Source organism: Bos indicus, chromosome 10 (genome assembly GCF_029378745.1).
Source record: "Bos indicus isolate NIAB-ARS_2022 breed Sahiwal x Tharparkar chromosome 10, NIAB-ARS_B.indTharparkar_mat_pri_1.0, whole genome shotgun sequence".
Classification (NCBI taxonomy): Eukaryota; Metazoa; Chordata; class Mammalia; order Artiodactyla; family Bovidae; genus Bos; species Bos indicus.
This window is the reverse complement of record NC_091769.1, coordinates 28,001,356-28,073,444: the sequence shown is the minus strand read 5'-3', so window position 1 is coordinate 28,073,444 and position 72,089 is coordinate 28,001,356. Positions and strand designations below refer to the sequence as shown.

At 37.6% G+C, this 72,089-nt stretch overlaps 3 protein-coding genes across 3 annotated transcripts; 1 reads left to right on the top strand and 2 right to left on the bottom strand.

The window, feature by feature from the left end:
* Positions 1 to 5,291: 5,291 nt before the first annotated feature.
* On the bottom strand, positions 5,292 to 6,221 carry LOC109564524 (olfactory receptor 4F3/4F16/4F29-like). Its single transcript, XM_019967953.2, has one exon. It carries the CDS (start codon positions 6,219 to 6,221, stop codon positions 5,292 to 5,294), a length of 930 nt encoding a protein of 309 aa, XP_019823512.2.
* A 32,667-nt stretch (positions 6,222 to 38,888) lies between these two features.
* LOC109564320 (olfactory receptor 4F3/4F16/4F29-like) lies at positions 38,889 to 39,830 on the bottom strand. Its single transcript, XM_019967804.2, has one exon. It carries the CDS (start codon positions 39,828 to 39,830, stop codon positions 38,889 to 38,891), a length of 942 nt encoding a protein of 313 aa, XP_019823363.2.
* Positions 39,831 to 68,640: 28,810 nt separating this feature from the next.
* LOC109564316 (olfactory receptor 4F3/4F16/4F29-like) lies at positions 68,641 to 69,582 on the top strand. The gene has a single exon (XM_019967800.2). It carries the CDS (start codon positions 68,641 to 68,643, stop codon positions 69,580 to 69,582), a length of 942 nt encoding a protein of 313 aa, XP_019823359.2.
* The last annotated feature ends 2,507 nt before the right edge of the window (positions 69,583 to 72,089 follow it).

Below are 72,089 nucleotides of genomic sequence, written 5' to 3'. Positions count from 1 at the left end.
AGAATGAAGCTAAATGCCTTCCTTAGGCACATGAAACCAAGAACTGAATACTTGTAAACTCCTGTCTTTAAATCTCACATCTTCTTCTCTCAGGTATCTTTAAAAAAGTATCCCAGATTCAATTTCTGACAGCAGGAAATATGATTGACAGCAGTTTATGCACAACATACTCCAAAAGGTACTGGGGCTTGCTTTCTCTCTATTCTCATCTAACATCTCAAGGAAAATCTCAGATTTGGCCCATCATGGTCAGAGACCCATACTTGCACCATTCAACTGTGAACTGGAGATATGTCATTATGACTTAGGTCAGAAAGCTCAACCTTTGACCAGACAGTAGTGGTCAGAGAGGTGGGATCTACATGTCATCTTCTAATCATATCACGTGGTTACTCCAAGAGAAAGATACATTTACCAAAAGAAGGAGGTTGCTGATCTGGGAAAACAGCAGAGTAGACATCCACTAAAAGACATGAAAGTGAAAGAGGAGAGTGAAAAAGTTGGCTTAAAGCTCAACATTCAGAAAACGAAGATCATGGCATCTGGTCCCATCACTTCATGGGAAATAGATGGGGAAACAGTGGAAACAGTGTCAGACTTTATTTTTCTGGGCTCCAAAATCACTGCAGATGGTGACTGCAGCCATGAAATAAAAACAGGCTTACTCCTTGGAAGGAAAGTTATGACCAACCTAGATAGCATATTCAAAAGTAGAGACATTACTTTGCCAAAAAAGGTTCATCTAGTCAAGGCTATGGTCTTTCCTGTGGTCATGTATGAATGTGAGAGTTGGACTGTGAAGAAGGCTGAACGCCGAAGAATTGATGCTTTTGAACTGTGGTGTTGGAGAAGACTCTTGAGAGTCCCTTGGACTGCAGGGAGATCCAACCAGTCCATTCTGAAGGAGATCAGCCCTGGGATTTCTTTGGAAGGAATGATGCTAAAGCTGAAACTCCAGTACTTTGGCCACCTCATGCAAAGAGTTGACTCATTGGAAAAGACTCTGATGCTGGGAGGGATTGGGGGCAAGAGGAGAAGGGGATGACAGAGGATGAGATGGCTGGATGGCATCACTGACTCGATGGACATGAGTTTGAGTGAACTCCGGGAGTTGGTGATGGACAGGGAGGCCTGGCATGCTGCAATTCATGGGGTCGCAAAGAGTCAGATATGACTGAGTGACTGAACTGAACTGAACTGAAAAGACATACTTTCTTTAGAATACAAAATAATGATATATATATTTTTTAAATTTTATTTTATTTTTCAACTTTACATAATTGTATTAGTTTTGCCAAATATCAAAATGAATCTGCCACAGGTATACCTGTGTTCCCCATCCTGAACCCTCCTCCCTCCTCCCTCCCCATACCATCCCTCTGGGTCGTCCCAGTGCACTAGCCCCAAGCATCCAGTATCGTGCATCGAACCTGGACTGGCAACTCGTTTCATACATGATATTATACATGTTTCAATGTCATTCTCACAAATCTTCCCACCCTCTCCCTCTCCAACAGAGTCCATAAGACTGTTCTATACATCTGTGTCTCTTTTGCTGTCTCATATACAGGGTTATTGTTACCATCTTTCTAAATTCCATATATATGCGTTAGTATACTGTATTGGTGTTTTTCTTTCTGGCTTACTTCACTCTGTATAATAAGTTCCAGTCTCATCCACCTCATTAGAACTGATTCAAATGTATTCTTTTTAATGGCTGAGTAATACTCCATTGTGTATATGTACCACAGCTTTCTTATCCATTCATCTGCTGATGGACATCTAGGTTGCTTCCATGTCCTGGCTATTATAAACAGTGCTGTGATGACCATTGGGGTACACGTGTCTCTTTCCCTTCTGGTTTCCTCAGTGTGTATGCCCAGCAGTGGGATTGCTGGATCATAAGGCAGTTCTATTTCCAGTTTTTTAAGGGATCTCCACACTGTTCTCCATAGTGGCTGTACTAGTTTGCATTCCCACCAACAGTGTAAGAGGGTTCCCTTTTCTCCATGCCCTCTCCAGCATTTACTGCTTATAGACTTTTGGATTGTAGCCATTCTGACTGGCGTGAAATGGTACCTCATAGTGGTTTTGATTTGCATTTCTCTGATAATGAGTGATGTTGAGCATCTTTTCATGTGTTTGTTAGCCATCTGTATGTCTTCTTTGGAGAAATGTCTATTTAGTTCTTTGGCCCATTTTTTGATTGGGTCATTTATTTTTCTGTAGTTGAGCTGTAGGTGTTGCTTGTATATTTTTGAGATTAGTTGTTTGTCAGTTGCTTAATTTGCTATTATTTTCTCCCATTCTGAAGGCTGCCTTTTCACCTTGCTAATAGTTTCCTTTGATGTGCAGAAGCTTTTAAGGTTAATTAGGTCCCATTTGTTTATTTTTGCTTTTATTTCCAATATTCTGAGAGGTGGGTCATAGAGAATCCTGCTGTGATGTATGTCAGAAAGTGTTTTGCCTATGTTCTCCTCTAGGAGTTTTATAGTTTCTGGTCTTACGTTGAGATCTTTAAGCCTCCCTAACCAGGAAACCTTGACAAGCCACCTGTACAAACCCACACACAGCAAGGAAATGCCACAATAAAGAGAAATCCACAAACTGCCAGAATACAGAAAGGACACCCCAAACTCAGCAATTTAAACAAGATGAAGAGACAGAGGAATACCCAGCAGATAAAGGAACAGGATAAATGCCCACCAAACCAAACAAAAGAGGAAGAGATAGGGAATCTACCTGATAAAGAATTCCAAATAATGATAGTGAAATTGATCCAAAATCTTGAAATCAAAATGGAGTCACAGATAAATAGCCTGGAGACAAGGATTGAGAATATGCAAAAAAGGTTTAACAAGGACCTAGAAGAAATAAAAAAGAGTCAATATATAATGAATAATACAATAAATGAAATTAAAAACACTCTGGAGGCAACAAATAGTAGAATAACAGAGGCAGAAGATAGGATTAGTGAATTAGAAGATAGAATGGTAGAAGTAAATGAATCAGAGAGGATAAAAGAAAAACGAATTAAAAGAAATGAGGACAATCTCAGAGACCTCCAGGACAATATCAAACGCTACAACATTCGAATCATAGGGGTCCCAGAAGAAGAAGACAAAAAGAAAGACCATGAGAAAATACTTGAGGAGATAATAGTTGAAAACTTCCCTAAAATGGGGAAGGAAATAATCACCCAAGTCCAAGAAACCCAGAGAATCCCAAACAGGATAAACCCAAGGCGAAACACCCCAAGACACATATTAATCAAATTAACAAAGATCAAACACAAAGAACAAATATTAAAAGCAGCAAGGGAAAAACAACAAATAACACACAAGGGAATTCCCATAAGGATAACAGCTGATCTTTCAATAGAAACTCTTCAAGCCAGGAGGGAATGGCAAGACATACTTAAAATGATGAAAGAAAATAACCTACAGCCCAGATTATTGTACCCAGCAAGGATCTCATTCAAGTATGAAGGAGAAATCAAAAGCTTTTCAGACAAGCAAAAGCTGAGAGAATTCTGCACCACCAAACCAGCTCTCCAACAAATACTAAAGGCTATTTTCTAGACAGGAAACACAAAAATGGTGTATAAAAAATAATGATATTAACAAAGTTTTACTTTAGATGATACAGAAACTATTCATTATGTAGGTGGGGAATCTATCTTGTCATAGATACACACCTGACACAAGGCCTAAAGAGACAGGATTGGCAGAAGCAGGCATTTTTGTATACAACACACATAAACAGTGAGGAATATGGGAGTCCTTGCTGGATCTACTGAACATTATTTAATCAATGGAAGATAAAACTTAGTAAAACTTCCATTTCTAAAGTACCAATTCAAAATATTATAGGGAGACTTAAATTAGTGCTGGCTAGTAAACTGATAATAGGTATTGGTTTCCCAAGGGTCTAAAAATGGACTAAAAAATGAATAAATGATATAAAGGCAATAGATATAAAAAGAAAAGGCAAACAAATTATCAACTAGAATAAGTTATGAATTAAATAAGGATTGGGCTTCCCAGGTGGCACAGTGGTACAGAATCTGCCTGCCAGTGCAGGAGATGTAAGAGATGTGGCTTCAATCTCTGGGATAGAAAGATACCCTGGAGTAGGAAATGGTAACCCACTATTGTATTTTTGCCTGGAAAATTCCATGGACAGAGGAGCCTGGTGTTCATGGGTTGGAAAGGGTCGGATACAACTGAGTGAGCAAATACATACAAATCAGGACCACATGTAAGATCAAAGAAGTACTGATAAATTGGTAAAGATGTATTGAGAAAGTATAAGAATGTATAAAAATCAGAGTTATTTCCAATACTTTTTTTTTAAAAAATTAGTTTTTGTTCTTTGTGAAAATGTGTATGAATAGAAAATTATAAATCTGTTGATGGAAATCCTTCATTTCTATAGAAGAAAATATAGTCATATATAAAACACTTCCCAAACTAAAATTTAGCTTGCAAAGAATGACTCAAGTCATTCAAATGCAACAGAATACTCATGCCAACAGAAAGGAAAGGAAGAGCCTGGATAATTACATGTGGAAAGAATACTGCATCTGTAAATATATAGAGGCTACACAGCCTGAAACAGTGTATGAACAAGAGTCAAAAATAAGTCTTGTGATGACTAGCCAGCATCCAGAAAAAAAGCCTGGTGTAAGGATTATATTTTTCCAAATGTGATGATAGGCATATTGTAGCATGGAGATATAGGCATTAAGTATCAAAATAATCAGTCAACAGTTCTTACTCTGATTGCCTGTTTATTAATGTTCCTATCATCATTCGACTTCCCCAAAATTTTCCTCCAGTGTAAAAATGAGTTACACCTAAGTGGAAATTCAGGCCACTTGACTGATTTGTGTGTGTGTGTGTGTGTGTGGCAAACTAATAAATGGGCCTTTAGAGGTATACAGTTTCATCTATTATCGATTTACTTAGTGTCAATCAGCATTCCCTTATGTAACCCACTCTGATACTGAAGAGACTCAATTTTGAAGTCTAAACCATGGTAAATTCATCAAGGTAATGTCTCCTCAGAGACAAGCATTTGGCCTTCTCCAGGAGACACTACCATACCACATGCTTCCTCCAACCAGAGGCAGCAACACAATTTCTCAGTTAACATTTTTAAAAGAATAATGCCATTTTAATCTGAGACACTTAAATGTAAATAAAAAACTTGGAAACATCTGATATTAAAATGATAGAAATTAAATTTTACTTCAAGTCAGTAAAGATACTTCATAATACTTTTGGCATTTAAGAAATTCTTCTATAAATAATAAAGTGACTGCATAGTTTCCTCATTGCCATTTTCATTTCCTTGTTTCTGAATGTATAAATGATTGAATTGAAAAAAGGAGTGAGAACTGCATCAAAAACAGCAAGGAATTTGTCTAGGTGTGATGTGGGGTGAGGCCAGATGTAAACAAAGATGCAAGGACCGAAGAACAAAATCACCACCATGACATGAGTTGACAAAGTGGAGAGGGCCTTAGATGAGCTACCTGAAGAGTGTTTCCGAACAGTGATGAGGATAAAAATGTAGGAGACAATCAATATGAAGAATGATCCCAGGGATATGAATCCACTGTTGGCTGTGACCATGAACTCCAGCCTATAGGTATCTGTGCAGGCAAGTTTGATAAATCGAGGAAAATCACAGTAAAAGCTGTCTATTATATTAGGACCACAGAACGGCAATTTTGCAACAAAAACCAGTTGAACAATAGAGTGAATCAAGCCAATTATCCATGCAGCAACCATGAGCAAAATACACTTTTTTCGACTCATAATAGTGAAATAGTGGAGAGGCTTACATATGGCAATATATCTGTCAAAGGCCATGGCTATAAGCAGCACCATCTCCACACCACCAATGATATGGATGAAGAAGATTTGAGTGATGCAACCTCCAAAGGAGATGACTTTATGTTTTCTGAAAAGGTCATAAATCATCTTCGGAGAAATGACAGAAGAAACTCCCAGGTCAATGAAGGAGAGGTTGGCCAATAGAAAGTACATAGGGGAGTGTAAATGAGGGTTCATTGTAACAGTGAGCAAAATGAGGGAGTTTCCCAACATGCTTGCCATATAAAAAACAGAAGAGAACACAAAGAGGAGAAGTTGGATCTCCCAGGAGTTGGTGAGTCCCAGGAACACAAACTTTGACACCACAGAGTGATTCATTCTGTCAGTTGATTTACCAGCTGTAATGTTTCCGGATAAAGCAAAAGGAAACTAACATAAGAATATTAATAATTCTCCATATTATAATGATTAATTATTGAAGGATAGTCAAACTGTTAAGACTTTAGATCTTCTCATTTTCCTCTCAGGGCCATATTATCATTAAATAAGTATTTTACCTGTGGCCACCTAAAGCAGTTGAGTCACTTCCACATGCAATATCCCTCTTACCACAGCCCCCAGGACTACTCACCTACAAATAAGAGAATGAAACAAACATGGTAACATAGTAGATGTACATGGCAAAGATTGAGAGGGAAAGGGAAGGTGGTATAGTGTGCAACAAAGAGAAAAAGAAAGGAGGGGGAGATGGATTTGCCAGAACACACTGGTTCTATTTTTATTGTTCATAAAACAATTCTTCAGCCTTTCAAGTTGTGTCATTTCTTGACCTCACTTCATCTTAGGCACATAGTATGTGTCCTGAATCATTTTATATTACTATCTACAATCATATTTGCAATTCACACAAAGCCCATGGAGTGGACGTGAGCATGAGAGAACCAGGCATGGGGCATAGGGCTGACTCTAGAGTATGATAGGTCCAAGGAAAGGGTAGAATGGGTATTCACAGCACAGCGTATCCGCATGGGCACTTAGAAAAATAGGTGAAATACAAAGTAGTGTGGTTAGCAGCCAGAACATGGCCAAGATGTGCAAGGTGGGATTGGTGTGGGGGGCAGGTTTTGATAAGGGAAGTCAAGGAACTTAAGGAAGTCAATTTGATTTACTGCTCCAGACTCTTCTCAATTTCTAAGGCTCATGATATAGCTTGGTTATAGCTATTGGAATCCTACTTTTAGAATTTGCTGGGAATGGAGAATGCACACTCATGGCATAGTTGTCCTAGAATAACTAACCCTCTCCTGTCCCTCCCTCTCTTGTAGCCCCTTTTATAGTTCTTATCTCTTTGCTTCAAACCTCCTATGTCTGTGATCTGGTGCTATGGCCAACTCTTTCCTGACAATAATGTGGGGTTATATAGTATTGTCTGGCTTTCCTTGTGGCTCAGACAGTAAAGAATCCGCCTGCAATGTGGGAGACCTGGGTTCAACCCCTGGGTTGGGAAGATACCCTGGAGAAGGATATAGCAACCCACTCCGGTATTCTTGCCTGAGAAACCCTATGGATAGAAGAGCCTGGTGGACTACAGTCCCTGGGGTCGCAAAGAGTCAGAGTGAGCAACTAAGCACAGCACATAACCTCTCCAGGTGTTAATCATTTTTGCAGGGAATATACTATTACCACATGGAACACATATTCTTCTTGACTGTACTTCTCTGTGTCAAGCCCTCCTGTTCCCATAATATGTACACATGCAGCTAAAATCTGGAGTGAGTTGAAAAGGGGGGAGGCAGGAGCATAAATTGTAAAAGACTTATAAAATAAAGGTGCATGAATGCACAAAAAGTCTCAGACCTGGAACGGAAGGGGCAATGGAAATCCAACAATATAAAAAATGGATCTCAATGTTTTGCTTTTAATGTGCGCATTTATATATACACACACCTCAGTATTCATAATTAGTGAAACTGGTCATAAAACTATTATCCCAAAGCATCAGTAATGATTTTTTAAGCCCAAAGTATTGGTGTTGGAGAAGACTCTTGAGAGTCCCTTGGACTGCAAGGAGGTCCAACCAGTCCATCCTAAAGGAGATCAGTCCTGGGTGTTCATTGGAAGGTCTCATGCTGAAGCTGACTCCAATACTTTGGCCACCTCATGCAAAGAGTTGATTCTTGGAAAAGACCCTGATGCTGGGAGGGATTGGGGGCAGGAAGAGAAGGGGACAACAGAGGATGAGATGGCTGTATGGCATCACCGACTTGATGCATATGAGTCTGGGTGAACTCTGGGAGTTGGTGATGGACAGGGAGGCCTGGCATGATGCGATTCATGGGGTTGCAAAGAGTCGGATACAACTAAGCAACTGAACTGAACTGAACTGAATCGTTTACAATATCACTCAGTACCACAGTAATCCAAGTATATGTGCCGACTAGTAATGCTGAAGAAGCTGAAGTTGAATGGTTCTATGAAGACCCACAAGACCTTCTAGAACTAACACCACAAAATATGTCCTTTTCATCATAGGTGACTGGAATGTAGAAGTAGGAAATAAAGAGACACTTGGAGTAACAGGCAAGTTTGGCCTTGGAGTACAAAACGAAGCAAGGCAAAGGCTAACATAGTTTTGCCAAGAGATTGTACTGGTCGTAGCAAACACGCTTTTACAACAACACAAGAGATGACTCTACACGTGGACATCACCAGATGGTCAAATCGAAATCAAATTGAGTATATTCTTTGTAGGCAAAGATGGAAAAGTTCTATACAGTTAGCAAAAACCAGACTGGGAGCTGACTGTGGCTCAGATCAAAAACTCCTTATTGAAAAATTCGGACTTAAGTTTAAGAAAGTAAGGAAAACCACTAAACCATTCAGGTATGACCTAAGTCAAATCCCTTATGATTATACATTGGAAGTGGCAAGTAGATTCAAGGGATTAGATCTGATAGACAAAGTGTCTGAAGAACTATGGATGGAGGTTCGTGACACTGTGCAGGAGGTGGTGATCAAAGCCATCCCCAAGAAGAAGAAATGTAAAAAGACAAAATGATTGTCTGAGGAGGTCTTAAAAATAGCTGAGAATATAAGAGAAGCTAAAGGCAAAGGAGAAAAGGAAAGAGGTATCCATAGGAATACAGAGTTTCAAAGAATAGCAAGGAAAGACAAGAAAGCCTTCCTAAGTGAACAATGCAAAGATATAGAGGAAAACAACAGAATGGCAAAGCCTAGATATCCATTCAAGAAAATAAGAGATATCAAGTGAATATTTCATGCAAAGATGGACACAATAAAGGACAGAAATGGTATGGACCTAAGAGAAGCAGAGAAGATTAAGAAGAGGTGGCGAGAATGCACAGAAGAACTATACAAAAAAAGATCTTAGTGACCTGGATAACCATGATGGTGTGATCACTCACCTAGAGCCAGACATCTTGGAGTCCAAAGCCAAGTGGGCCTTAGGAAGAAGCATCACTACAGCCAAAGCTAGCGGAGGTGATGGAATTCCAGTTGAGCTATTTCAAACAAATGGTGATGCTGTGAAATTGCTGCACTCAATAGGCCAGCAAATTTGGAAAACTCATCAGTGGCCACAGGACTGGAAAAGGTCAATTTTCATTCCAATCCCAAAGAAAGGTAATGCCAAAGAATGTTCAAACTACTGCATGATTGCACTCATCTCACACGCTAGGAAAGCAATGCTCACAATTTTCCAAGCTAAGGTTCAATAGTACATGAACTGTGAACTTCCAGATGTTCAAGCTGTATTGAGAAAAGGCAGAGGAACCAGAGATCAAATTGCCAACGTCCACTGGATCATAGAAAAAGCAAGAGAATTTCAGAAAAACATCTGCTTCATTGATTATGGCAAAGCCTTTGACTGTGTGGATCACAATAAACTATGGAAAATTCTTAAGAAGATGGGAATACCAGACCACCTTACCTGCTTCCTGAGAAACCTGTATGCAGGTCAAGAAGCAACAGTTAGAACCAGACATGGAACAACAGACTGGTTCCAAATTGGAAAAGGAGTATATCAAGGCTGTATATTGTCACCCTGCTTATTTAACTTATATGCAGAGTACATCATGTGAAATGCTGGGCTGGAAGAAGCACAAGCTGGAATCAAGAGTTCCAGGAGAAACATCAATAATCTCAGATATGCAGATGACACCACCCTTATGGCAGAAAGTGAAGGAGAACTAAAGAGCTTCTTGATGAAAGTGAAAGAGGAGAGTGAGAAAGCTGTCTCAAAACTCAGCATTGAAAAAACGAAGATCATGGCATCTGGTCCCATCACTTCCTGGCAAATAGATGGGAAACAATGGAAATAGTGACAGATTTTATTTTCTTGGGCCCCCAAATCACTGGAGATGGTGACTGCAGCCATGAAATTAAAAGAGGCTTGCTCCTTGGAAGAAAAGGTACGACCAACCTAGACAGCATATTAAAAAGCAGAGACATTATCGACAAGGTCTGGAAAATCCAAAGATCTGGCAAAACCCTAGTCAAAGCTTGGTTTTTCCATTAGTCATGTATGGACATGAGAGTTGGACCGTAAAGAAAGCTGAGAACTGAAGAATTGATGCTTTTGAACTGCGGTGTTTGAGAAAACTCTTGAGAGTCCCTTCGACTGCAAGGAGATCCAACCAGTCAATTCTAAAGGAAATCAGCCCCAAGCTTGGGGCTGGTGCACTGGGATGATCCAGAGGGATGGTATGGAGAGGGATGTGGGAGGGGGGTTCAGAATGGGGAACATGTGTACACCCGTGGTGGATGCATGTTGATGTATGGCAAAACCAATACAATATTGTAAAGTAAAAAAAAAAAAAAAAAAAGACAAGTATCAAGAGACCATAAAACGAGAAGTAACCTTAGGATATGACAAAATAAATAAATGAATAAATAAATAAAGGAAATCAGTCCTGAATATTCATTGGAAGGACTGATGCTGAAGCTCCAATACTTTGGCCACCTGATGTGAAGAACTGACACTGGAAACGACCCTGATGCTGGGAACGATTGACAGCAGAAGGAGAAGGGGACAACAGAGGTGAGATGGTTGGATGGCATCACCGACTCGATGGACATCGGTTTGAGCAAGCTCTGGGTGTTAGTGATGTTAGTGAAGGACAGGGAGGCCTGGTGTGCTGCAGTCTTTGGGTTCCAAAGAGTCAGACACGACTGAGCTACTGAACTGAACTGAACTGAATTGAATAGTTCCCCCATAAAAAATAAACCAGTATATGGCATCATAGTAGAAGCTTCTAGGTGCTTGTTGGTAGCCTGGAAGGACACAGAAGAATCCATTGCGAAATTCAGAAAGAGCTTTACAAAAGAGAAAGGACTTGGGAGTTTTGAAGAATCAGTAGGAGTTTAATAAGCTGGGAGGAGAGGGGAATGTATTCTGAGAAAAGATAATAACATTCCTTATTTAGAGCAAATCCTTGGCTATTTATCTTAGTTTTTCAGTGGTTTTAATTTTTAATCTGTAGAGTCTTTCTCCCCAAATATATTGTAAGTTTGAGGAGGATAAAGATAATTTCTTCTGGCTCTTTTATTTTTTTTAAATAACAAATGTAATAAGTAGCAAATATTTCTTTGATTATTTAGTCAATAACACTTCTCTGAAGTAAGGCCATTTTTTCAGGTCTATAATGTTCCATGTTTCCTATTTTCCTAGTCCAACATCTTTCCTCATTAACTCCAGCAGGTATAAAGGAAGTTTCCAAGATTAAAACTGAGAATTAACACATTTCCCAACCACTCCCAAGAGAATGCCTGATATTCTTGCTAAAAATTTCAACTGTCTAGTAGGGAAGCTTTATCTCAGGCTTACAGTGGTTCATGGCTAAACTTCTGAAGTTTCAGAAATCAGTAAGAAGCAAGTAAACAGAAAAGAGAGAGGCAGGAGATGGGGGGAAAGAGAGGAATTGAAAGAGAAGCAATAGTTCTAACAGCAGCCAGTACAACAGGGAACATATACAGTGTCTATCCAGGTTTTATGATACAATTAGTAGTCATCCTCCATGCTATTCTTAAAGTCAAAGAATAAAATAGAGATAAATTAAATCCATATTTTAAAGTTTCTGAAATAGTTAATGCTGGAATTTTAGAGCTAGAAAAGCATACATTATCTGTGTGGCACATATTTACTAAGTATTTTCACATATTTGAGGCTTTTGATTACCTTTTGGGTGGCTGTTTCCATAATAGAATTATTTTCATTTGTAGACAAGGGAGTTCAAGTTCAGAGAAGTTAGAAGTTGTCCCAAAACATAGATTTACTGAGTTTAAAACAAAAAATAAAGTCATCTGATTTCAAGTCCATTACTCTTTGAGTATATTATGCAAATATGTCTGTTCAGGATCTAAAAGAGTTATTTTATTATGAATTTTAAACAAGAATTAAAAAATGTATACCTGAAACTTACACAATGCTATATGTCAATTATATCTCCATTAAGCTGGAAAAAAAGAATTCAGTTTAACTCAGAAGAATATTCCATCCTACATATGTAAACATTTAACACATACATACTTAACTCCCAAGATTTCACAACTACTAGTGGCAGAAATGAGAGTTAAATTCACACATTATTGTTATAACTTAAGGGGAATGGAGAAAGGTGGCTGCTGATTTGACTGGGAAAATAGCAAACTACACTAAGGTTTTGGTCCCAGTAAAAGATTCATCAAAGTCAGGGGGAAATCTATTAATAAAAAACCATAATAACTGACAGGCCAGAAAGATCTCAGCTAGAGACAAAAATGTGGAAATTATCTAAAATATGAAATCAAGAGAAAAAGGATTTGTTTGAAGGATAACATATAAAGAGATAAAAGAAAATTAATGGAAAAATATACATGGCCTCAAATGAACATATACTTTGTATCTGTCATGATCTTTATTATAATACTATCACCACTATTTTTATATAGTATCTGCCTTTGTTATTTATTTTATTTTTGTACTGTGTGGCATATATAGGATCTTAGTTCTTCAACTAGGGATCAAGAATCTAAGCCACAGGACCACCAGGGAAGTCCCAGTATCTGCCTTTAAAAAACCCTGTTTCTGTGCCCAACAACAAAAATCAAGGGAGAAAGGAGTGTCAAAGAGCTAAGTAATGGTTGTCATGTTCCCATGTTACAAAGAGATCAAAAAGACTAAGCAAGCATGGATTTAGGGCTGAGATTTCTTTGGTGCCATAAAAGAGATCAGATGAAATCAAACAGGAAAGAGAGAATTTAGATTGTAGGGAGGTAACAAATGGTGACAAAGTAGAGAAAGCAAAATCAAAAATGATGAATAGTTTTGATAATATAGGACAAAAGGTTTTCTTGGAAATGTGGAAAATCAGGCCATATGCTATGTGCACAAAATTTGTAGAAGGCAGAAATCTATAAACAGTTAAAGATAAATAAATTTCCAAGCAGCTGTGACAATCTTGTTGAAGATGGGAATCATGAACTTGGACAAAAAATATTACAAAAATATTTTTGTAACACCATTCAGAAACACTCAGGAACTCAATACTTAGCATTTTTGAGTAGCACATTTGTTGAGCATAATATGCAGAATGGAGTATCAAAAAAGACAGAGATCTTTGGGAGCTAGAGGTCAGGTTGAAATTATCTGACCAAATTACATTCTGAACAATACAGCAAGTGATGCCAAAGATGACTCGATATACGGAGAAAACAGAATCAGAGAATTTAAAAGCAGGGGCAGCAATTGTAAGCTTATGGTAACTTCTCTTTCTCTCCTATCTTGATTCTCAAGTCTAAATTCTCATTAAAAATTAACCACACTATAGTCATGTCTAACTCTGCGATTCCATGGACTGTAGCCTGCCAGGTTCCTCTGTCCATGGAATTCTCCAGGCAAGAATACTGGAGTGGGCAGCCATTTGGAGTATAACCTTTAAAAATTGTGAATCACTTTATTGTACACCTGTAACATATAATATTACTGTACATCAACTATACTTCAATTAAAAAATAAACTAATAAAAAAATTAACAACACTACAATGTGATGATTATAGTTAACATTCCTACATGATATCTAGGAAAGCTGTTAAGGGAATAGATTCTAAGAGTTCTCATCAAAAATATATTTTTTTCTCTTTTCCTTTTATTGTATCTACATGAAATGATGGATGCTAAATAAAACCTATTGTGATAATCATTTCACAATATACGTAAATCAAACCATCATGCTGCACATCTTAAACTTTTATAGTGGTATATGTCAATTATTTCTCAATAAAACTAAGAAAAAGAAAACAACCTCATTTTCATTCCTGTGTCTTTCTCTATACAATTTCACTGGCTCTTCCTTCCTGTACAATTTCTGCTCCTGCTCATTCTGTTACAGCCTTCCTCTCTGGAAACCTGGGAACCTGAGAAGGAGATTCTTCTTGTGGTGGACTACAGTCCATCAACCCCTCTATCCCACCTACCTAGTCTATCAAAAGTTCTCAGATGGCATCATGGTCAGGGAGTTGGAGAAGTTCCACAGACTAAATTTTCTCTTGTGCATGAGCATTACCCACATCCTTTCACCCACCCACCCCAGGATAAGAAGAGACGCTATTTTAAGAGATGTAACTAATTAGCTTTAGGAGAAGGTGGTGACCAAGTGATGCATTAGAGTTCTGGGATGCCCAGACTGAGGTCATCAAGCCAAGAGAATTGTCCCATAGGATTGTGAGGGAGGGGTAATGGGGTGCATAATTTTCTTAAATGGAAAATATTTATCATTTTGGTTTTATACATTTTTAATCTTCATTTTATTATATGACTCAGGGGATCCTTAATGAAAGGGATATGTTATTTTCTAATTTTTAAATGGAAAAAAAGTCCAACAGTTTCCTGAAAAACAGAACTTAGATCTCTTGACACATTTAGTAAACTAAATCTTTCTGTGTGTTCGAAGATCCAACAATACTTAGGAGTAGCAAGCATGAGTAAATACTAAAGACTAATGAAAAAGGATGAGAATGCCTGGAATAGAAACAGAGTAGAAAAGAGACAAGGTGGAAGCAGAGATGGTGATGGAGAGATGTGTGCATATACCCTTTATTTCTTGGAGAAACAATAGGAAACCAACCAAAAGAATTGAGAACAGCATTAAAAAAATATAGAATAATTAACCCACACATCTCAATGGAAAAGATCCTGCCTGCCACAACTAAGACCTAACAGCCAAAAATATTCAAAAACTAACAGTCATCAAATGACAAATGAACCAAGCAAAAGAAGAAGAAAGGAAAAAAAAAAATAACTGCAAACAAAACCTCAAAACAACAAAATGGCAACAGTATATATCTAGCAATAATAATTACTATTTTTTAAAATTATTCTATTATTTTTATTTTTTACTTTACAATATTGTATTGGTTTTGCCATACATCAACATGCATCTGCCACGGGTGTACACGTGTTCCCCATCCTGAACCCCCCCCCCCACCCCCCATACTCTCCCTCTGGGTCATCCCAGTGCACCAGCCCCAAGCTTCCTGTATCCTGCATTGAACCTGGACTGGCGATTTGTTTCTTATATGATATTATACATGTTTTAATGCCATTCTCCCAAATCATCCTCTGCCTCCCTCTCCCACAGAGTCCAACGACTGTTCTATACATCTGTGTCTCTTTTGCTGTCTCACATACAGGGTTGCCGTTACCATCTTTCTAAATTCCATATATATGTGTTAGTATACTGTATTGGTGTTTTTCTTTCTGGCTTACTTCACTCTGTATAATAGGCTCCAGTTTCATCCACCTCATTAGAACTGATTTAAATGTATTCTTTTTAATGGCTGAGTAATACTCCATTGTGTATATACACCACAGCTTTCTTATCCATTCATCTGCTGATGGACATCTAGGTTGCTTCCATGTCCTGGCCATTATAAACAGTGCTGCGATGAACATTGGAGTACACGTGTCTCTTTCCATTCTGGTTTCCTCGGTGTGTATGCCCAGCAGTGGGATTGCTGGGTCGTATGGCAGTTCTATTTCCAGTTTTTTAAGGAATCTCCACACTGTTCTCCATTGTGGCTGTACTAGTTTGCATTCCCACCAACAGTGTAAGAGGGTTCCCTTTTCTCCACATCCTCTCCAGCATTTATTGCTTGTAGACTTTTGGATCGCAGCCATTCTGACTGGCATGAAATGGTACCTCATAGTGGTTTTGATTTGCATTTCTCTGATAATGAGTGATGTTGAGCATCTTTTCATGTGTTTGTTAGCCATCTGTATGTCTTCTTTGGAGAAATGTCTGTTTAGTTCTTTGGCCCAGTTTTTGATTGGGTCGTTTATTTTTCTGGAATTGAGTTGCAGGAGTTGCTTGTATATTTTTGAGATTAGTTGTTTGTCAGTTGCTTAATTTGCTATTATTTTCTCCCATTCTGAAGGCTGTCTTTTCACCTTGCTTACAGTTTCTTTTGTTGTGCAGAAGTTTTTAATTTTAATTAGATCCCATTTGTTTATTTTTGCTTTTATTTCCAATATTCTGGGAGGTGGGTCATAGAGGATCCTGCTGTGATGTATGTCGGAGAGTGTTTTGCAATAATTATTTTAAACGTAAATTGACCTTGCTCAGCCATAAAAAAGAACACATTTGAATTAGTCCTAATGAGGTGGATGAACTTAGAACTTATTGTACAGAGTGAAGTAGGTGAGAAAGAGAAAGACAAATATTGCATATTAACGCATGTGTATGGAATCTAGAAAGATGGTACTGATGAACCAATTTGCAGGACAGCAATTGAGACATAGACAGACTTGTGGACACAGCGTGGGAAGGACAGGGTGGAAAGAATTGAGAAAGTAGCATGGAAACATATACGTTACCATATGTAAAACAGATAGCCAACGGGAATTGCTATGCGACACAGAGAGCTCAACTTAGTGCTTTGTGACAACGTAGAGGGGCGGGATGGGGTGGGAGATGGGAGGGAGGTTCAAGAGGGAGGGGACATAGTATACCTGTGACTGATTCATGTTGATGTATGGCAGAAACGAGCACAATATTGTAAAGCAATTATCCTCTAATGAAAAGTTTTGAAAATGTAAATGGACCAAATGCTCCAATCAAAAGACATAGAGTAGCTGAATGGATAAAATACAGAACCTATCTACAGGAGGCATACTACAGATCAAAGACATACATGTATCCACCGCGATGCATGTTGATGTATGGCAAAACCAATACAATATTGTAAAGTAAAAAATAAAAAAATAAAAATAAAGTTACTATATGATCTAGCTGTTCTACTCAGGTATAAATCCAAATAAAATGAAACCAGGATGTTGAAGAGAAAAAAAAAAAAAAAGACATACACGGACTGAAAGTAAAATGATGGAAAAAGGTATTTTATGCAAATACGATGACAAGAAAGCTGGGTACAATATTTATATCAGAAAAAAAAAGATTAAACAAAGATTGTAAAAAGAAAGACAAAGAAAGGACATTATGTGATAATCAAGGGATCAGTCAAACAAGAACATATAACGATGGTAAATATGTAGACACGCAACATAGGAGTACTTTATTACATAAAGCAAGTACTAACAAACATCAAGGAAGAAATTGACAGTAACAAAATAATAATAGAGAACTTTAAAATCTAATGATATATATGGACAGATCACAGAGACAAAGAATCAATAAGGAAACCCTGGCCTTAAATGACACATCATATCAAGTGGATGTATATGTTTGTCTGTCTCGCTCTATCTAAAACATTCTGTTGAAAAGCAGCAGAATAAACATTCCTTTTAAGTGCACAGAACATTCTCCAGAATAGATTATGTTAGGCCGCAAAACTAGTCTCAATATATTTAAATAAAACTGAAATCATATCAAGCATCTTTTCTGACCACAAAGTTATGAGGCTAGAAACTAACAAAAGAATAAGAAAGTGCATAAAACACAAACATGTGGAGGCAATATAATATACTACCAAACAACCAATGGAACAGTGAAGAGATCAAAGAAAAATATCCTAAAATATTGGAGACACAAAAGAAAACACAATGTTCCAAACTCTATGGGACACAGCAAAAGCAATTCTAAGAGGGAAGTTTATAGCAATATAAATTTACCTTGAGAAACAAGAAAAATCTCATACTTGGAGAAAGGCAATGAAATTTTCAAGACAAAAATTGTGATTATTAGAATTCTTTTAGAGGGCAATTTTGAAGGGCAAATAAATAAACACCAGTGATTATTATTTACATAGGCTTGCAAAATGTCTTTGTCAAGGTTCAAAATAAAAAATCTGTGAAAAAGATCATAGTTTAAAAGCCTATTTCTGTATTTGATGATTTTAGTAGTTTCTTTCAATATTATAATGTGTTATAAAAATATTAAAATTATAAAAAATAATATGTCTTAATATCACTATTATCACTATTATATCTTATATCACTATTAACACGTTAGCTTATGTACACACACTATTTTGAAAATAGATCAAGCTTTAAATCTTCATTTGTTATTGCCTTTTTCCCTCCTGAATATATCTTGAGCAACTTTTCATGTTATTAAATATTCATTACTTGATAGTTGAACTGTATATATGCTGGGGTCCAGCCTCAGCAGGATCCAGGGGTACCCTCAGGTTGATGGCACAGGCAATAAGGAAAGTAAAAAGGGAAGAGAAAGAGGCTTGATCTTCCTTGGTTCACACAGAAAGCCAATAAAGCTCCTGTGTTCCGAAGAGTCATCCTGAAAGAAGAACAGAGAGAGAAAAGGAGAGAAAAGGAAAAAAAAAGAACGACACAGGGAGACCAAGCTTCAGTGAGCGAGGCCCATAACTTTATTTTCAAAAGGAACTTTTATACCTTGACTTCTACATAGAAGGAAATGAAAGATGCAAAGTCATACAGAGTCAGCCCAAACATTACATCTGTTTTGTCTTTATCAAAACCAGGATTTTTTCTGCATACCTTTCCCATAAACAATGTTGTGTACAATATCTTCTGGCCTTGGAGGCCTGTGGACATTTTATGACCCTTTTTTGATAAAGGCTGATCAGCCAGAAAACTTATTTTCCCTTGAAGTGCTTTTTCTTTATATTTCTAATCTATGTCAGCCTCAGAAAGTGCTAAACAGAGTTACATTCTCACGGAGCAAAGGTGCAGTGGGTCACAACAAAGAAAGAACCAATTAGCTCAAAGGTCTGATGTGGTTAATTCCAAGGCTGCTGCTTGTTTTTCTTACATTCCAACTATGTTAACCAATGTACTCCCAGGTGCACATGGATAAAGGATATGGGCACTTGGCAGCAAGCACTGGCCCAATAATGAAGCCCTTTACCAGTACTATCTATTCTAATAATATTTCACCCCTTAAAGGACTCTATGCTCATTAGGACTTTTAGAATGTTTTGGCTTCCCGTGCCTTTCAAGGTTGGGGAGTTGTGAACAATCATGTGTGTTAATTGCAAGAGTATGGATAAACCTGTCGGGCAAGCTAGAATGCCAACAGAGAGGTTAAAATAGAAATATTCCTTTCATGACCAGGAGACTTATTAACTAAAGCCCTAAGTTGATTTTTTCCAGAGAAAGGTGGTCGGGGATAGCCCCCTGTTAATGTCAGAAGAGTTGGTGAAAGGCACAAAATAGTAAGACAGACAGATTCTGGTTTGGGGGTAGATGCTCAAGCAGATTCAGGGTGGTCCCTTGAGTTCTGATCCGCCTTGCTCGTCAGATCTTTTCCAAATGACCTTTGTCATGGGTGGGATCTCCCGTGGTGGCTCCCGGCATCTGTATATACCAGAATTCCACTGTTATAATTTATTTAATTTAGAGTTGTTTTACCATCAACAAGGAACTGGTATAAATATAGGGGAAAATAATGTAGGCAAATTGGCCCTAAATGAAGAAAAGTTAGCTAGGATTCTCAGGGATCAATATTAAACCTATTAAATAATAAAAAAAATCATAATGATTAGAAAATCCAGTCTCAGGAAGTACACTGCCTGCCTTTAAACTCACATCTACTATTTATCAACATTAGATGTTATTTAACCTCTCTGTGCCTTCTTGTCCTAATCCATAAAATGGGGATATTAAAAGTATCTACCTCAAGGATTACTGTGAGGATTAAAGAAGTCAATATAGTTAAAGCTAAGAGCAGTGCCTGACACATAGTATGTGCTCTGTAAATATTTCCCAATATTATTTTTCCAATAAACTGAAAAATAAAGTGAAGTATTAAATATTTAATTTTGCAGGGGACAAAAAGGAATGTTAAGTATAACAGTTCAGTTCAGTCACTCACTCATGAACGACCCATGAATTGCAGCACTCCAGGCCTCCCTGTCCATTACCAACTCCCAGAGTTTACCCAAATTCATGTTCATTGAGTTGGTGATGTCATCCAACCATCTCATCCTCTGTCATTCCCTTCTCCCCCTGCCCTCAATCTTTCCCAGCATCAGGGTCTTTTCAAACGAGTCAGCTCTTTGCATCAGGTGGCCAAAGTATTTGAGTTTCAGCTTCAACATCAGTCCTTCCAATGAACACCCAGGACTGATCTCCTTTAGGATGGACTGCTTGGATCTCCTTGCAGTCCAAGGGACTCTCAAGAGTTTTCTCCAACACCACAGTTCAAAAGCATCAATTCTTTGACACTCAGCTTTCTTTACAGTCCAACTCTCACATCCATACATGACCACTGGAAAAACCAGAGCCTTGACTAGGTGAACCTTTGTTGACAAAGTAATGTCTCTGCTTTTAAATATGCTATCTAGGTTGGTCATAACTTTTCTTCCAAGGAGTAAGCGTCTTCTAATTTCATGGCTGCAGTCACCATCTGCAGTGATTTTGGAGCCCCCCAAAATAAAGTCAGCCACTGTTTCCACTGTTTCCCCATCTATTTCCCATGAAGTGATGGGACCGGATGCCATGATCTTAGTTTTCTGAATGTTGAGCTTTAAACCAACCTTTTCACTCTCCTCTTTCATCAAGAGGCTTTTTAGTTCCTCTTCACTTTCTGTCGTAAGGGTGGTGTCATCTGCATATCTGAGATTATTGATATTTCTCCTGGCAATATTGATTCCAGCCTGTGCTTCATCCAGCCCAGTGTTTCTCATGATGTACTCTGCATATAAGTTAAATAAGCAGGGTGACAATATAGAGCCTTGATGTACTCCTTTTCCTATTTGGAACCATCTGTTGTTCCATGTCCAGTTCTAACTGTTGCTTCCTGACCTGCATACAGATTTCTCAAGAGGCAGATCAGGTGGTCTGGTATTCCAATCTCTTCAGAATTTTCCACAGTCTATTGTGATCCACACAGTCAAAGGCTTTGGCATAGTCAATAAAGCAGAAATGGATGTTTTTCTGGAACTCTCTTGCTTTTTCAATGATCCAGTGGATGTTGGCAATTTGATCTCTGGTTCCTCTGCCTTTTCTAAAACCAGCTTGAACATCTGGAAGTTCATGGTTCATATATTGCTGAAGCCTGGCTTGAAAAATTTTGAGCATTGCTTTACTAGTGGGTGAGATGAGTGCAATTGTGTGGTAGTTTGAGCATTCTTTGGCATTGCCTTTCTTTGGGATTGGAATGAAAACTGACATTTTCCAGTCCTGTGGCCACTGCTGAGTTTTCCAAATTTGCTGGCATATTGAGTGCAGCACTTTCACAGCATCTTCTTTCAGGATTTGGAATAGCTCAACTGTAATTCCATCACCTCCACTAGCTTTGTTCGTAGTGATGTTTTCTAAGGCCCACTTGACTTCACATTCCAGGATGTCTGGCTCTAGGTGAGTGATCACACCATTGTGATCATCTGGGTCATGAAGATCTTTTTTGTACAGTTCTTCTGTGTATTCTTGCCACCTCTTCTTAATATATTCTGCTTCTGTTAGGTCCATACAATTTTTGTCCTTTATTGAGCTCATCTTTGCATGAAATGTTCTCTTGGTATCTCTAATTTTCTTGAAGAGATCTCTAGTTTTTCCAATTCTATTGTTTTCCTTTGTTTCTCTGCATTTATCACTGAGGAAGGCTTGCTTATCTCTTCTTGCTATTCTTTGGAACTCTGCATTCAAATACGTATATCTTTCCTTTTTTCCTTTGCTTTTCACTTCTCTTCTTTTCACAGTTATTTGTAAGTCCTCCTCAGACAGCCAGTTTGCTTTTTGCATTTCTTTTTCTTGGGGATCGTCTTGATCCCTGTCTCCAGTACAATGTCACGAAGTATATAACACAGTCCTATAGAAAGACAAGATAATGGAGATATAATCACAAGATGTGTGTGTGTGAGAGAGAGAGAAAGAAAAGGAAATACAAAGTAGAAGGTAAGTTTAATGTACATTACAAAATAAAGTAAATTTTAAGCTGATAGACTCCTAGCAAATACTTATAATCCCAGAAATGAATTCAGGTTAATTTTTAAATTGATAAAGTCTTTTCAGATATCATCTCACTTAGTCATAGCCATAAACATGTGAATCCCATTGTAGTCTTTGAAGAAAAAAATTCAAGAGGTTAAGTGGCTTTGAATGATAATACAGCAAATGTGTTGGTGCTGCTGGGATCAAAAATCTCTGAATTTTTTTTTAATATAAAAAGTTTTTTGAGATTTTATATACATATTAATTGGGCTTCCCTGGTGGCTTTCAAATTTTTTTAAATTTTATTTTATTTTTAAACTTTACAATATTGTATTAGTTTTGCCAAATATCGAAAGGAACCCGCCACAGGTATACCTGTGTTCCCCATCCTGAACCCTCCTCCCTCCTCCCTCCCCATACCATCCCTCTGGGTTGTCCCAGTGCACCAGCCCCAAATTTTGTGTGATACTATATGGTCTTTCATTTTAGACTCTTCTTCTAAGATAAAGATTGATAGTTGGGGGAATAGCCAAATCTATATGATGGGCACCCCAAAACTGGCCTGCCTTCTGCTTTTGTAAATAACATTTTATCAGAACTCAGCAATGCTTATTCATTTGTATGTTGTCTATGGATCAAATTGCCAACATCTAATGGATCATAGAAAAAGCAAGAGATTTCCAGAAAAGCATCTACTTCTGCTTCATTGATTATGCTAAAGCCTTTGACTGTGTGGATCACAACAAACTGTGGAAAATTCTTAAAGAGGTGGGAATACCAGACCACCTTATCTGCCTCCTGAGAAATCTGTATGCAGGTCAAGAAGCAACAGTTAGAAGTGGACACGAACAACAGCCTGGTTCTAAAATTGGAAAAGGAATATGTCAAGGCTGTATATTGTCACCCTGTTTATTTAACTTATATGCAGAGTACATCATGTGAAATGCTGGGCTGGATGAAGCAGAAGCTGGGATCAAGTGTGCTGAGAGAAATATCAATAACCTCACGTATGCAGATGACACCACCCTTAAGGCAGAAAGCAAAGAGGAACTGAAGAGCCTCTTGATGAAAGTGAAGTGGAGAGTGAAAAAGCTGGCTTGAAACTCATTCAAAAAATGAAGATCGTGGCATCTGGTCCCATGACTTCCTGGCAAATAGATGGGGAAACCATGGAAATAGTGACAGATTTTATTTTCTTGGGCTCCCAAATCACTGGAGATGGTGACTGTGGCAATGAAATTAAAAGACACTTGCTCCTTGGAAGAAAAGCTATGACCAACCTAGACAGCATATTAAAAAGCAGAGACAAACAAAAGCTCAGCACAAATCTCACTCTATACAAAGCTTACACAAACCACTGCACCAACATTAGGAGGGCAGAAACCAAAAGGAAGAAAGAATTCAACCTTGAAGCCTGGGAAAAGGAGACCTCAAACACAATAAGCTAAAAAAGCATAATGAAAAGGCAGAGAAATACTATACAAATGAAGGAACAAACTAGAAACACAGAAGTCTAAGTAAATGAAGAGGAAATAGGCAAACTACCTGAAAAAGAATTCAGAATAATGATAGTAAAGAGGTTCAAAATCCTTGAAAACGAAATGGAGAAAATGCAAGAATCAATTAACAAAGACCTAGAATTAAAGAATAAACATACAGAGACAAAAAATGCAATTACTGAAATTAAAAATACTCTGGAAGGAATCAATAGCAGAATATCTGAAGCAGAAGAACAAATCCGTGAGCTGGAAGATAAAATAGTGGAAATAACTTCTGAAGAGCAGAATAAAGTAAAAAGAATGAAAAGAACTGAGGATAGTCTCAGAGACCTCTGGGACTATATCAAACACACCAACATTTGAATTATACAGGTCCCAGAAGAAGAAGAGAAAAATACAGGGTATGAGAAAATTTTTGAAGAGACTATGGTTGAAAATTTCCACAACATGGAAAAGGAAATGAGTTCAAGTCCAACAGGCACAAAGAGTCCCATACAGGATAAACCCAAGGAGAAACCTGCCAAGACACATACTATGAAACTAACAAAGACTAAACACAAAGAAAGAATATTAATAGCATCAAGGGAGAAGCAACAAGTACCACACAAGGGAAATCCCATATACTTAACAGCTGATCTTCCAGCAGAAACTCTGCAGGCTAGAGGGGAATGGCAGGATATATTTAAAGTACTGAAAGGGAAAAAATATACAGCCAAGATTACAGTACCTGGCAAGGATCTCATTCAAAATTGATGGAGAAATAAAAAGTTTTTCAGACAAGCAAAAGTTAAGAGAATTCAGTACCACCAAACCAACTTTACAACAAATGTTAAAGGGGCTTATATAGTCAAGAAATACAAGAGAAGAAAAAAGATCTATAAAATCAACCCCAAACAATTAAGAAAATGGCAATAGGAACATATATATCAATAATTACTTTAAATGTAAGTGGATTAAGTGCTCCAACCGAAAGACAGAGACTGGCGGAATGGATACAAAAACAAGACTCATATATATGCTGTCTACAAGAAACCCACTTTAGACCAAAAGACACATATAGACTGAAAGTGAGAGGATGGAAAAACATACTCCATGCAAATGGGAAGCAAAAGAAAGCTGCAGTAGTAATCCTCATATCAGACAAAATAGATCTTAAAATAAAGAATTTACAAGAGATAAGGAAGGACACAACATAATGATCAAGGGCTCAATCCAAGAGGAAGACATAACAATTGTAAATATCTATGCACCCAACATAGGAGCCCCTCAATACATTAGACCAACACTAACAGACATAAAATGAGAAACTGACAGTAACACAATAATAGTAGGAGACTTTAACACCCCACTCACACCAATGGACAGATCATCAAAATAGAAAATTAAAAAGGAAACATACATCTTAAATGATACATTAGATGAGATGGATCTCATTGATATCTTCAGGACATTCCATCGAAATGCAGAAGAATATACCCTCTCAAGTGCACATGGAACATTCTTCAGGATAGACCATATCTTGGGTCACAAATCAAACTCCAGTAAATTTAAGAAAATGAAATTGTATCAAGTATCTTCTCCTACCACAATGCTATGAGACTAGATATCAACTACAAGAAAAAAAAAATGTAAGAAATATTGTAAAGTAAAAAATGTATACATATAAATTAAAAAAAGAAATAAACACATGGAGATTAAACAACATGTTCCTAAATAACCAACAGGCTACTGAAGAAATCAAAAGGGAAATAAGAAAATTTCTAGAAACAAATGACAATGAAAACATGACAACTCAAAACCTATGGGATGCAGCAAGAGCAGTTCTACGAGGGAAGTCTAGAGCAATACAATCCTACTTCAAGAAACAAGAAAAACATCAAATAGACAACCTAAGTTTATACCTAAAACAACTGGAAAAAGAACAAAAAACCCCAAAATTAGTAGAAGGAGAGAAATCATAAAGATCCAAGCAGATATAAATGAAAAAGAAATGAAAGAAACAATAGTAAAGATTAATAAAACTAAAAGCTGGTTCTTTGAGGAGATAAACAAAATTGACAAACCTTTAGCCAGACTCATCAAGAAAAAAAGAGATAAGAATCAAATAAACAAAATTAGATCAAAAAGGAGAGGTTACAACAGACAATGCAGAAATACAAAGGATTATTAGAGACTATTATGAACAACTATATGGCAATAAAATGGATTACCTGGAAGAAATGGACAGATTCTTAGAAAAGTTTAATCTTCCAAGACTGAAACAGGAAGAAACAGAAATTATGAACAACCTAATTACAAGCACTGAAATTGAAGCTGTGATCAAAAATCTAGCCCAAAACAAAAGCCCAGGACCAGATGGCTTCCCAGGAGAATTCTATCAAACATTTAGAGAAGCCTATGCTTCTAAAAGTCTTTCAGAAAATTGCAGAGGAAGGAACACTTCCAAACTCATTCTATGAGGCCACCATCACCCTGATACCAAAACCAAAGACAATGCAAGAAAAGAAAACTATAGGCCAGTAGCACTGATGAACATAGACGCAAAAATCCTCAACAAAATTTTAGCAAACAGAATTCAGCAACACATCAAAATGCTCCTACACCAAGATCAAATTAGGTTTATTCCAGGAGTGCAAAGATTCAATATATGCAAATCAATCAATGTGATATATCATGTTAAAAATTGAAAAATAAAAACCATATGATAATCTCAATAGATTCAGAAAAATCCTTTGACAAAATTCAGCACCCATTTATGATTAAAACTTCAAAAAATGGGCATAGAAGGAACCTACCTCAACATAGTAAAGGCCATATATGATAAGCCTATAGAAAACATTATTCTCAATGGTGAAAAAGTGAAAGCATTCCCCTTAAGATCAGGAACAAGACAAGAGTGTCCACTTTTGCCACTATTATTCAACATAGTTCTGGCAGTCCTAGCTACAGCAATCAGAGAAGAAAAAGAAATAAAAGGAATCAGATCAGAAATGAAGTAGTAAAGCACTGTTTGCAGATGACATGATACTGTACATAGAAAACCCTAAAGATAGTATCAGAAAATTACTAGAACTAATCAGTGAATTTAGCAAAGTTGCAGGATACAAAATCAATACAAAGAAATCATTTAAATTTCTATATGCTAACAATGAAAAATCAGGAAGAGAAATTAAGGAATCAAACCCATTCACTGTTGCAACAAAAATAATTAAATATCTAGGAATAAACTTACCTAAGGAAACAAAATAACTTACACAGAAAATTATAAGACACTAATGACATCAAAGATGAGATAAACAGATGGAGATATTCCATGTTCCTGGGTAGGAAGAATCAATATTGTGAAAATGACTATACTACCAAATGCAATCTACAGATTCAATGTGATCCCTATCAAATTACCAATGGCATTTTACACAGAACTAGAACAAAAAATTTCCCATTTCATATGGAAATACAAAAGACCCCAAATAGCCAAAGAACTCTTGAGAAACAAAAATGGAGTGGAGGAATCAACCTTCCTGACTTTAGATAATACTACAAAGTTACAGTCATCAAGACAGTATGATACTGGCACAAAAACAGAAATATAGACCCATGGAACAAGAGAGAAAGCCCAAAAATAAACCCATGCACCCATGCGTACCTTATTTTTGACAAAGGAGACAAGAATATACAATGGGGCAAAGATAACTTCTTCAATAAATGGTGCTGGAAAACTGGACGGCTATATGTAAAAGAATGAAATTAGAACACTTGCTAACACTATACACAAAGATAAACTCAAAATGGATTAAAGACCTAAATGTAAGACTAGAAACTATAAAACAATTAGAGGAAAACATAGGTAGAACACTCGATAACACAGATCAAAGAAAAATTCTCTATGACACACCTCCTAGAGTAATGGAAAGAAAAACAAAAGTAAACAAGTGGGACCTGATTAAACTTAAAAGCTTTTGCACAGCCAAGGAAACTATAAGCAAGGTGAAAAGACAACCCTCAGAATGGGAGAAAATAATAGCAAATGAAACGACTGACAAAGGATTTATTTGCAAAATATACAAGCAGCTCATACAACTCAATGCCAGATAAACAAACAACCCAATCAAAAGGTGGGGAAAAGACATGTCTCCAAAGAAGACATACAGATGGCTAACAAACACATGAAAAGATGCTCAGCATCGCTCATTATTAGAGAAATGCAAATCAAAACTACAGTGAGATATCACCTCACACCAGCCAGAAGGGCCATCAGTAAAGCATCTACAAACAATAACTACTGGAGAGAGGGTGTGCAGAAAAGGGAACACTCTTGCATTGTTGATGGGAATGTAAATTGATACAGCCACTATGGAAGATGGCATGGAGATTCCTTAAAAAACTAGTAATAAACCACCATATAACCCAGCATCCCAGTCTTAGGCATATACCCTGAGGAAGCCGGGGTTGAAAAAGACACATGTATCCCATTATTCTTGGCAGCACTATTTACAGTAGCTAGAACATGGAAGCAACCTAGATGTCCATTGACAGATGAATGGATAAAGAAGTAGTGGTACATATACATAATGGAATATTACTCAGCCATAAAAAGAACACATTTGAGGAAGTTCTGATGAGGTGGATGAACCTAGAACCTATTATACAGAGTGAAGTAAGTCAGAAAGAGAAAGATAAATGTCGTATTCTAACACATTTATATGGAATCTAGAAAAATGGTACTGAATAATTTATTTACAGGGCAGCAATGGAGAAACAGACATAGAGAATTGACTTATGGACATGGGGAGAGGGGAGGAGAGGGTGAGATGTGTGGAAACAGTAACATGGAAACTTACATTACCATATGTAAAATAGATAGTCAATGGGAATTTGCTGTATGGTTTAGGAAACTCAAATAGGGGCTCCATATCAATCTAGAGTGGTGGGATGGGGCAGGAGATGGGAGGGAGGTTCAAAAAGGAGGGGATATATGTATACTTATGGCTGATTCATGTTGAGGTTTTACAAACAACAACAACATTTTGTAAAGAAATTATCCTTCAATAAAAAAAATTAAAAAAAAATAAAAGAAAAGGACGAGGAATCAGAAAATAAGAGCACTTGAGTAGAAATTAAAAAAAAAAAAAGCAGAGACATTACTTTGCTGACAAAGGTCCATCCAGTCAAAGCTGTGGTTTTCTATAGATGTGAGAATTGGATGATAAAGAAAGCTTAGTGCCAAAGAATTGATGCTTTTGAACTGTGGTGTTGGAGATGACTCTTGAGAGTCCCTTGGACTGAAAGGAGATCCAGCCAGTCAACTCTAAAGGAAATCAGTCGTGAATATTCATTAGAAAAACTGATGCTGAAGTTGAAACTCTAATACTTTGGTTACCTGATATGAAGAACTGACTGAGTAGAAAAGACCCCAACAGTGGGAAAGACTGAAGGCAGGAGGAGAAGGGGACAACAGAGGATGAGATGGTTGGATGGCATCACTGACTCGATGGACATGAGTTTGAGCAGACTCTGGGAGTTGGTGATGGACAGGAAAGCCTGGTGTGCTGCAGCCCATGGGGTTGCACTGCATGGGGTCAGACACGGCTAAGAGACTGAACTGAACTGATCGTATGGATATTTGATTGCTACAACAGCAGAACTGATTGGTTGCAACAGAGATCTTATAATCCACAAATCCAAAACTATTTATAATCTGGCCCTTTGTAGAAAAAGTTTGCCAACACCTGCTCTAGTTGGCTAAACATAAAGTCAAGAGCATCCTTCAACATATGGAACAAAGCATGAAAACAATATTTGTGAATTAGAATGTGTAAGTAACCACAGATCTGAAAGCTAATTGCTGCTTTTTACTCATTGCTGAAAAACTGAAACACCAAAGCAGAACAAGTGAAAAGGTAGATCTGGGATACAAACAGATAAAGAAGCATGATGTGAACAAATGTACTGATTATACAGGGCAGAATAGCTTGAAAACTGTTGTATACTCATCGTGAGAAAACAATCATATCATTATACAAAATGTCTGATTTGTGCTCTTATTTGGGAATGGAAAAGTAAGGGCTGATATAATCTTTGATTTATATAACTTTAATATTTAATATAAAAGTTCCTCTTTCTTTTCAGAGAAGTGTGTCAGTGAGAACAAAATAGACCCACCATCTGTGTGGGAAGGTCCGTTCACACTGAGTGTGAACACTCAGTGATGTATAATAATGATGGGAAGAAATTTTCACATGTTGAGGTGTAGGAAATCACTCTGGCTTATGCATGATTTAAGTGGAACTTTAGGCAAACCAAAACAGCCTGTTTGAAGCCTGTGAAACATGCATGGTACATTTGCTTGAACCATTAAAGAGAAAATCAAAACGGAGTAACTATGGATCAGGCATTCAAAATGCACATGGGTGATCATTGTGGATATAGTTTCAGGCACATTCCTGTAATACTAACAACTTGAATTTTGTGAATTGTATCAAACTCAAGGATATCAGCAGCTATTTTCCATACAATATCTTCTATGCTAATGCTAAGTCACTTTAGTTGCGTCTGACTCTGTGCAACCCATAGATGGCAGCCCACCAGGCTCCCTCATCCCTGGGATTCTCCAGGCAAGAACACTGGAGTGGGTTGCCATTTCCTTCTCCAATGCATGAAAGTGAAAAGTGAAAATGAAGTCGCTCAGTCGTGTCCGACTCCTAGCCACCCCATGGACTGCAGCCTACCAGGCTCCTCCATCCATGGGATTTTCCAGGCAAGAGTACTGGAGTGGGGTGCCATTGCAGCTACCAACTGCAGCCTCATAGTCTCAAGTTGTCTCCTTGTAACTCTGCAACCATTTTGGACCCCAATCAACCCTTGCTTAGCAAGCATCTTACTTATTGCCAGTTACAACCCTAAATTATGACAAAAATTTAGTTTATTTTGCAGTTTTTAAAAGGCTTTATAAGTCTCCCCTATTTGTAATTCATGGAACACAACTCAAGTGTTTTTTGAATTGGTTTTTTTGGAAAATGTTTTTGAATTCAAGTGTATCTTCTGGGCTATAATCTTCATTTAGGACAATTAAACTAGATTCTATTCCTGTCACAGACTGTTCACTGATTATTTTTGTCCTCAGTATTACGATGGTCGCTGTTTTGGTTCAAGATGGTGGCTTGCGGGTTTTGGACTCCCCTCTTTCCGTGGACATATTCTGTCTACAGCTACATGTGGAACAACTTCCTCCGAAAACAGCCTAAAAACTGGCTGAGGAACTCCTATGTGTCAGGCCAAGGGGAGAAAAGCCACCACCACAGGTAGGAGAGGCTGGGGCACAATCTGGCCATAAATCCCCTCCCCTACCACCGGCACAGCGACGCACACTGTCAGGAGGGAACTCAAAACCCAGAACTTATGTCTAAGGAGCAAAGGGTTTGAACCTCACACCAGGCACCACTATATTTTAAGCTCTGCAGCACCTGAATGGCACACTTCCAACATGTCTAGTTTTGCAACCACAGAGACATTTCCACAGAACACCTGAGAATCGACCCTTAAAGAGCACCAGCATGAACTCACCTGCCCAGGTCTCTGCTCAGAAGCAGCAGATCCAGGGCCACCCAGAAGGTGCAATAGAAGCTCATTCGCGTTGTGCTTGTCCTGAAGGGTGGCCTGAGGGTCAGGCAGCTGGTCTGACAGGGGTGTGCAGGCCTGTGGGGCGTCCTCCTGGAGCAAGACTGGCGGCGTCATCTTCATCTCTGACTGCGCTCCAGAAGCCACGATTTCCCCGGGAGCTTTCACCTGATGCTGCTGTCTCTGTGGCTGCTGCCCAAGGATCACCACTAGATCACCTGGGTCTAAGGGCCGAGGGCCTTGTGTTCCTGGGTTTCGCAGGACCTTTAACAACTGGAGAGAGAGTTCTTGACTGGCTGGCTACCACCTTCAGGGAACTGGATAGACAGAGGATTGACAAACCCTAGTCTTTCTGTGATGATCTTGTCCTGGAGTTTCAGCCTTAGGGGAAGCTTCAGGTTTGGTTCCTGGGGGCGGCTGTGATGGACTTGCCTTCCGGAAACCTAGGCGAATGCAGGGTGTCTTTCTGGAGGTTATACACTCATCTGGAACCCCCGTTTTTGCAACTGATACCTCTAGATTGCTTGGCTCTGGTGGACAGTGGGACTTATGCTGTGGCCCTTCAGGCCTGTATCCATTTGCATACTTCACTCTCCTGGTCTTCAGACTTAACATCATTACAGGATTACTCTGGCTGCTGCACCGTAAAAACACTTCAGAGTTTCAAGGATGGAATTAGGAAGATGATTAGAAGCTATTACTGTAAGCCAGACAAAAGATGATGGTGACTTAGATCAAGCTTATAAACATAGAGGTAGTGAGAGCTGCTTATAGTCTGGATATACTGACACGACGCATCGTGAAGTGTCCAGCACTGCTAATAACCCTGTCTATTTGGAGATTGTGAGGTAGTGAAATTTTTATATAAAAGTAAACAAAAGACTCAATCTCCAAAATTATGAAAATTGGTGATAGAGTAAATATACATTTAGTCACCAAATTTAATAAGGACTCTTGAATAAAGAGGCACTGGAAACTTCAAGGAGGGAATCTGAGGGAGGCAAAGACATAATCCTTAAAGCTACAGAACTCAATATCACAAATAGGGATACATGCTGAAAATGTTATAAATACCCAGTAGTAATTTGTTTGACATATGATATATATCATAAGGCATATACTGGCCACTTATACTACAATAAATGGCAAATAGTGTAAGGAAATCATGCTTTTTTTGGAGTTATATGCATTTATTCTGCCAAGACATCTAGAGCTATAGTAGAAACGTGTACTTAACTGAAGACCCCAGAGGTGAACAGTGTAATATTACAGTCAAGTATCAGTTGTACTTCTGTTTAAGAAATGTAAAGTTACTGCTCCCTAGCCTCTCTTTATAGGTATATAGCCAGGGTGAATTAAACAGTCAGAAATATGTAGCTCTCAAAGTACAGTTATATTTTGTATAATTGTCAACACTATTCCCAAGCAACTCTGCTGCCACTGAAATCTATAAATTATCAGAAACTTCACCAAAAAGAAATTGCAAATGATTCCCAGTTCCACCCATGACCAACAGATAAAGAATTCCTATACATACTCAGAGTTTCATAGGACTGAGTGAGAAGGTGAAAGCACTTAAAACAGTATTTGGATGATTCCATGGATGTTCGAATTAAAGACACATGAAGAACCATGACATTTCATCAATACTCTCCAAAAGCTGAAAGAATATATCTAAAATATAAGAGAAAGCACACTGGAGTGTCAACAAATTAGATAATATAATCAAAGGAAATATAACAATAAGGGATCTGTACTTTGGATACACAAGCAAATTAGTGCAAATGTCATGCAGTAATAAAGACCCACGTAGCCAAAAGTAAATAAATAATATCATTAAAGTTTCAGTGACTTAACATTTGCTCTCTCTTTGAAATCATTTGTTTCAAAGATTTTCATAGATTTGGTCTTCTAGAAGAGATTTTCATGCATTTGAAGGTTGTAGTTGAAGAAAATAGGATGAGTGTCCTACTAATAAACCCATAGAAATAAACCAGTAACTATATAAAGTGAATTTCTGGTCCAGCCCACATGATACATCAGTGAATATTCAAATAATCAAAGACATACTTTTGAGAATTCAACATCTCCCTAGTTTGTCTATGCCCATGCTTTATCAATTTGACTTCTCTGCTTCCAAAGGAACTTTCTAGTTCTTTATTTTCAGCTTAGGTCCACTTGTCTGTTACTCTGTGAAAGTAAGATACAGATGTTGTCAAGGACTGTTCTATATGTATCCTTACTGTCCTTGAAGTAAGCAACAAAATTAACTTGTCCCTTCCTTTCTACTTTCCCCTTAAGATCAATTTTCATATCCCTGGGTTCCTAAATATGTTATTTTTCTCTCAACCTTATCTACATCTATTTGACAAACCGATGACCAAAATTAGGGAGAAAGAAACAAGTAAATTCCCAACATGCATAGAACATAGCAAAAGGATTAATTTCCCTTTAATACCATTAGAGCAGTTTTTCTACAATCACAGTTGAAAACAACGATAGATTAGTAATGAGACATGCAGATAGGGCCAGGTTTGTTCTCAGGAAGAGAATTTACCAGTCTGTCCTTCTCCAAATTCTGTGTGCACCATTTGGTTTTAGTCCTAAGAAATACCATAGAGAACCACTTTCTAGAGGATTTATTCCTTTTTTTTTTGGTTTGCTTTGAATTTTTTTTTTCTAATTTTATTTTATTTTTAAACTTTACATAATTGTATTAGTTTTGCCAAATATCAAAATGAATCCGCCACAGGTATACATGTGTTCCCCATCCTGAACCCTCCTCCCTCCTCCCTCCCCATACCATCCCTCTGGGTCGTCCCAGTGCACCAGCCCCAAGCATCCAGCATCGTGCATCGAACCTGGACTGGCAACTCATATCTTACATGATATTTTACATGTTTCAATGCCATTCTCCCAAATCTTCCCACCCTCTCCCTCTCCCACAGAGTCCATAAGACTGTTCTATACATCAGTGTCTCTTTTGCTGTCTCGTACACCGGGTTATTGTTACCATCTTTCTAAATTCCATATATATGCGTTAGTATACTGTATTTATGTTTTTCCTTCTGGCTTACTTCACTCTGTAAAATAGGCTCCAGTTTCATCCACCTCATTAGAACTGATTCAAATGTATTCTTTTTAATGGCTGAGTAATACTCCATTGTGTATATGTACCACAGCTTTCTTATCCATTCATCTGCTGATGGACATCTAGGTTGCTTCCATGTCCTGGCTATTATAAACAGTGCTGCGATGAACATTGGGGTACACGTGTCTCTTTCCCTTCTGGTTTCCTTAGTGTGTATGCCCAGCAGTGGGATTGCTGGATCATAAATATACAAGCAACTCCTACAGCTCAACTCCAGATTTATTCCTTTTTTAACTTCCCTGTAAATACAGAAATTGAACAACATAAGTGGTCTTAACTTCTAACTTCTGTGGGTTATTAATTTCCATTTTACTCCTATCAGAAAGATTAATGAGATAAAAAGTAACTAAACTCTGTTCTAATTTATCACTTGAACCCCCAAGTGCCTTGCCTCTGCTAAAGACACTGTGTTGTGCTGACCCTGACTTTCTATTATGGCTTTGATTTTACTCTGGAAGCCCAAGACGTGTCCATGACCAGATAAAAGTCAAAGTCAGTTATTTGCCTTTGTCCACAATCTATAGCCCCTTATTTATTCTCTAATACGATTTGTTCCTTCTTTCCTACATTATAGACTATTTAACCACAACCAAAAAATTATTTGATATCTGTAAATGAAGATTCTGTCACTAAGACTATTTTTCTGAAACTGAATTTAATAGATCAAGTTCAATTTTTTCTTCTTGTTATCTGGACTGGATATTTTTAGAGCATCATCTCTGGGAATTTTATCTGTCAATTCTTACTCACTCACTGGTGGTTTAAAAGGAGGTAGAAATGAGTGGAGTGTGAAGACATTTAATCAAAATCTATGGAGTGTGAAGACATTTAATCAAAATCATCTGGATTTCACCATAAATTTCAATCAATCTAAGCATCCACAATGCTGAATAAGCAAGAGAAAATACTCCAACCTCCTTCACATTAAAAAATGGCATCAGAAAGAATAATAGGTTCATATTGGGTGGTCAAAGGACTTGGGGCCTAAAGGATGGGGAAGAGTCAGCAAGGGAGATGGTGATGCATTGACAGTATTTCTTAACAGAAGAAACAGCAGACAAGTCCTAGATTCAGGCGAGAGCTGTGTCTCTTCTACTCTTCAAAACCTGCTCAAAGTTCTCCAGTTCCACAGTCCTACCAGGATTGATTCCCAGCAATGTATTGATTATTCCATGTCTTTCTGGCACCTTTAGGATCTTCATTCAAAAGAACTTAGTAAGAAAGTGTGCATAAAAATAAAATCAGTGAAAGATTTACCTAAAAAAGGAATGATTCCTTTGAAAATGCTCTTTTCAAAAGGGAATCTTCCAGTACATATGAAACAATGTTCAGCATAAATGTTGATATGAATTAGTGATGATATTTATTAAAATACAGGAAACAATTTTCATAATTCACTTTGAAATGTATTAAAAATGTATTGATAAATGGCTAGATGCATGGCAAAACATCTGTTTACCTGTTTTATTGAGATGCAATTGACATATAACATTGTATATATTTTTAATGTATATACATATCACATTTGTTTAAGGTATACACCATGGCAAATAGATGGGGAAACAATGGAAACAGTGTCAGACTTTATTTTCTTGGGCTCCAGAATCACTGCAGATGGTGACTGCAGCCATGAAATTCAAAGACATTTGCTCCTTGGAAGAAAAGCTATGACCAACCTAGACAGCATATTAAAAAGCAGAGACATTACTTTGCCATCAAAGATTCATCTAGTCAAAGCTATGGTTTTTCCAGTAGTCATGTATGGATGTGAGAGTTGAACTGTAAAGAAAGCTGAGCGCCAAAGAATTGATTTTGAACTGTGGTGTTGGAGAAGACTCTTGAGAGTCCCTTGGGCTGAAAGGAGATCCAACCAGTCCATCCTAAAGGAAATCAGTCCTGAATATTCATTGGGAGGACTGATGTTGAAGTTGACCTCCAATCCTTTGGCCATGTGATGCGAAGAACTGACTCACTGGAAAAGCCCCTGATGCTGGGAAAGATTGCAGGCAGGAGGAGAAGGGGATAACAAGGGATGAGATGGTTGGATTGTATCACAGACTCAATGGACATGAGTCTGAGCAAGCTTCAGGAGTTGGTGATGGACAGGAAAGCCTGGCATGCTGCATGGGGTCGCAAAGAGTTGGACACAACTGAGCGACTGAACTGAACTGAACTGATACAACATCATTTGACATATGTATATATTGCAAAATGGTTATCACATAAATTTAATTAAATCCATCACTTTCCCCATAAGCAATAGTTCCCAACTAAAATAATATTTTGTCCCTTAAACTACTGTCTGGCTTTGTTTTTTTCTTTCCTAAAAAGAGTTCTATTTTTGAAATAAATTTAGTTATTTTGGTCATTAAATGGGTGATTGAAACTGTATTAGAAGTATTATAGCCAAAAAAAAATTAGCAGCGCAAGGTAATAAGATATATATTTGTTTTTATTTGTCAGTGGGAAAAAAGAATAAATTTGTCCTATGATAAAATGTATACTTATTCCAAAATCAGAAAGAGGACAGATTTGTCTGAAAAGACAAAACAGAATGGAGATTGAAAGTTGTAAAAAGTTCAAGAAATCAATTCTTTTTGCCTTGATTTTTAAAATATATATATTAATATGAATAAATTCATATGTCAGTTCAGTTCAGTTGCTTAGTTGTGTTCGATTCTTTGAGATCCCATGGACTGCAGCACCCCAGGCCTCCCCTGTCCATCACCAATTCCCGGAGTTTTTTCAAACTCATGTCCATTGAGTTAGTGATGCCATCCAACCATCTCATCCTCTGTCGTCCCCTCCTCCTCCTGCCTTCAATCTTTCCCAGCATCAGGGTCTTGTCAAATGAGTCAGCTCTTCACATCAGGTGGCCAAAGGATTGGAATTCAGCTTCAGTGTCAGTCCTTCCAAAGAATATTCAGGATTGAAATCCTTTAGGATGGACTGGTTGGATCTCCTTTCAGCCCAAGGGATTCTCAAGCATCTTCTCCAACACCACAGTTCAAAAGCATCAATTCTTCGGCGCTCAGCTTTCTTTATAGTCCAGCTCTCACATCCATACATGACTACTGGAAAAACCATAGCTTTGACTAGATGGACCTTTGTTGGCAAAGTAATGTCTCTGCTTTTTAATATGCTGTCAGGTTGCTCATAATTTTTCTTCCAAGGAGCAAGTGTCTTTTAATTTCATGGCTGCAGTCACCATCTGCAGTCATTTTGGAGTCCAAAAAAAAAAAAAAAAAGTCTGTCACTGTTTCCCCATCTATTTGCTATGAAGTGATTGGACCAGATGCCATGATCTTAGTTTTCTGAATGTTGAGATTTAAGCCAACTATGAATAAATACAAATATGTGAATATAAATACATATAAATGATATAGTAAATATTGTGGCAAAGTTTATATAGCTCAGATTTGATGGGTTTATATTTTAAAATTTAGTAATGCTTTGCCACCACATACTATATTGAAGGAAGACAAAAATTTGGTTTTCCCTGTTAGGATGACATAACAAATTAATTTTTGTGTATTTGTGTTGTTCTTGACTAAAAGCAGTAAATGTTGTCCTTTATGTAGGTGTAATATTCCTAGTTAGCATAGATGCTTTAGCTCATATGAATAACTTTTTGTGGCTTATGCTGACTCTATATGTTCCATTACTTAAAAATATAGTTAATTGCCTATGAAAGAGCTAAAGTTCCTTCTTTTATTTATTTTAAATCTGGTTTCACACTTATTAAGAGGTAACCTACAGCCATTCTTGTTTTCAGATACCTACACTACCTGCACTACTGATGTGGATTGACTTTTATCCACCAAACATCTTGAAATCTTAAGCCTCAATATCTGTGGATGTGATCATACTTGGAAATAGGTATTTTAGATGTAGTGAAGTTCAAGTTCAGTCATCTTAAACTAGGGGGACTGGGAAAAACTTCTCCCTGTTCTGAAGGCCTTAAAGAAACCTTCCCTGGTAGGTATTTCTAAGAATTACTTCATATTCTTATTCCTTAGGAATTTAGACTCAAGATTATTATAATCTTTGGCTTACAAATACCTTATCTGTAGCTATCAAAAGTGATTTTTTCTCCCTCCTAATCAAAATAAGTTGATGACAGAGGATGAGATATGGCTGGATGACATCACTGACTTGATGGGCACGAGACTGAGTGAACTCCAGGAGTTGGTGATGGACAGGGAGGCCTGGCATGCTGTGCTTCATGGGGTGCAAAGAGTCGGACATGACTGAGTGACTGAACTGAACTGAACTGAACTGAATCAAAAGACAAAGTGAATTCAATATAAGTATATAATCAAGTCAAGGTAGGACAAACAATAGCTTTTCTCTGAGTTTGACCATCAACAGTGATCATCAGTAATCACTAAGGGCTCTTATAATACATTCATCACTCAAGAGATCTCTTGTTATTTACTAGCTGTTGGCATACTCTCCTCATTGCCATCTTCATTTCTTGATTTCTGAATGTGTAAATAACAGGATTCAGGAAAGGAGTAAGAACTGCATCAAAGAATGCCAGAAACTTATCCAGATGTGTGGAGGGAAATGGCCATACATAGAAAAATATCAAAGGACCAAAGAACAAGACTACTACAGTGATGTGAGCTGAAAGTGTGGACAGAGCCTTGGATGAACCACCTGAAGAGTGTTTCTGAACAGTGAGAATGATGACAATATAGGAAATGATCAGAATGAAGAAGGAGCCAACAGAGATGAATCCACTGTTGGCTGTGACCATGAATTCTAGCTGGTATGTGTCTATGCAGGCAAGTTTGATGAACCGAGGAAGGTCACAGTAAAAGCTGTCCAACACATTAGGGCCACAGAAGGGTAAGTTTACAACAAAAGCCAGTTGAACCATGGAGTGCATAAGGCCAATCATCCAGGCAGACACTAAAAAGAAAACACACATTCTTGGGCTCATGATAGTCAGATAGTGGAGAGGCTTACATATGGCAATGTATCTGTCAAAAGCCATGGCAATGAGCAGCACCATCTCCACACCACCGATGACATGGATGAAGAAGATTTGAGCAATGCAGCCACTAAAGGAGATGACTTTATGTTTTCTGAAAAGATCATAAATCATCTTGGGGGAACTGACAGAAGAAACTCCCATGTCAATGAAGGAGAGGTTGGCCAATAGAAAGTACATGGGGGAGTGTAAGTGAGGGTCAGAAGTCACAGTGAGGATAATGAGGGAATTTCCCATTATGCTTGCCATGAAAAATATGGAGGAGAACACAAAGAGAAGAAGCTGTATTTCCCAGGAGTTGGTGATTCCCAGGAATACAAACTCTAACACCACAGAGTGATTTGCTCCATACATTTGCTTTGTACACTTTGCTACCTGAAGGAAGTTAAGAGATGAAAATTTAAAATATAATAATTATTTTAATAAATTAGAAGAGAGGTTAAAGTTATGAATGGCTATTTCTACTTTAGCATTAAAATGACCTTCCAGCCTTTGCAATGTGATCACACACAAAAATTGGTGGCTCTCATGTGCTGTTGTTTTTCTATCATCAAGTTTTCTCTGCATTTAACATCCTCTACTTCCATTCAGGGTGGATGGCATTATATTATACATGAGGTACAAAATGGTTAGCAAGAGTAACAGGAATTCAAGCCCAAACCTTTTGAGTTTAAAACCAATATGATCTAGTCACATATAACTGGAGTTCTGGCTCCAGTCACATAGAACTGATCAGTATTGTGATCCCTCCCAAGCCTATGAACTTTCCTCTGGCCACACCTGTGGGAATATATTCATCTTCAGTATTAAATGTTTACCACATCTACAATGTTTTGCTTTATTATTACTAGCATTTATTTTATTATAGTTTTATTATAGTGGGTTGATTGCTATTCTAAATCACCAAGTAGACTCTAAGATTTTTGAAGGCAGAGATTTGACTCATTCCTATTTGGACTCCCTGAAGCAAATAAAAAGCAATCCACACAGAGAAGTGTAGATCCATGAACTGTCTGTTACCAGTTTGTATATTAGGTACAGAGTTTGTGAGTGAGTACTTAAAAACTTTTCTAGCAGTTTGATGTACAGTGATCCCAAGTTGCTGATTTTGTTTTTCACAAAAGTAATAGCCCATGAAAGACTAGAAATTAAAGGAAAAATCTTATCCTAAAACACAGATACTTTGAGAAACACTGCTTTAGGTTACTTAGCGCATGATCTGAAAATCTCAAAACTATGAAATGCATAATGCAGTGGAAATGATTGTATACAAATCTGCATATAAGGACTAATCATATTATCCTGTAATTATTTACTCTGATTTAAGGCCTCCCAGGTGGTTCTAAAGAACCCGCCTGCCAATGCAGGAGACGTAAAGAGATGTGGGTTTGATCCCTGGGTCAGAAGATCCCCTAGAGGAAGGCATGGCAACCCACTCCAGTGTTCTTGCCTGGCGAATCCCTTGGAGAGAGGAGCCTGGCAGGCTGCAGTCCATGGAGTCACAAAGAGTCAGACATGACTGAAGTGACTTAGCACGCAGGCATGCATGTCTTAGCAAGAGGAATGTGAGTCTTGGATTTAAATTACAAGATTTATACTAATGTCCAACCACTGACAACTTGATGTTAGACAAGTTGCTTAAACTCTTTGAGCCTCAGTTTATCTATGAAATTGTAAATGGTAAAATAACTGATACATCTTAATCATATGGCTATATTAAGTATTCAGTAAACATCATGTTTCCTTCTCTATATTTCACTTGCCCATCAGTCTAATTCTCTATTTCAGTTGCCCTTAAAGCTCTCAACATGTGAGAAATAATAAATAAATAAGGAAATAAAATACTGTTGACCAGCAGGGAGTATCAGACTTTCATATCAGAAAATATATTTCAGTAAAGAACTGTGATGAATACAATATCACATTTTCTCAGTGGTAGATTTAAACTATCTTGTATACACTTAATTGATTTGCTCTCAAAGTGCAAGAAAGTGAAAGTGTTAGTTGCTCAGTGGTGTCTGACTCTTTGTGACCCCATGAACTATAGCCATTCAGGATCCTCTATCTATGGGATTTCCCAGACAAGAATACTGGAGCGGGTTGCTATTTCCTTCTTCAGGAGATCTTCCTGACCCAGGGATCAAAATCCAGGTCTCTTGCATTGCAGGCAGATTTTTTACCATCCACAAGTATAATTTGTCATTTGTTCAATTTCTCCTTACCAACGAGGCTGCAAGCTCCGTAGAGTTAAGGATCACATCTGTCTTCTTCAATCCAATGTAGCAAAAATTTAGATCACAAATAAATATGTGCTGAAAGAGTGAATAAAATGTATTTGTTTGCATTAGAGACTGACCATGTGAAGGAAAAAGGAAAGGTCAAGAGTGTGTGGAATTCAAAAAACTGAAAAATTTTAAAGAAAACCAAAAGTAGGAATAGGACTAAAAGGAATCTTCAGTATAGTCAGAAGTACTGAAATCAATGAGGTCAGCTTTGGGACCTACAGATAAAATCAATATCCATAATTTAGAAATTTTGAAGTCATTATAAATTAATAAATACATATCCAAATATGTTAAATAACCTGACCCAAACCATAAATTTACTTAGAGTTTATATTAAAACCCCAATCAACTGACTCCAAGATCTTGTCTGTGTCCAATTCCCTATTTTCTTTTCATTGCTCATGACTATCTGAATAAAAACATGTGATAGGGTAATGGTAGAAACTGTTGGGGAAAATAAGCCCCTCTCATGGCTGATGACTGCCATTTACTAACATACTGGTAGCTGCTACCTTGGTGATCATGATTATTCATCCGTGACAATGAACTGTTATCTAATTTATGTACCTCAGTGTCTTGGAAAATGTGGCAGTTTGCGGAAACATTTGTTTGTACTGTATTTGTTCAAGCAAATGCTTTATTTGGAACAGAAGTCTTTTTGGATGGACTGACAATATAAAATTCCAGTTTAATCAGTTCTACTCAATCTTTCTTTCTTCATAGGTTTGTAAAACCCCTGAACGGGGTCCAAGATGAGCTGACTACTTAAAAGACTCCATAAAGTTGCCTGTATCCCAGTTCTACCTCCTTTATGAAATCACTCTTGATTCCTCCAGTTCAGTTCAGTTCAGTCGCTCAGTCGTGTCCGACTCTTTGTGACCCCATGAATCGCAGCAGCCAGGCCTCCCTGTCCATCACCAACCCCCGGAGTTCACCCAGACTCACGTCCATCAAGTCAGTGATGCCATCCAGCCATCTCATCCTCTGCCGTCCCCTTCTCCTCCTGCCCCAACCCCTCCCAGAATCAGAGTCTTTTCCAATGAGTCAACTCTTCGCATGAGGTGGCCAAAGTACTGGAGTTTCAGCTTCAACATCAGTCCTTCCAAAGAAATCCCAGGGCTGATCTCCTTCAGAATGGACTGGTTGGATCTCCTTGCAGTCCAAGGGACTCTCAACCTGAGTAGTTTTCTGATTCCAGTCTTTCATTTAACCTCTCTGAATGGAGTATAAGACAATCTTACCTTTCAAATTTCTTTATAAGCTTGGAAGAGTGCTAGAGAACGTAACAGGTCGTCAGTAAAAAGCTTGAGTGCCCGATTCAAGTCAAAGTACATTGAGGTCAATCACCAACCTCAGCGTCGATGCAGGGAATCTAGATTCCTTCTAGGACTTATTAAAAATAGGCTGTGTGTATGACTACATCATTGAAATCTGTCTCTACTTAAGCTTTTACAAAATCTTACAGCAGTTATTCCTATTACTGTTAAAAGCTTCATAGGATAATGAAATGAATATAGGCTTCAGTATCTGAAAAACCACATTTCACATTCTGTCACTTAATTACCTGTTGAATATGGTAACATCGGAGAAGGCAATGGCAACCCACTCCAGTGTTCTTGCCTGGAGAATCCCAGCGACCGGGAAGCCTGGTGGGCTGCCGTCTATGGGGTCGCACAGAGTTGGACACGACTGAAGCGACTTAGCAGCAGGAGCATGGTAACATACCTTTTACCTCTGGGCCCTTTTCACATCTGTAAAATGGAGAAAATGAATATTTTACTGAACTGAGAGTAAGAGATAATATTTGTCACCCAATCCAGTTAATTCTTCCTCTTTAATGTTCCTGCTGCTGCTGCTGCTAAGTCGCTTCAGTCGTGTCCAACTCTGTGCGAGCCTATAGACGGCAGCCCACCAGGCTCCCCCGCCCCTGGGATTCTCCAGGCAAGAACACTGGAGTGGGTTGCCATTGCCTTCTCCAATGCATGAAAGTGAAAAGTGAAAGCTAAGTCGCTCAGTCGTGTCTGACTCTTAGCGACCCCATGGACTGCAGCCCACCAGGCTCCTCTGCCCATGGGACTTTCCAGGCAAGAGTACTGGAGTGGGGTGCGGGAAGTCAAATACAAGTAACTTACTATGTATTAATACAATGTAATAAATTATTTAGGAAGGAAACAGAATGAACTAGATTTTTTGTCATGAAAAAAATCTCAAAAATATATGTTGACTGAGAAACATCAAATTATAAAAGAATGTATATAAAGTAACAATATTTATAAATGTCAAAAACACTTGGTGATTTAAATAATATTAAATATAAATATTTAAATAAGTAGCAAAAAATATTTAGGTTTGCACAAAGACTATCCAAACACTTCAGAATTGTTATTCAATTTGGGGAAGGAAAGATAGGAATCTGATAGGTGAATGGTGTCAATTTTATTTGTAATGGATTTATTACCAAAAAGTCTGATAAACATGACAAATGTTCATTATTAAATATTGACGTTAAATATACAGTACTGTTCATACAGTTTTGAGTACCTTTTAAATGGATAAACTATGTCACAGTTATTTTCTAACTGAAAGCATCTGCCATATATCTGCTCCTTTCCCTTCTCAATGCCCCTACTTTCATCAGTTCATACTACACCTACTGAGAGAGTTTATTAGGACCCTTCCCTTCAAGTGTTTTTGCTATTTCAACAAAAATCCAACAATTCTCAAAACATAACTAGTCATAGTTTAATAGTTTAAGATGTCTCTTTTTGTTTGTTTCCAGATGACTTTCAAAGTTCCACTAGAGCATTCAAACCTTTTGGAATCTTGTTTTTATAATCTCATTTTCTATTTCTTTTTCTTACTTCCTTTCTTGCACCTCACGATCTGACATCACCTGTTTATTATCTGACAATGCTACAGACTACATGCCTTTAAATATACTGGTTCTTCTTCCCCAGTGCCCCTTTCACCATTCCACCATCTCCACCCACTACTCTTCTCTCTGGAAGAGAAGGATAATTCATACCTCAGCATAAACACATGCTATAATGTTTAGACTTCCTTTCCTACCATCTCTTCACAGTCTGAGCAGATTTATACCTTCCTTGTCCATGTTCCTATTCACTTTATTCATGCCCGAAAGCATCATTTACCATGTTACATTATAGGTAGTTATATACATAAGTGGATTGAGGGGAGGAGTTGCGTTTATCCTTTTTTGTAACCTCAAGTTCTAACAGATGCTTAGAATAAAAAAGGAAGAAGACACTAGAAACATTGCCCCATCAAATATAAGCTAAAAGTTTCAGTAATATAGAAATTAATACCTAAATATAAGGAAGGAAACATGGGAAAATCAGATTGCAACTAATATAGTAACAGATATAGTAAATTATGTATTTGTGATATAACAATTCAACAAATAGGGGAATCAACAGGGTGACTGAAAAACAGAAAAGGGGAACCAACAGGTGATTGAAAAACAGGAAAGTATGGATGATTATGTAAGAAAATGAATAAAAAGACTTGAGAGGAGCTCTGAAGAAGCAAAAAAAACCTCAAACCCCGCCCCCCCGCCCTGAAAACCTATCCCAGAAAATAGAGATTATACAAGTGAAGAAGAATTAAGGAAAAAGAAATAAACTACGTCAAAAATGAAGAGAAACTAAGAAAAGTATGTGTAAAATGATAAAGAACAGAAAGAAGGTTCACTTTAAGTAAGAGGTTGTTTATGGATTCTTATTTTCATTACATTCTGGGTACACTCTTCAGAAACTCTATAATCATAAACAACTTTGAGTATGTTCTAAAGCACTGTGTCTTGAAAGATTTTTTCCATAAGCTTTTATCAGTTATACACTCCTAGATGTGAATTTATTTGCTTTTTTGCTCTCCAACATCCTTCAGCTACCTGAGAATGAAGAATTTGAAAGAATGAGCTCAAAGGGGAGGAGCTACAATATGAAACTTAATAGAATAATACTGATTGCTCTTAGTTACACTGAAGTGAGTACTGGAAAAAGAAAGTTAGAGATGTCAAAAATAAATTTTCCCTAGATATACTAACAAGAAAAGAAATATAAAACCAAATATTAGAAAATAAAGAAACCCACAGTCTGATGTGTGAAATTCACATATCAAAGTTTTAAATCTGCCTGAGGCATAGTCAGGATTCTATTTATGCCCCAAGAGGTAGTCATAGATAGGATTCTAGATGGAGATACCAGGGTATGATGTTTATTTACCTGAAAGTCATTGAATGTCTATAATCAAACTTCTGGTTGATTAGGTTCTGAAACTACCATTGTTGTGCTCAGAAAAGAGGTTTTAAAATTGTTTTTCTCAGACACATTAATTATAATTATCTAATTAAATATACATGTTATCAAATAAAAGGTCCAGATGTTTTCCTTTTGTGATTAATCCTTTTTCTTCACCCATATAGAATTGATTATCTTCCAGAAACAGATTCCTAAACATTTTATCTTCTATAGATAAAGGAAATATTGGTATTTAGGATTCCAAATAATAGAATTATCAAAATGAAAGGGACCTACATACATCTCATAGTTTTGAAACTCTAAACCATCCTCAATCTCAAAATATTGAGAGGCTAGAACCTGCCTCAGCTAAACTGGACTGCATTTTGTCCTTTAAATTGTCATAAAATCCTTCTTCACATGTAAGTAAAAGTTTGCTTCCCCTATTTTAAGACCTCCCCTTTTTTACTTTTTATAACTGTATGCAATATAAATAATTTTCAGTGTCTGTTTTATTAACTTTTTATGTACATAAACTCAACAACCTAAGTCACCCTTTAGCTTTCTGTTTTCAAGATTCAAAAACTAAACCCCTTTTATATTCCTTTTAGGAGGAAATATATCTTTCACTTCTGGAAAAAAATATCACATTTGTCAACTTTATCTAAACTCTTCTGCATTCTAGTTATTGTTTATAGGTAAAATTAATTAAAAAACACTGTAAAATTGTACAGCCTATAAGAATTCAGGAGAATCAATTGATCTGGTAGTTTTCATTTTTGGGGGTAAGTTTTGCACATCATATTTTAAGTTAGAATTTACACTGGAAACAATTTACTCGGATTTGGGTTTTCAGGTGTGTCTTCTTTTCAAGCATCTATAAGATTTCCTTCTTGAAAATTTTACAAGTATCTAGTAAATTTCCTTCCATTACCACTGAGAATCAGTTTATACTTTATCTCTTTTCAGAAGCTAATGAGATTATAAGAACCCATGTTTTCTCAGATTTATGTGTCATCAGTTTTTCTTACCTGTTTATCAAATTGCAGATGAGGATCTTTCATATAATCATCACTGGCAACAGAATGCTGACTCCCAAAATTATAAAGCCAGTTGACTTTTCCTAATATCTTTCACATTACTCTAACACTGTGTGAATCTGGTTAAACTAAAGGTCTATTTACCTTTTCCAAATGCCAATAAACTTTTCACAGTTATTCTCCACTACTAGTCGGTTTGTTACTCCAGATGTTACCTTGCTTTAGGATAACACTCATTCAGTCATCTCCATAGCAGTTTCAACAATAGAATCATGTCTGACACTAGAGTCACTCTGCTTATCATTAAATTTATCCATATTCTTCTATTTCACCTGTATAAGAGAAAAACATTTTCATTAAGTCTTAGATTTTCCTGTGTTTTCTAACAAAAAGTGCCATAAATCTTGCCATTGTGGAAATAAAGGTAATTAACAGCTCTAGAGGACAGTGATCATGGAGAAGGCAATGGCACCCCACTCCAGTACTCTTGTCTGGAAAATCCCATGGACGGAGGAGCCTGGTGGGCTACAGTCCTTGGGGTCGCTAGGAGTTGGACATGACTGAGTGACTTCACTTTCACTTTTCACTTTCATGCATTGGAGAAGGAAGTGGCAACCCACTCCAGTGTTCTTGCCTGGAGAATCCCAGGGACGGCGGAGCCTGGTGGGCTGCCTTCTATGGGGTCGCACAGAGTCGAACACAAATGAAGCGACTTAGCAGCAGCAGCAGCAGCAGAGGATAGTGATCAAGTGATTGCCTAGATAGGAGTTTAGAAGGACTTCATGAATCAAGGGACTTTACCTCTAGGGACCTATTTGGTTTGACCACAACAAAGGTCCAAAAGACTCATAATACTCATAATAAGATACGAGACAAGAAGAAACAACATATTTGTGAACGTAGAAGGATAGCACACATTGTACTCATGATTTGTTACCTTGATGTATAACTTTTAAATATTTCAGTACATGGTTAATGGACTTCCATTTTCACACTTGATCTTGTTTCCACAATTGTCAGAGGAAAGAAATTTTTTATTGGCTGGTTTGGTGACGTAAAGAGCTTCAAACTGTCAGAGGCTAGTTGTAGTTGTGTTCCCTTTGGAACATTCTTCTCTGGGGGCACCAGGACCTCTGAATCTATTAAACCAAAGTTCACAAGAATAGAAAGCATAAATATTGATAGTAAATTGTTTGGTTCATGGTGGCTCAGAGGTTAAAGTGTCCGCCTCCAATGCGGGAGACCCGGGTTCGATCCCTGGGTAGGGAAGATCCCCTGGAGAAGGAAATGGTAACCCACCCACTTCAGTACTCTTGCCTGGAGAATCCCATGGACGGAGGAGCCTGGTAGGCCACAGTCCATGGGGTCCCAAAGAGTCCGACACGACTGAGCAAGTTCACTTTCACTTTCATTGTTAAAGAGGCTTTTTCTCCCTTGGGTACATACATTCTGGCTAAAGGACAAATGGTAATATATGGTGGCCATTGGCTTTAAGATATATACTGCATCAGATAGACAGCTTTCTAAACTTGGAAGGTGTTCATTCCCCAGCTGATATAAAATTGAACATTCACCAGGCCATTCCATCACTCTATGAGTGATTTTTTTTTTTGAATATGAAACATAGTAAGTGTAGTAAATTCTACAGGTGTGAGACTGTTGTCACACTTCATTTTCTATAAAAATGTGTCCAGATCCAAAATTGCATGGGACACCATAGGAATAGATAAGGTAGAAAAAACAATGTATAAATCCATAAAGTGTAGTGTGCTAACAGAAGCACTATGGTTGGGAAAATAAGTACCCAGAAAAAAACTATATCACTATGAAGACAAGTCTTAAATCCTTCCAGAAAATATAGACACTGAGTCTACTGAGAGTTTAGTGAGCTGTGGCACCATGGAGTGTACTGAGGCTTTACTTTTGCATTGGCAACTTGGGCAGTTGGCCATAATGATAGCCAGGTTACCCATCGTGAGGGGAAATTAATGTCGTTAAGTCTATGCAGATACTTCAGTTAGATAGCAACATAATAATAGTAGGGGAATTAAATGCCCCAATCACATCAATGGATGTTTTGATATCTTGGTAAATCTAATTATATTTTTGACCTGTAGGTGAGGTTGTAAAACTGAATCTAAGAGCTTTATGTGTAGCCATGTTTCTCTATTTAAGACATTCTTTACTCTCACTGTGTGAATGTGAAGTATTTTCCTACATCAATGAGACATTGACAACTTTTGTACATTTTTTAAAAGTAAAAAGGCTCTATAAAAGTTGGTTTATAGAGATTACTAAGTGCTTATGTAATCTAATGAGACTCATGTTCCAAAGGCTTTTAACTGACTTCTACTGCTTTAAATGTTCTAGCTTTTTCAGAAAAAAAGTTCTCATACAAATTATTAGCTCAAAAGCTTTTTACATTATCCAAATTCATATAATCAAAACAAATTCTTGAATAATTCAGACTTATTTAATACTTTGTTTAAAGTCAAAATTGATGTTCTCCTTGATCTTACTTGTAGAGAGCAAACATAAGCATTTAAAATTAGGAAAAGGATAAAATTATGTGTTCAATCAATTTGAGTTATACTTCTAAGACTATAGTGTGTCCACTTAAACTTAACATTTAATGTCCTTAGGAATTTTAAGACCTTACCTTACTGTCAAATACAGTAATTAGTGGATAGTCTGTATGGCAAAACCAATACAATATTGTAAAGTAATTAGTCTCTAATTAAAATAAATACATTTAAATTTAAAAAATAAATAAAAATAATTTTGAATATCAAAACATTGGTCATTGTGTGTGTACATATGTGTGTATGTTTGGGTATGAGACTTATTTATTTATGGAGCATCTATATCTTTTTTTAAATCAAATTAGCAAATATGTTCATTTTTGCTACTTTAAGAATAACATTTACTGCCTGTAAAAAGTGTGAGTAGAATGTGTGTGGCTGTTTAGGGTTATATATTAAATATAAACTTTTCTGGTTTACTAAAATGACTCAGTATGATAGACTGCTATCAGTTATTCACCTTCAACAACTCTCAGTGGAATAGAAACTAGTTATGTTGGTTAATATGGGTGATTGTGACTCTACTAGAATTTAACATGGCCCCAAAATATTACTGACTAAGCAAGTAATGTCAGGTCCATGAATCAAGGCAAATTGGAAGTGGTCAAACAAGAGATGGCAAGAATGTCGACACCCTAGGAATCAGTGAACTGAAATGGACTGGAATGGGTGAATTTAGCTCAGATGACCATTATATCTACTGCAGGCAGGAATTCCTCAGAAGAAATGGAGTAGCCATCATGGTCAACAAAAGAGTCCGAAATGCAGTACTTGGATGCAATCTCAAAAACGACAGAATGATCTCTGTTCGTTTCCAAGGCAAACCATTCAATATCACAGTAATCCAAGTCTATGCCCCAACCAGTAACGCTGAAGTAGCTGAAGTTGAACAGTTCTATGAAGACCTACAAGACCTTTTAGAACTAACACCCAAAAAAGATGTCCTTTTCATGACAGGGGGATGGAATGCAAAAGTAGGAAGTCAAGAAACACCTGGAGTAACAGGCAAATTTGGCCTTGGAATACAGAATGAAGCAGGGCAAAGACTAATAGAGTTTTGCCAAGAAAATGCACTGGTCATAACAAACACCCTCTTCCAACAACACAAGAGAAGACTCTATACATGGACATCACCAGATGGTCAACACCGAAATCAGATTGATTATATTCTTTGCAGCCAAAGATAGAGAAGCTCTATACAGTCAACAAAAACAAGACCAGGAGCTGACCGTGGCTCAGATCATGAACTCCTTATTGCCAAATTCAGACTTAAATTGAAGACAGTAGGGAAAACCACTAGACCATTCAAGTATGACCTAAATCAAATCCCTTATGATTATACACAGTGGAAGTGAGAAATAGACTTAAGGGCCTAGATCTGATACATAGAGTGCCTGATGTACCATGGAATGAGGTTCATGACATTGTACAGGAGACAGGGATCAAGACCATCCCCATGGAAAAGAAATGCAAAAAAGCAAAATGGCTGTCTGGGGAGGCCTTACAAATAGCTGTGAAAAGAAGAGAAGCAAAAAACAAAGGAGAAAAGGAAAGATATAAGCATCTGAATGCAAAGTTCTAAAGAATAGCAAGAAGAGGTAAGAAAGCCTTCCTCAGCGATCAATGTAAAGAAATAGAGGAAAACAACAGAATGGGAAGGACTAGAGATCTCTTCAAGAAAATCAGAGATACCAAGAGAACATTTCATGCAAAGATGGGCTCGATAAAGGACAGAAATGGTATGGACCTAACAGAAGCAGAAGATATTAAGAAGAGACGGCAAGAATACACAGAAGAACTGTACAAAAAAGATCTTCACTACCCAGATAATCATGATGGTGTGATCACTGACCTAGAGCCAGACATCCTGGAATGTGAAGTCAAGTGGGCCTTAGAAAGCATCACTACGAACAAAGCTAGTGGAGGTGATGGAATTCCAGTTGAGCTATTCCAAATCCTGAAAGATGATGCTGTGAAAGTGCTTCACTCAATATGCCAGCAAATTTGGAAAACTCAGCAGTGGCCACAAGACTGGAAAAGGTCAGTTTTCATTCCAATCCCAAAGAAAGGCAATGCCAAAGAATGCTTAAACCACTGCACAATTGCACTCATCTCACACACTAGTAAAGTAATGCTCAAAATTCTCCAAGCCAGGCTTCAGCAATACGTGAACCCTGAACTTCCAGATGTTCAAGCTGGATTTATAAAAGACAGAGGAACCAGAGATCAAATTGCCAACATCCGCTGGATCATGGAAAAAGCAAGAGAGCTCCAGGAAAACATCTATTTCTGCTTTATTGACTATGCCAAAGCCTTTGACTGTGTGGATCACAATAAACTGTGGAAAATTCTTCAAGAGATGGGAATACCAGACCACCTTACCTGCCTCTTGAGAAATCTGTATGCAGGTCAGGAAGCAACAGTTAGAACTGGACATGGAACAACAGACTGGTTCCAAATAGGAAAAGGAGTACTTCAAGGCTGTATATTATCACCCTGCTTATTTAACTTATAAGCAGAGTACGTCATGAGAAATGCTGGACTGGAAGAAACACAAGCTGGAATCAAGATTGCCGGGAGAAATATCAATAACCTCAGATATGCAGATGACACCACCCTTATGGCAGAAAGTGAAGAGGAACTAAAAAGCCTCTTGATGAAAGTGAAAGTGGAGAGTGAAAAAGTTGGCTTAAAGCTCAACATTCAGAAAACGAAGATCATGGCATCTGGTCCCATATCTTCATGGGAAATAGATGGGGAAACAGTGGAAATCTTGTCAGACTTCATTTTTTGGGGCTCCAAAATCAGTGCAGATGGTGACTGTAGCCATGAAATTAAAAGACACTTACTCCTTGGAAGGAAAGTTATGACCAACCTAGATAGCATATTCAAAAGCAGAGACATTACTTTGCCAACAAAGGTCTGTCTAGTCAAGGCTATGGTTTTTCTTGTGGTCATGTATGGATGTGAGAGTTGGACTGTGAAGAAGGCTGAACGCCGAAGAATTGATGCTTTTGAACTGTGGTGTTGGAGAAGACTCTTGAGAGTCCCTTGGACTGCAAGGAGATCCACCCAGTCCATTCTGAAGGAGATCAGCCCTGGGATTTCTTTGCAGGGAATGATGCTGAAGCTGAAACTCCAGTACTTTGATCATCTCCTGTGAAGAGTTGACTCATTGGAAAAGACCCTGATGCTGGGAGGTATTGGGGGCAGGAGGAGAAGGGGATGACAGAGGATGAGGTGGCTGGATGGCATTACTGACTCGATGAACATGTGTCTGAGTGAACTCTGGGATTTTGTGATGGACAGGGAGGCCTGGCGTGCTGTGCTTCATGGGGTTGCAAAGAGTCGGACTCAACTGAGCAACTGAACTGAACTGAACTGAACTGAAGCAAGTAATAGAATGTGGACTTGCTTACCAAGGGGTTAAAAAAAGGACATTATTCTTAAAATATTACTCTTTAAAAAAATCACTGAAGTATAGTTAATTTACAGTGTTTCAGGTGTACGGCAAAGTGGTTCACTTCTGTCTATCTATCATCTATCTATCTATCTATTCTTTTTCAGATTCTTTTCCACTATAGGCTATTATAGGATATCGAATATAGTTACAGTTCTACTCTGCAGGTTCTTTTTGGTTATCTATTTTATTTTTAGTAGTGTGTATCTGTTAGTCCCAAATATCTAATTTATCCCCCAACCCCCAGTTCCATACTTTCTCAAAACTGTTTTGGCTATTCAGGGTCATTTTTGTTTCTATACAAATTAAAAAAATTTTTTTCCAGTTTTGTGAAAAATGTCATTTGTAACTTGATAAGATTACATTGACTCTGTAGATTGCCTTGGGTAGTATGGTCATTTTAACACTGCCAATTCCAGTGTAAGAGCACTGAATATATTTCCATCTGTTTGTGTTATCTTTGATTTTTTTCATCAATTTCTTATAGTTTCTGGAGAACAGGTCTTTTGTCTTCTTGGGTAGTTTATCCTAGGTATTTTATTCCCTTTGATGTGATAGTAAATGGAATTGTTTCCTTAATTTTGTTTTCTGGTAGTTCAGTTTTAGTGCATAGAAATGCAACAGATTTCTATATATTAATTTTGTGTCTTGAAACTTTACCAAATTCATTGATGAGCTCCTGTAGTTTTCTGGTGATATCTTTGGGATTTTCTATGTATGGTATCATGTCATCTGCAAACAATGAATATTTTACTTCTTCTTTTCTGATTTGTATTCTTTTTATCTCTTTTTCTTCGATTGCTGTGGCTAGGACTTCCAAAACTATGTTGCGTAACAGTGGCAAGAGTGGGCATCCTTGACTTGTTCCTGTTCTTAGGAAGAATGCTTTCAGTTTTCCACTGTTGACTATGATGTTAACTGTGCATTTGTCAATATAAGGCCTTTATTATATTGAGGCACACTTTCTGGAGAGGTTTTTTTTTTTTTTTTTTTTTTTAAATCTTAAACGTTGACTTTGATAAAAATCTTTTCCTGAATCTATTGAGATGATTGTATGGTTTTTATTCATTAATTTGTTAATGTGGTATATCACACTGATTTTCAAATATTGAACCATCCTTCCATCCCTCGGATAAATTTCACCTGGTTATGGCATGTGATACTTATAATGTACTATTGGATTGGGTTTGCTAGTATTTTGTTGAGGAGTTTTTGCATCTACGCTCAACAGTGACATTGGCTTTAATTTTCTTTTGTGTGTTTGTGTGTTATTTTTGTCTGGTTTTCGTGTCAGGGTGACCTTAGCCTCATTGAATGGATTTGTGAGCATTCCTTCCTTAGCAATATTTTGAAGTAGTTTGGAAAGAGTAAGTGTTAACTCTTTGCTAAATGTTTGGTAGAATTCACCTGTGAACCTATTTGGTCCTGAAGTTTTGTTTGTTGGGATTTTTAAAAATACTGATTCAGTTTCATATTTTCTCTTCCTGATCCAGCCTTGAGAGATTGTACCACTCTAAGAATTTGTCTATTTCTTCTAGGTTGTCCATTTTATTGGCAAATAGTAATCTCTTATGATCCTTCATATTTTGGTGGTGTTAGTTATAACTTCTTGTTCATTTCTGATTTTACTGATTTTGGCCCTTTCCTTTTTTTTTTTCTTGATAAATCTGGCTAAAAGTTTATCACTTGTTTATCATTTCAAAGAATGAACTTTTAGTTTCATTGATCTTTCTAGTAGCTTTTTTTTTAGTTTCTATTTATTTCTGATCTTTATGATTTATATCTTTCTACTAACTTGGGTTTTGTTTGTTACTCTAATATTAAACTTATTTTTTGAGGTAGGCTTGTATGGCAATGAAATTTCCTTTGAGAACTTCTTTTGCTCATCAACATTTGATGATAGCCACTCTGACAGGTGTTGTTAGGTGATGTCTCATTGTAGTTTTAACTTTCATTTCTCTGGCAATTAAAGATGTTGAGCATCTTTTCATGTGCTCTTTGGCCATCTGTATGTCTTCTTTGCAAAAATGTCTGTTCAGGTTTTATACTCATTTTTAAGTCAGATTGTTTTTATTGATGTCTTGTATGAGCTATTTTATATATATATATATATAAATGTATATTTATATGTATAAATGTAAAAAGCTATTTTACATATATATATATATATATATATATATATATATATATATATGGTATTAACCTCTTATTGGTCATATCATTTGCAAATATTTTCTCCCCTACAGTAGGTTGTCTTCTTGTTTTATTGATGGTTTCCTTTTTTTTTTTTTTTTTTTAAAGCTTTTAAGATTAATTAGGTCCCATTTGTTTGTTTTTGCTTTAATTTCCTTTTCCATAGGGGTCAGATTCAAGACAGTATTGCTATGACTTATGGCAAATAGTGTTGCACACTTTTTTTCCAGCACTTTAAATATATCCCTCCACTCCTGATCCTGTAAAGCTTCTGCTGAGCTTATATTCTTATGGGGCTTCCTTTGTTTGTGATTAGTTGTTCCTCTCTTGCTCCCTTTAATATTCTCTTTATTTTTAATTTTGTCATTTTAATCATAATATGTCATGATGTAGTTCTCTTTGGGTTTATCTTGTTTGGGACCCTCTGTGCTTCCTGTATCTTGATGTCTATTTCTTTTCCCAGAGTAGGAAAGTTTTTATTCATTATCTTTTCAGAAAAATTCTCTGTCTCCTCTCTCTTCTCCTCAGATTCCTATAATATGAATATTACACACTTGATGTTGTCCCAGAGTTCCTTTAAACTCTTATTAAAAATTTGTTCTGACTGAGTGCCTTTCACTCTTCCATCTCACAGATTGCTTATCTTCTGTACTATCTGGTGTCCTGTTGATTCCCTCTCATTACTTTTTGTTTCAGTTACTGAATTCCTCAGTTGTGATTAGTTTTCTTATGAAAACTAATGATGACATTCTAATGATGACATCTAACTAATGATGAGAATTATGACATTCTCACTGAGTTCTTCCTTTGTTTTTTTGAGATTGATAAACATGCTTATAACTATTTTTAAAAAACTCTTTTTTTTCAGATGAATTACTTACCTCCATTTCATTAGGGGTTTTTATATTATTTCATTTCATTCTTTTGTTTGGAACATATCCCCCTGGTCTTCTCATTTGGTTTCACCAATGATTCTTGCTTCTGTGATAGGTGAAATAGCTACCTCTCCCTGGTGACTGAGATAGTAAAGAATTTGCCTGCAGTGCAGGAGACATGGGTTTGATTCCTGGGTTGGGAAGATCCCCTGGAGAAGGAAAGGCAACCCACTCTGGTATTCTTGCCTGGAGAATACCATGGACAGAGAGACCTGGTGGGCTTTGGTATATGGGGTTGCAAAAAGTCAGACACAACTGAGTGACTAACACTAACACTAAGCCTGGTCTTTAGAGTGACCTTTTGTAGGAGGATACTTTGAGTTGACAGAGTGTGTCTTAGGGCTTTGGCCATTAGGCTGGAGTGTGAGCCTTATACTGGGAATAGTATCTGGGGAGTGCTGTTTTGGAAGGAAGACTGGGGATTGAAAAGGTGCAGATGAGGGAGATCCCCAAGGCTCACTAGCAACTTTGATAGCAAGAGGGTTCCAGAAGTTCCCTGCGCATTTGACAAATGATCTAAAGTTATTAAATGAATGTTTTCCCATATAGTCCAGGTGCCCGTTAAACTATTTTCTCACTGTGTCTAACAGTGAGTTTGTATTCTGCCCTTTAGCTACGTCTCTCCCTGCCACAATTTGTCATGATTATTGTAGGGTTCCCATGGGTACCATGTTCCATCATTCCTACCTGTTTTTATGTAGACTACTTCTGTGCAATAGCTGTTCAATCAGCTGTTTGATCTTCAGCAATAGTTGCTCCATATGTAGGTACAGATTCAGTGTGCTTATAGGAGGAGATGAGTTCAGGGTCTTTCTAAGCTGTCATTTTGTGCTTCCCCCAGTCAGGGAATACTGTGGTTGTACAGTTCCTTGGAAGGAAAGATGACCTATTGTACAGATCTTACTAACTGTGGACAGGGCTAATTGCTGATTTGTTTGTTTAAGACCTAAGAAAGAACAAGAGTACAAGTTTCTTGAGATGCAATCTAGGCTGAATTATGTGGATGGACTTTTCACAGAGGGCAGAGAGAATGCCTATGTAAAAGTCCATTAGAGATTATTCACTATACTGGAACAAGGTAACTTGCCTCTGTGATGTAAATCAGCCTCTTTTCCTTAGGATAGTACTGCTTCACTGATACCTTCTACTGTTTATTCTTAATGGATTCTAAAGTGTGGCCATAGAAACATAGTTGAAGTCTCTACATAGACACAACAACATGAGTTTCCCCGTACTACGGGTGATCTGGCTACCATCATGACTGACTGTGCAAGTTTGTAATGCAGAAGTAAAGCCTTAGCACAATGGATGGTGCCACACCTCACCATGCTCTCAGTATACTCGCCATCCACCTGTTCTGGAAGGATTAAGGACTTGTCTTCATAGGGATATAAATTTGCTCTGGGTACTGATTTTTCTTCCCCAACCATAGTGCTTCTGCTAGTACTACCATTATGGGCTAACAGAGCGTTTTTGGCCTTATCTATTCCTATGCAACTTTGGCTCTGGAGACGTTTTTATAAAAAGTGAAGTGTCACAACAGGCTTATGCCCCTAGAATTCATTAGACTTACTCGCACTCAATAACCAAGAAACATCTCATGGATATAGTGGAGGAATGGCATGATGGATGGTCAGATTTTTTGTCAACTGGGAGGTGAACAACTTAAAAGTTTACAAGGCTGCCTATTTGATGCAGAAAATAACTTAAGCCAGTGGCTGCTATATTGTCCTCTGCCTGATAGGTAGTGTATATGAATCCCAGGGGTAAAAAGTCACTTTAACAATAGGACCGAACTATTTATTATGGGAATTTATGTTTTTTATTGGAGAAGGAAATGGCAACCCACTCTAGTATTCTTGCCTGGGAAATCCCATGGACAGAGGAGCCTGGTAGACTAAGTCCATGGGGTCGCAAAGAGTCAGACACAACTGAGCAACCGAAGATGAAGATGCTTTTTATTATTGTGAACTTTGGTTTGGTAGGTTCAGAGGTCCTAGCGCCCCAGGGAAGAATATTCCAAAGGGAACATAGCTAAGACTGGCCTCTGACAACTTTGAGCTCTTCATATCGCTGAATCAGTAAATGGAAAAGGGCTTGCTTCTGACAGTTGTGGGAACTAGGGAAACACTGAAAATGAAAGCTCATAAGCTATTTATTGTAACATTTGAAGATTACAAATCAAAGAAACACAATCTTGAGTGCAGTGTGTTCTATCCTTCAGCATCGATAAATGTAAATATGTTGTTTCCTCTTTGTCTCTAGTGTCTTTTTTTGGTTGCACTGCATGGCTTGTGGGATCTTAGTTCCCTGACCAGGGACTGAACCTGTGGCCACAGCAATGAAAATGCCGACACGACTGAGTGACTGAACTGAATGCCAATTCCCTGGACCACCAGGGAATTTCCTCTAGTGTCTTATTATGAGTCTTTAGGACCTTTGTTCTGGTCCAACCAAATAGGTCCCTTAAGGGTAAAGTCCCTTGATCCATGAACTCCTTCTAAATTCTGATCTTTGCAGTATCACTTGATTATTGTCCCCTAGAGCTGTTAAAAACCTTCGTTTACCACATGTGGCAAGATTGTATGGAATTTTTTGTTAGCACAAGAAAATCTAAGACTCTATGAGGACTCTCTTTTCTTTGTACAGGTAAAATAGAAGACTGAGAATAAATTTAACATTAAGGCAAGTAGCTATAATGTTATACATGATATTGTTTTGGAACTGCTATGGACATGAGCCACATCTTTAGGTTCATGAGTGGTATCATAAAGCAGGATAGCTAGTGTCTGGGGGTAACAAATTGACCATTCAGTTCAGTTGAGTTGCTCCATCATGTCCGATTCTCTGCGACCCCATGAACTGCAGCATGCCAGGCTTTCCTGTCCATCACCAACCCCCGGAGCTGGCTCAAACTCTTATCCATCAAGTCGGTGATGCCATCCAACCATCTCATCCTCAGTCATCCCCTTCTCCTTCTGCCTTCAATCTTTCCCAGCTGCTGCTGCTAAGTCGCTTCAGTCATGTCTGACTCTTAGCGACCCCGTGGACTGCAGCCTACCAGGCTCCTCCATCCATGGGATTTTCTAGGCAAGAGTACTGGAGTGGGGTGCCATTGCCTTCTCTGAGTCTTTCTCAACATCAGGGTCTTTTCCAGTGAATCAGTTCTTTGCATCAGGTGGCCAAAGTATTGGAGCTTCAGCTTTAGCATCAATCCTAATTGACCATTAGTGAAGCATAATTGTGAAAAGGGTATTGGCATATTGAATAAGGTAAACTGACCTTGAATTTAACTAGAATCACACAGTGCTAGAGTACAGTGAAAGACATTAGGAAAAGTGAAATGACTTTATAATGTTGGGGATCAGGATTCTGTTGTTAGTGATAATTACATGAGTGATTCTCAACCTCTGCAATTTGATAAACAGGTAAGGAAAACTCGTGACACATGAAACTAAGAAACCAAGGGTTCTTATTATCTCCATTCATTTTTCAAAAGAGATAAAGTATAAACTGATTCTCTTCTGTGAAAAGAGAAACACATTCATTTAGTACATGCAAAATTTTCAAGCTGGAAAAGAGTATAACTGATACATGAATATAAGAGAAACCCAAAGCCCCAAAGCTGAATACATTATTTCCAACTATGTCACTTTAAGTTATGGTGTGGAAAATATACAAGTGATATGAAAACTACCAAGAGAGCAAATTGGTTCTCCTGCTCTCGTATGTGCTTTAATATTTTATAATTTTTTAATGTTGTCTTTAAACTATAGATAGAAAGCAGAAAATTTTAGAGAAAGCTGACAAAAGTGATTTTTTTGGGGGAAGTTAAAGATAGGGGGGTAAAGTGATCCTAAGAGGAAATATAAAAAGGATTGAGTTTTTGAGTCTTAGAAATATAAGTGGTGATATAGTTTTCTGGGTTTATGTATGGAGAAAGTTAATTCAAAAGGACACAAAAATTATTTATATTGCATGTAGTCATAAAAAGTAAAAGAAGTGGTCTTAATTAGGGAAGGTTGATTTTTATTTGGATGTGGAGAAGAATTTATGGCAGTTTGAAAGATAAATTGCTGAACATTTTAGCTGATGTCATTTACATTTACAATGTCTCAATATTTTTAGATTGAGAAGGAAGTTTATAGAGATGACAGTTTAGATTTTCAAAACCAAGATATGTCTATAGGCCTCATTCAGATTAATAATTCTATTGCTTGGAACCCCAGCTACCAATATTTTTCTCGTCTATAAAGTTAAATGTCTGGGAATCTGTTTCTGGAATATTGATCAGTTCTATATGGGCCAAGACAATGAATTAATTACCATAAAAGGCAAAGAGCTAGACCTCCTCTTTCATATCATGAACACTTAATTAACTAAAACAAATGGTTATAATTAAGTGTTGAGAAAAATAGCCTAACAGCTTATTCTTTTGCACAAAACCAACTTGTAAGAGAATGTGGTTTCAGAATCAATCAGGAGATTGATTGTAGGTATTTGATGACTTCTAGGTGAATAGACATCATATCCTGGTGTCTCCATCTAGAATCCCTGAGCTCAAGGCTGGGTTGGGAAGATTCCCCTGGAGAAGGGAAAGGCCACCCACTCCAGCATTCTGGCCTGGAGAATTCCAGGGAAATCTTCCCAACCCAGCGGTCAAACCCAGGTCTCCCACATTGCAGGCAGATTCTTTACCAGCTGAGCCATGAGGGAAGCCTGTATAACTGATATAGATTATGGAGAAAGTCTTCCAAGAGACTGAGTGGTTAAAAGATGCCTGAAGACATAGTATTATTTATAAGTTGTTTGTGATTATAAAATTTCTAAAGAGTGGATCCAGAAAGTAATGAAAATCACATCCCATAAACTACCTCTTACTTAATTTAAAGTAGGCCTTGTTTTTCTTCTCTTTTTCATTATACACATACTTTTCTTAGCTCCTCTTCCTTATTAGTTTTCATTTTGACACAGTTTACTTGTTTTTCCTTAATTATTTTTCATTTGTATAATATCTATTTTCTGGGCTTTTTTTTTTGGTCTGTTTAGAACTCTTCTCAGTCTTTTTTTTTTTTTTTTTTAATCCATCTTCTTAGTTATATTATCATCCATATTTTCTTGTTTTTCAATCACCCAGTTAGATCCTTTTATATCTTTGTTGAATTGTTAAATTATAAATATATAATTTGCTGAATCTATTATTATATGAATTGCAATCTGATTTTCCCATGTTGAAGGTTAGCTTTGTTATATTTAGATCATAATTTCTACCTCACTGAAACCTTTAGCCTGTATTTGATGGAGGCAATGTTTTTAGTGTCTTCCACCTTCCTTTCTATTCTAAGCATGTGTTAGCAGTTGCGATTACAAAAAAGGATAAGCACAATTTCTCCCCTCAATCCACTTATGTTTATAACTATTAATATAATGTATTAATAACATGGTAAGTGATACTTTGGGGCATGGATAAAGTGCTATGAATAGGAACAAAAAAAGCATGAATCTGCTTAGACTGTGAAGAGGAGATGGAAATAGGATAGTATGTGGCCTTGTCAGATAACAAACAGGTGATGTTGGATCATGAGGTTCAAGAAAGGATGTAGGAAAAGTGAGATATGAAATAGGGTTGAAAAGTACCAGATTCAAGCAGGCTTTGATTGATCTGTTAGGAGTTTGGGGTTCATCTGGAAGCAAAAAAGGACTCATTAAACCATTAACACTATGATTCAGTCTGTTTTGAAAGTTGCTGGATTTCTGTTGGAATTGCAAAAACAGTTGAAGGAGAGGATCCCGATGAGGTTTCACAGTACTTCTGTGAAACAGTGAGAACTGATGAAACGTAGGGGCAGTGGGAAGAGAAAGGAATAGATTTATGTCAGATGCATTCAATTAAGAAGGAAATTGTGACATATTTCATCCATTTAATAAGTGCTAAAAACTGTATGTTTGGCATTATTCAATGCAGAATTAACAAGGGACATTTGTTATTTCACTATCAGACTTTTTTGGTAGTGAATTATTACAAATAAAATTGAATTCACTCATCCTGTAAAATTCCTATTTTTCCCTCTCCAGAGAAAATCATTGTTCTGAAGTTGTTGGATAGGCTTTTTGTTCAAACGTTTATACTTCTAATATAAATATATATACATACATAAAAATATTTCTTGTATATATTTAATATTTTAATAATTACTGAGTGTTTTTGAAGTCACAAAATTATATAATCTTGAATGTAGTATTTTATAATTTGATGTTTTTAATACTTTTGAGATAAAAAATGATAACAATTATAAATCTGATTAATTCAGTTTCCTTTCCAAATAACTCATTCCTTGTATTAATTTATAATAATTTACTTATATGTGACTTCATTGTGGACCTCATTATTTCCATTACCAGGGGCATTAAAGAGAAGGACTTAACTGGATTTGATGACAAATATTCTCTCACAGTATTTTTGTTGTTGATATTAGTCACTCAGTTGTGTTCGACTCTTTGTGACCCCATGGACTGTAGCCTGGCAGGTTCCTCTGTCCAAGGGATTCTCCAGGCAAGTATACTGGAGTGGGTTGCCATTTCCTTCTCCAGGCTCTCACAGTATAACTTCTCTTAAACACTAGTTTTCTACATTCCACAGATGGGAAAAGTTTTCAGAGATAAAATGTATATTACCCAAGATCATCAAGTTATTAGGTAACAATACAAAATATATATTTTTCAGATACTGAAGCCTATACTTATTTTATTATCCCATGCAGCTTCTTAAAAAATAATAAAAATAATTTCTATGATGTATTCTAAGAACTAAAATAGAGACAAATTCAAATAATGACGCAACTATGCACAGAGGCTATCTTTAATATTGTGTCAGATGGAGTCTAGATTCCATGTATAACATGATATTGATGAACAACCTTAATACACTTTGACCTGAATTGGGAGCTCAAGGTTTTTACTAAAGACCTGTTATGTCCTCTATCACTCTTTAGGGCACTGTGGAGTTTATAAAGAAGTATGATGGGTAGAATTGTCTTATAATCCAGTTAGAGATTACAGTGAAACACTTGAAATCAGAAAATGACTCAGGTTGAAGGAATCAAGAATGATTTCATGAAGAAGGTAGAACTTGAATACAGGCAAGGGATCCTCAGGAAATCATGAATAAAGGAAAAAAATAAAGCAGAAAATTGGGGAGGAGACTTGGGTTTTAGTAGATTTGGGTTTTAGTATAAGCTCTAACTTTAAGTAGACTTGGTCAAGTTATTTAACATATTTGGGTATTTATTTCCTGCTCTATAATAACAAGTGATTTTCCTAAATAGAGATTGAATTTAACAATAGATCCCAAAGTTGACCTCACTGATTTCAATCTCTTTGACTAGACTGAAGATTTCTTTTTAGTCTTGTTCCTACCTTTATTTCCCACCAGGCAAAATTTTCACTTTCCTGAATTCCCCAGACTCTTGATCTTTCCTTCTTTACTCACATGATCAGTGTCTAACACAAGCAAATGAGTTTGATCTTTTAAAAAACTTGGGGGTTGGGCTACCAACATCCTGGACAGTGGAAAATATATGTATAATTTTTGTTTCCCCTTAAGTACTAATAGCCTATTATTCACTGTAAGGCTTACCAAAAATATAAACAATGGATGAACACATACTATATTCTTACAATAAAGTAAGCTCTAAGAAAGAAAATATTTTTAAGAAAATCATAAGGAAAAGAGTGTCTGTCTACAGTGCTATAACTTTGTGTCATCTGTTTATAAGATAAATCATCTGTCAGCAGCTACATCTGCATGTCTTCAGATCAGATCAGATCAGTCGCTCAGTCGTGTCTGACTCTTTGCGACCCCATGAATCGCAGCAACCAGGCCTCCCTGTCCATCACCAACTCCCGGAGTTCACTCAGACTCACATCCATCGAGTCAGTGATGCCATCCAGCCATCTCATCCTCTGTCGTCCCCTTCTCCTCCTGCCCCCAATCCCTCCCAGCATCAGAGTCTTTTCCAATGAGTCAACTCTTGGCATGAGGTGGCCAAAGTACTGGAGTTTGAGCTTTAGCATCATTCCTTCCAAAGAAATCCCAGGGCTGATCTCCTTCAGAATGGAGTGGTTGGATCTCCTTGCAGTCCAAGGGACTCTCAAGAGTCTTCTCCAACACCGCAGTTCAAAAGCATCAATTCTTCAGTGCTCAGCTTTCTTCACAGTCCAACTCTCACAACCATACATGACCACAGGAAAGACCATAGCCTTGACTAGACAGACCTTTGTTGGCAAAGTAATGTCTCTGCTTTTGAATATGCTACCTAGGTTGGTCATAACTTTCCTTCCAAGGAGTAAGCGTCTTTTAATTTCATGGCTGCAGTCACCATCTGCAGAGATTTTGGAGCAAAAAAAAAAAAAAAAAAAAAAGGTCAGACACTGTTTCCATTGTTTCCCCATCTATTTCCCATGAAGTGATGGGACCGGATGCCATGATCTTCATTTTCTGAATGTTGAGCTTTAAGCCAAATTTTTGACTCTCCACTTTCACCTTCATCAAGAGGCTTTTTAGTTCCTCTTCACTTTCTGCCATAAGGGTGGTGTCATCTGCATATCTGAGGTTATTGAGAATTCTCCTAGCTTGTGCTTCTTCCAGCCCAGCGTTTCTCATGATGTACTCTGCATATAAGTTAAATAAGCAGGGTGACAATATACAGCCTTGACGTACTCCTTTTCCTTTTTGGAACCAGTCTGTTGTTCCATGTCCAGTTCTAACTGTTGCTTCCTGACCTGCATACAAATTTCTCAAGTGGCAGATCAGGTGGTTTGGTATTCCCATCTCTTGAAGAATTTTCCACAGTTTCTTGTGATCCACACAGTCAAAGGCTTTGGCATAGTTAATAAAGGAGAAATAGATGTTTTTCTGGAACTCTCTTGCTTTTTCCATGATCCAGCAAATGTTGGCAATTTGATCTCTGGTTCCTCTGACTTTTCTAAAACCAGCTTGAACATCTGGAAGTTCACGGTTCACATATTGCTGAAGCCTGGCTTAGAGAATTTTAAGCATTACTTTACTAGCGTGTGAGATGAGTGCAATTGTGTGGTAGTTTGAGCATTCTTTGGCATTGCTTTCTTTGGGATTGGAATGAAAACTGACCTTTTCTAGTCTTGTGGCCACTGCTGAGTTTTCCAAATTTGCTGGTATATTGAGTGCAGCACTTTCACAGCATCATCTTTCAGGATTTGGAATAGCTCAACTGGAATTCTATCACCTTCACTAGCTTTGTTTGTAGTGATGCTTTCTAAGGCCCACTTGACTTCACATTCCAGGATGTCTGGCTCTAGGTCAGTGATCACACCATCGTGATTAACTTGGTCATGAAGATCTTTTTTGTACAGTTCTTCTGTGTATTCTTGCCGTCTCTTCTGAATATCTTCTGCTTCTATTAGGTCCATACCATTTCTGCCCTTATCGAGCCCATCTTTGCATGAAATGTTCCTTTGGTATCTCTGATTTTGTTGAAGAGATCCCTAGTCTTTCCCATTCTGTTGTTTTCCTCTATTTCTTTGCATTGATTGCTGAAGAAGGTTTTCTTATATCTTCTTGCTATTCTTTGGAACTCTGCATTCAGATGCTTATATCTTTCCTTTTCTCCTTTGCTTTTCACTTCTCTTCTTTTCACAGCTATTTGTAAGGCCTCCCCAGACAGCCATTTTGCTTTTTGGCATTTCTTTTCCATGAGGATGATCTTGATCCCTGTCTCCTGTACAATGTCACGAACCTAATTCCATAGCTCATCAGACAGTCTATCTATCAGATCTAGACCCTTAAATCTATTTCTCACTTCCACTGTATAATCATAAGGGATTTGATTTAGGTCATACCTGAATGGTCTAGTGGTTTTTTCTACTTTCTTCAATTTAAGTCTGAATTTGGCATACCATATATTGTGAATTTTATATATATTACTAATTCTAGACATCAAAAATGAAAAGATAATGGGAAAAGAAATTCATATTTAATTACAGTAATAACAATTTATGTATTGTTAACAAAGAAGCAGCAATATAATTGCTTTATGGTAGCTTTGGGTAGTTGATGCAATTTCATCATGGCAGCCCTGCCTATATAATAGTGAATAAATCATTATAAAATTTTAATGACATATAGTATTGAAGTTTATTCATAACAGTGTTGGAAACATTGCTGTATTTTTAAAAAGCCCACTTACCAGTGACTATAGGCAGTTTGCAGTTTCTCCAGTTGAGAGAGATAGAGAGGCATACTGTATGGTAAAGTAATTTTTTGGAAGCACTTATAAAAGAGTAATAAAACTAACAAATGATTAATTTTATATTAAATATTACTCACATAATATCTATATAAAGATAAGCTATCCACTTCAAGACAAGCCATGCTATTAATACATGTTCTACATGTAAATTTTTGCATCTTCATATATCTATTGCAAAAATCACATCTATGGAGACTTTAACTGTTCAAAAACAGGTTGTATGAGTGTCAACTGTATATATTATTTACCCTTTCAACAAAAATTTTTTGTGATTTTAATTTTGGGTTGAGGAAGAAGTTTTGGTACTTAACTTTATGGGGCTTGCAGTCCAGATGGAATGGAGAAATTGAGTAAATAACAAATTAGGAAAGGAGAAATTGTATAGATAATAAATTCCATTTGTGACCCAAAAGACTGTAATGCACCAGGCTCCTCTGTCCATGGGATTTGCCAGGCAAGAACAGTGGAGTGGGTGCCATTTCCATCTCCAGGGAATCTTACCAACCCAGGGATCAAACCTGCTTCTCCTGCTTGGCAGGTGGATTCTTTACCATCGTGGCTTCAAAAAGCCTGTGGCTCAGTGGTAAGGAATCCACATGCAACGCAAAAGCTGCAGAAGATGGGAGTTCAATCCCTGGTTTGGAAAGATCCTGTGGAGGAGAGCATGACTACCCACTCCAGTATTCTTGCCTGTAGAATGCCATGGACAGAGGAGCCCAGCAGCTACAGTCCACAGAGTCACAAAGAGTTGGACATGACTGAAGTGACTTCACACCAGGGAAGACCTTTCATCACGTTATGAATTTCATAATTTTAAGCTTTTCAAATCATGTATAAGTACTTTAAAGCAGTGTTTCTCAAATTACTTGTGCCAAAGGATAGGTTTATTTATTTATTTATTTTTTTTGGAGTAAGCTTCTTTTTTTTTTTTTTTTCTAATTTTATTTTATTTTTAAACTTTACATAATTGTATTAGTTTTGCCAAATATCAAAATGAATCCGCCACAGGTATACATGTGTTCCCCATCCCAAACCTTCCTCCCTCCTCCCTCCCCATACCATCCCTCTGGGCCGTCCCAGTGCACCAGCCCCAAGCATCCAGCATCGTGCATCGAACCTGGACTGGCAACTCGTTTCCTACATGATATTTTACATGTTTCATTGCCATTCTCCCAAATCTTCCCACCCTCTCCCTCTCCCACAGAGTCCATAAGACTGTTCTATACATCAGTGTCTCTTTTGCTGTCTCGTACACCGGGTTATTGTTACCATCTTTCTAAATTCCATATATATGCGTTAGTATACTGTATTTATGTTTTTCCTTCTGGCTTACTTCACTCTGTATAATTTATACTTTTACATGGACTATTATTTTGATAAACTATAAAAACAGAAACTTTACTGCCACTGTGATGTCAAGCTGCTAGAGAAGTTTCTAAATATTCAGTCACAGACTCTCAACCAAATATGGCACAAACTGGTAACAGACACTTCACAGACTTGCACCTCTCTGTGGGGGCCACTTTTTCATTGCTTCAAGGAGTTCAGATATGAATGGTCATAATCTCTGCCTTCAAGAAGTTTACAGTCCCCTTGGTGAGTTAGAACTGTACTTAGTTCAATATAATACACAGGGTAGTAAAATAAATGGCTAGTAATAATAAAACAAGAATTTGTAGATGTGGTAAGCATCTGAGTAATATTGAAGATGAAATGTTCCCACAGGAAGGGCCAGAGGAAGCTAACTTCCTGAAAGATTGCAATAGTGATTAGTTCTATATGACTGAGGTAGGTCATATTAATTTAAAATCCAAAGTCAAAAGGTTTGGGGTTGAATTCCTGTTACTCTTGTTGACCATCAAGTATTTCAGGAGTAATATGAGAACACTCACCCAGAAAGGAAAAAGAAGGTATTAAATGGAAAGCCAACTTGGGGGTGGAGAATAGCTCCACATGACAGCAACTAATTTTTCTGTGTGATCACACTGCAAAGGCTGTGAGGTAATTTTCATGCAAAAGTAGAAATAGGCTTGCATGACTTTGGTTTATCTTCTAGTTTATTAACATAATCATCATAATTTACATTTCTCTGTTGTCCTTCAGGTAGCAAAACCTACAAAGCCAATGTATGGAGCAAATCAGTCTATGGTGTCAGAGTTTGTGTTCCTGGGACTCACCAATTCCTGGGAGATTCAACTTCTCCTCTTTGTGTTCTCCTCTAGTTTTTACATTGCAAGCACAATGGGAAACTTGCTCATTCTGCTCACTGTTATCTCTGACCCTCACTTACACTCCTCCATGTACTTTCTGTTGGCCAACCTCTCCTTCATTGACCTGGGATTTTCTACCATCTTTTCTCCCAAGATGATTTATGACCTTTTCAGAAAGCATAAAGTCATCTCTTTTAGTGGCTGCATCACTCAGATCTTCTTCATCCACATCATTGGTGGTGTGGAGGTGGTGCTTCTCATAGCCATGGCCTTTGACAGATATGTTGCCATATGTAAGCCTCTCCACTATCTGACCATCATGAGTCCAAGGATGTGTGTTTTCTTTATAGTGGCTGCCTGGATTATTGGCCTTATCCACTCCGTGGTTCAACTAGCTTGCATGGTAAACTTACCCTTCTGTGGCCCAAATGTGTTGGACAGCTTTTACTGTGACCTTCCTCAGTTGATCAAACTTGCCTGCACAGACACATACCAACTCGAGTTCATGGTCACAGCCAACAGTGGATTAATTTCTGTTGGCTCCTTCTTCATTCTGATCATTTCCTATATTATCATCATTCTCACTGTTCAGAAACAGTCTTCGGTAGGTTCATCCAAGGCTCTGTCCACACTTTCAGCTCACATCACTGTAGTAGTCTTGTTCTTTGGTCCTTTGATGTTTTTTTATATATGGCCATTTTCCTCCTCACACCTCGGTAAATTTCTGGCTATATTTGATGCAGTTCTCACTCCTTTCCTGAATCCTGTTATTTACACATTCAGAAATCATGAAATGAGGGTTGCAATGAGGAGAGTATGCAAACAACTAGTGAATTACAGGAGATCTCTAAAGTGATGAGCGATTTCTTCACTGTATTGTGAAGAGCTCTTGTTGATTACTAATGTTCAGTGTTGATGGTCACACTCAGAAAGAATCTTCTGTTTGTCCTTGATTTGATTACACAAAGATATTGAGTCCATTTTGTCTTTCACTTAGGAAGCAGAGACATTTGCCTTTGAGAAGAGACTTACATATAGAGTATTTAAAATCAAAGTATACAGAAACCTTGAACCTAAATTCTTAAGGAATAATGTTTATAAGAAAGTAATTTTTAGAAATACCTTGGAGGGAAGATTTCTTTAAGGCCTTCAGAACAGGAAGAAATATCTCCTAATCTACCCTAATTTGGGATAACTTCTATTTACCTGGAATATATCTGCAAACACCCTATTTCCAAGTATGGCCATATTCATAGATATTGGAGTTTAAAATTTTGACATGTCTGTTTGGTGGACCCAAGTCAAGCCACAATAGTAGTATAAGTAGTAGAGATATCTGAAAACAGAAACAATTGTAAGATAACTACCTGTTAATGAGTGCAAATACATTAATATTGAAAATGCATAATGGAATAAACATTCAGTTCAGTTCAGTTCAGTTGCTCAGTCGTGTCCGACTCTCTGTGACCCCATGAATAGCAACACACCAGGCCTCCCTGTCAGTCACCAACTCCCAGAGTTCACTCAGGCTCACGTCCATCGAGTCAGTGATGCCATGCAGCCATCTCATCCTCCATCGTCCCCTTCTCCTCCTGCCCCCAATCCCTCCCAGCATTAGAGTCTTTTCCAATGAGTCAACTCTTCGCATGAGGTGGCCAAAGTACTGGAGTTTCAGCTTCAGCATCATTCCCTCCAAAGAAATCCCAGGGCTGATCTCCTTCAGAATGGACTGGTTGGATCTCCTTGCAGTCCAAGGGACTCTCAAGAGTCTTCACCAACACCACAGTTCAAAAGCATCAATTCTTCGGTGCTCAGCCTTCTTCACAGTCCAACTCTCACATCCATACATGACCACTGGAAAAACCATAGCCTTGACTAGACAGGCCTTTGTTGGCAAAGTAATGGCTCTGCTTTTTAATATGCTGTCTAGGTTGGTCATAACTTTTCTTCCAAGGAGTAAGTGTCTTTTAATTTCATGGCTGCAGTCACCATCTGTAGTGATTTTGGAGCCCAGAAAAATAAAGTCTGACACTGTTTCCACTGTTTCCCCATCTATTTCCCATGAAGTGATGGGACCGGATGCCATGATCTTCGTTTTCTGAATGTTGAGCTTTAAGCCAACTTTTTCACTCTCCACTTTCACTTTCATCAAGAGGTTTTTGAGTTCCTCTTCTGCCGGGGACCAGCCCCAGCTGATCCAGGGTATTCGAAGGAGAGACGGCATAGGCGAGGATCAGGATACAATAGCTTCAATTAGATATTAATTAAAGATATAAAGAGTAATAGAATGAGGATAGCTCAGTAGGAAAATTCAGTGGAGAAAAGAGGCTGAGTAGCTTGGTTTACGCGGGAGACCAATAAAACTTCAAGACAAGAAGTTTGCACCACTTACGTAGGCCGCAGGCGTCCTTCCGTTCTCCCGAAGGAGAGGAGACACTGAGGCCTCCCCGGTCGGATCTTAGAAGCCCAGGCATAATTAGTAAGCATGGTGGGTTCCGCGCTCCAGATGGAGACTCAGCCAGAGTGAGAGAGAGAGCGACACGAGGAGACCAGTATTTCGAGAAACTGATCCCAATTCTTTATTTTCCATGGTCTACTTTTATACACTGAGATGTTATGCAAAAGTCACGCGGGGTCAGCAGTCCTGACTTTTATCAAAGTCAGGTGCTTCATACAAATGTATACAGAGGTCTTAGGGGTGTTACATCATCTTCTGGCCAGGGGGGCCTGCTGACAATTTACGACCCTCTCCTTGTGACAGCGGTCAGTCAATCAGGACACTTATTTCTTCAGGGCTGATTATTCTCAAAACAGACACCACCCAAATAAAGTTACATTCCTACAGGGTGACGGTGTAGTGGGTTTTAGTTAAGGAAAGAATTTACTTAGCCTAAGGTCTAACGTGATTAATATCAAAGGTTAATACTTATTTCTTCTACATATTCATTAATGTGTGTAAGGGCAGGGGATGTGGAGAGGTAGCAACAAACATTGGCTCAACAAATGAAAAACCCTTCACCAACACAATTTCTAATTAGCCCACTATACTTATACTTATAGTTTTCTAACTTCTCTAAAGAACCTGTTTTTAGAGGGTTTAAAGCATCTCGTGCCTCTCACGGTTGGGAGGCTGTGAGCAATCACATGTGGCCGGATGAGCCTGTCAGGCAGGCTAGAGAACCTTCAGAGGAGTTTGTAGGTTAAAACACTCTTGTCACACCCAAGAGTTTTTATTGACTGGAGCTCTAGGTTAACTCCTTCTCCGAAAGAGGTGGTGGGGACAGCCCCCCGTAAAGTCAGAGGTGTAGCTGAGAGCACAAAGTAGTAAAGTAGGCAGGCTCTGGTTATGGGGGTAGACGCTCG

Bases quoted from the DNA above. Each gene is read 5' to 3' on its own strand.
- LOC109564320 (XM_019967804.2), bottom strand. From the start codon at position 39,830: ATGTATGGAGCAAATCACTCTGTGGTGTTAGAGTTTGTATTCCTGGGA.
- LOC109564524 (XM_019967953.2), bottom strand. From the start codon at position 6,221: ATGAATCACTCTGTGGTGTCAAAGTTTGTGTTCCTGGGACTCACCAAC.
- LOC109564316 (XM_019967800.2), top strand. From the start codon at position 68,641: ATGTATGGAGCAAATCAGTCTATGGTGTCAGAGTTTGTGTTCCTGGGA.